The sequence below is a fragment of the Bidens hawaiensis genome, unplaced genomic scaffold (assembly GCF_021521415.1).
Source record: "Bidens hawaiensis isolate Kalapana, Puna unplaced genomic scaffold, B.hawaiensis_p1.1 tig00017971_1, whole genome shotgun sequence".
In the NCBI taxonomy this organism is placed as follows: Eukaryota; Viridiplantae; Streptophyta; class Magnoliopsida; order Asterales; family Asteraceae; genus Bidens; species Bidens hawaiensis.
Genome location: NW_027492713.1, coordinates 103,146 through 175,234, shown reverse-complemented (window position 1 = coordinate 175,234; position 72,089 = coordinate 103,146). Strand labels below are relative to the sequence as shown.

At 40.1% G+C, this 72,089-nt stretch overlaps 3 protein-coding genes and 2 pseudogenes across 4 annotated transcripts; 2 read left to right on the top strand and 3 right to left on the bottom strand.

Moving 5' to 3' along the window:
- Window positions 1-40,858: 40,858 nt before the first annotated feature.
- Window positions 40,859-43,617, top strand: LOC143555102 (uncharacterized). The gene is made up of 5 exons (XM_077044727.1): window positions 40,859-41,163; window positions 41,968-42,762; window positions 42,849-42,934; window positions 43,075-43,215; window positions 43,312-43,617. Exons 1-5 carry the CDS (start codon window positions 40,864-40,866, stop codon window positions 43,454-43,456), a joined length of 1,467 nt encoding a protein of 488 aa, XP_076900842.1. The 5' UTR covers window positions 40,859-40,863; the 3' UTR covers window positions 43,457-43,617.
- Window positions 43,618-45,725: 2,108 nt separating this feature from the next.
- Window positions 45,726-49,096, bottom strand: LOC143555101 (uncharacterized). Its single transcript, XM_077044726.1, has 9 exons — window positions 48,942-49,096; window positions 48,626-48,770; window positions 48,366-48,534; window positions 48,038-48,293; window positions 47,396-47,484; window positions 47,120-47,302; window positions 46,261-46,346; window positions 46,094-46,178; window positions 45,726-45,990 (listed from the first exon to the last, which is right to left on the bottom strand). The coding sequence occupies exons 2-9, from the start codon at window positions 48,766-48,768 to the stop codon at window positions 45,853-45,855; spliced, it is 1,149 nt and encodes a 382-aa protein (XP_076900841.1). The 5' UTR covers window positions 48,769-48,770; window positions 48,942-49,096; the 3' UTR covers window positions 45,726-45,852.
- A 1,038-nt stretch (window positions 49,097-50,134) lies between these two features.
- Window positions 50,135-53,021, bottom strand: LOC143555100 (uncharacterized; annotated as a pseudogene). The gene is made up of 3 exons (XR_013139149.1): window positions 52,260-53,021; window positions 50,848-50,940; window positions 50,135-50,536 (listed from the first exon to the last, which is right to left on the bottom strand). The product of XR_013139149.1 is annotated as an uncharacterized LOC143555100 (transcript).
- Window positions 53,022-58,867: 5,846 nt separating this feature from the next.
- Window positions 58,868-62,384, top strand: LOC143555099 (BTB/POZ domain-containing protein SR1IP1-like). The gene is made up of 5 exons (XM_077044724.1): window positions 58,868-59,777; window positions 59,867-59,936; window positions 60,007-60,618; window positions 60,935-61,420; window positions 61,929-62,384. Exons 1-5 carry the CDS (start codon window positions 59,671-59,673, stop codon window positions 62,376-62,378), a joined length of 1,725 nt encoding a protein of 574 aa, XP_076900839.1. The 5' UTR covers window positions 58,868-59,670; the 3' UTR covers window positions 62,379-62,384.
- A 9,222-nt stretch (window positions 62,385-71,606) lies between these two features.
- LOC143555114 (scarecrow-like protein 32 pseudogene) overlaps window positions 71,607-72,089 on the bottom strand; it is a 1,835-nt pseudogene continuing 1,352 nt past the window's right edge.

The following is a 72,089-nucleotide window of genomic DNA, read 5'->3' as shown; positions in this document are numbered from 1 at the left end:
GTAGAAACTAGTAATTAGAAAAATTGATGGTGGTGAGCTATTGTAAACACCATTTTACACATTTTGATATCATTAAGCTAAAAATTCTTTGATAATATGCCTTGAATGCTTTGTATATTCTCTATTTGTGTGTAACAGGTAGCCAATATAAGTATTTTTAGTGATATGTCTTGAATACTTAATTTGTTGAATTTAACTTTTAAGTTACGTTTTCTTACATAAACAAACGAAACCTTTTGATAAACCTTGTAAATATGGACATATGATGCCAAACCTTTATAAATTGTAAGCTCATTAAAAATTAAAGTTGGTATATCTAGTCCTAGGAAAGTAGGCATATTTCAAGGATATAACCGACTAAGATAGGTGTTTGACCATATAAGTACAACCAATATCCCTAATTAAGTGTCATTAAGCGACTTCAATAAACAAGAGCAGGTTTCCAAGAGCCATTTATCTTCCCTTATCTTTGATACAACATGCATTGATAGGCCAATTATAGATATACTCATCTGCCAACCATGTGAGTGTATGTAAACTGGTTCACCTTCTACTTATATAAATACAACCCTCGTTAACAAGATGAGATATTCACATCAAACTCACATTTTGGGCATATTTTGTTACTCGATATCCATCACCCTCTTTCGCTACGCTTTCCCTCCAAACTTTGACCGCAATGCCACCATCTCCCCCCCCCCCCCCAACTCTTAGTCGTCTCTCACACACATCACATGGAAATAACTTTAACGAATTGTTTTTTCATCATTCTATTGTTTCATAGATCAATTCGAGTCCAAACCTACCGTTAGGTGCACATGTATGGCAACACCAAAGTTATTGTTACTATTGTAGCATAACTAATAACTTTTTATGAAGTTAAGTTGTTAAAAGTCAAAAGTTCTTTTATTGTTGTGTATGGAAATAAATGAGTATAAAACTACAAACTGTACCCAATCTAAAACAAAGTAGGTTTCTTTGAAGCTTTTCGTGTGACAAGTTAAAAAAGAATCGTCACGGGTTGTGTTAAATGCAAATGGATAATAAATATAGTACCAATGTGTGGTCGGTTGGTGAATGGTGTGACTTCAATCCACGCCATTTATAAACTTTACTCCATAATGTACACATACATCCAATTTGTACTTGAATTTTAAATATATGGTTTTCTAGAGAACACAAGTTTATTTCACAGTCATTACAGATATTTAAAATAGTAAAATAGTTTGTTCAATCATTTAATAACCATCTAGAGACTAGAATCATTAAACAATAATAAAAATAGATTGATATTATCCATCGAAATCATATTACCAACCTTTTATAATGATTACTAGTCAACTGTTATAAGGCTGAGGGGTGTGGAGCGCGAGAAAGGGCGCGTGAGCCCATCCGCTCGCGCCCCGGGGCGCGAGCACCACACCACCGAGGCGCGAGAGGGGCGCGAGCGCGGCTGGGATAACGCGTAAATGGCCTGGGAATGCGTAAATAGAGCCGTTGGGCTCGTTTTTTATTAAAAAAAAATTTTTTTTTCTCTATAAAACCTATATCAAACACAAACCAACAACAATATAACATACAATTTTTTTTCTCTATAAAACCTATATCAAACCCAAACCAACCCAAACCAACACCTATATCAAACCAACACCAACACCATCTTCCAAACCTTTTTTTAAAAACATGGCTGGAAATTGGTACCCAAACCTAGATTCAGATTACAGTTACGACGATTTATGGTCGGCACCGGACCAAGCGATGTTTTATTCGGGGTCGCAACAATCATCCGGCTTTTAACCATCCAACATACAACCGTCTCCTAACTTTGTAGTTCCGGAGACACAAGAACCAGAAGGTGAAGCTGCGGGACAAAGAAGACGCGTCCACCGGAAAAAACAAGTTGCAACGGACGGGTCGGGTTCGGCTTCGACTGGAAGGACGAAACGGAAAACCACTCCGTGGTCATCGGATGAGAAGGAAGCCCTGTGTCGGGCTTGGATAGTCATTTCTGAGGATCGGCGTTGCGGTTGAGCTGGTGGCGCCGGACCTTGATGCGGAAGTAGGGCCGAAACGGACTAAAACTAGTTCGTCTGGAGCGTATAGCACTTCCGCCGGGTCGGATTGCCGGGTTGGATTCGACCTAAACGTTGCGGGGGAGGAAACGTCTTCACCGCCGAGGAGGCGGCCATTGGGAAGGGACGCCAGGGGCAAAAAACCGGCTGAGGGGGAAGCCGTAAACATCAACGATCTTGTTGAATCCCTCAATAAATTCAACAAAACCATGGAGGTGGTCTCTAATGACAAAAAGGAAAAAAAAAGAATGAGAGATTTGGACTTCCTTACAAGAGACTTCAGTAACCTAAATCCGGTCGACCAAATGCTGATGGAAAAACAAAAGGAACGTATCCGGAAGAGGTTGATCGAAGAAGACCAAGCCGAAGAATAAGAATAATGTTTTTTTTTAGTACTTTAATTTTTTTTAGATATTAATGTGTTTTTTTAATTAATGTGTGTTTTTTTAAATAATTTATGAGTTTTTTTTAATAATACGTTTTTTTAATACATTTATAAAAAAATAAAAAAAAAAACCGCTCGCGCCCCCTCTCGCGCCCCTCCACACCATGTCCCGGGGCGCGAGCACCACAACCAACACCCATCTTATCAAGTTTCTCTCTCTGCCACACGTCACAATATTATTGGCTGGCGCCCCCACTCGCGCCCCCTCTCGCGCCCCCCCACACCCCTCAGCCTAAAAGGGGAACAAAGCCTAACCCAATAAAATATATATATTTACTGATAAGGTATTTTATATATAGTTGATTACAAGTATATTTTACGTGGTAGATCTGTTTTATGGTTTTGGCTTTTAAATGTGAGAAGTTATGAATTTGTCATCACTTTTAGGTCAACTTTAACACAGATGGTCTTTAGATGCTAAGATGTCTGTTAATTTTAAATTTCTTGTAGAGTACAATGTTACTTTGTATTTTTTATTTTTTGTTTTTTAAGTTAAATTTGTGTTTAATGCTTCTATTTAAAAGCAAAGGTATTTTAGCCATAGAAAAAAATAATAACTAACAGATATTTTAATGCTTATTAGCGCCAAGGACATGTCGTCTTATTGACCGGCAAATAGTAAGAGTTAAACCCATAATTTCTCATATATCAGGACCGGATTCGATATATCATATGAACCATCCGTATAGCTAACTTATGTATTCGAAAAGCTTTTAGCAACAACTTTTTTGTTCATGATACATAATATATATCAAGGTATGGATAGGACAGACAATCTGACCAGAACAGCCCATGAGCCTATCACAGGGTGACAGCTCACCGACAACAGTACGAGGAGGAGCACCCTCTAGTACTGTTTGTCACTATTAGCCGCTGCCTACTCACCAACCCTTACTTCGGGGCGTGCGCAGCCTACAGTTGGTGGAATAGTGTTACTGTTGGCCGTAACCTATTCACCAACCAGCATGGCCGGCGTATAATCCACAGTAGGTGGGACGTGCATAATCTACAGTTGGTGGAATAGTGCAGCCGACTTTGTTACTGTTGGCCGTAACCTATCCACCAACCAGTATGGCCTATGCATAGTCCACTGTTGGTAGAACAGGAATACTATTCAGCCGGCTGTACCTTCTAGGAAACCTACCTTCGGCTATAAATACTCCAACATCTTGGAATGGTAAGATCATCTGCTATCATGTTATCTAGCAATCTCTTAATATACACTTATATTCAGAGCAATCTAGTCTGATTCTCACGCCGGAGGGTGGTCACAAGGAGGAACCCCCCCCTTCTCAGTGACGAGCTTACGGTGTTTGTTTTGCAGGTCCCCTGAAGAACAACCGTCTCTGTTGGACCTCATTCTCGTGGGAAACATTACTTAACCCTCAGATTATCTATAATCTGCACCGGGTCACTTAGTGTTTCTTCATTGGCGCCATCCGTGCATAAAAGCTAGAACTAATTTAGTTTTTTCAAATTTTCTGAAGAAATGGTTAACGTTACTCCGGTCCAAAGGCCAGTAACCGACCAAGAAACCCCGGTAACAACCCCAGCAACTGGGGGGAACACCGGCGGTTATACAATCCTTACGAACACTACCCCGACTACCCAAGCCGGGGCAAGTGCAGTAAATATTCCACTGGGGTTCACCGATACCCAGCTGGAAAAACGAAAGAGGGTCCCTCGCCAAACACTAGATCAAGTGAAGGCGTGGGCCGAAGCACGTCAGAAAGAGTTCCAAGCTGAATTGGACGAACGCTTGCGTTCAGTTCAACAGGCTGACGAATTCGGCAGTACTCGCCAACACCTCATTATGAACAGCGAGGGCGAGTACTCGGACGACGAGAGGGAGGAGTCCGATACCGACGCAAACCCTCGCCATAAGGCGAAAGGGAAGCGTAAGGAAACGGACTCCCAGCCAAAAAGGAATTTTGGGGAAGCCTTTAAACCAACAAATGCGGAGAGAAACCCGCGTGACTTCTCCAAAACCTTTAGACCAACTGCTACGAATGCAGGAAAGTCAAAATTTGCAAGGGACATTGCGGAAGCAATTGCCCCGAGAAGTGCCAAACAAATGTCCAACATTGGCACTTATGATGGTCTATCCGACCCAGACGACCATTTGAACAGGTTCATTGCAGGGGCTACCGTCAGTAACTGGACGGAACCCACGTGGTGTTACATGTTCCAGATGACTCTGGTCGGAGCAGCCAGGGCATGGTTCGATCGTTTACCGGTCCACCACATATATGACTGGGCGGACTTTCAGAACAAGTTCAGCCAGCACTTCAGCCAGCAGAGGAAGTATACTGAAGAGCAGTGGACGATCCTCAACTGCGTTAGAGAGGAGGATGAATCTTTACTAGACTTCATCACCCGCTTCAACTCCAAGAAGCTGAGTCTGGGCAACGTAAGTGAAGATCTTGTTCGCGCCGCTTTCATCCAGGGCGCCGAGTACCCAGAGCTTATCCGCACATTGACGGGTAAGGACGGCATGCCATCCACATGGGATGCCATCATGACGGCAGCCAAGCGCTTTGCCGAGACGGAGAAGCAGCTGGGAAGAGATCTTCCCCAGAGTACACACCTCTACACGCAGAGGACAAGGGAGAACAACGTTAGGACAGCCCGGCAGAACAAAAAGAGGCGGCTAGGTATTTGGCAGTCAAGGGTAAACTTTGACACCTCACCCAGCTCTCGCCCTCTTGTTGGCGGAAGGGACAACACACACCCTTCAAACCGAAAACACCGGTGGACGCCACTCACCAAGAGCGTCACGGAGATATTTGCCACGGAAAAATTGCCATGGCCAAAAGCCCCATTGATCCGGCAGAAACCTAATGCGGATCAAAGCAAGTCCTGTGATTTCCACGGGACAAAGGGTCATGGTACTGAAGAGTGCACATCCTTGAAAGACATTGTTGAAGCATTTGTCAAGGATGGAAGACTTGCACATCTCGTGGCATCAATCAGGAAGGGAGGAAGGAATGACAACCGGTACATAGGTAACGGACGAAAGCCCGTCGACATCAGCATCAACATGGTTCATGGCAAGGTCGGAGGAAGAAAAAGACGAATGACAGAACCATGCGAGTGGAAGGAAGCTGAGGTGCGCTTCCCGCGAGTGCCAGGAGGCCCCAGCAAAGAGGGCCCCATCGTCATCAAAAGCCAGCTGGGGCATTACATCACTTCCCGCACTCTTGTTGACAACGGCGCTTCGTCAACAGTGATGTACAGGCAGTTCTTTGACAAGCTGGATGATGAAGACAAAGAACGCTTGGAAACGGTCTACGCTTCAATGGAAGGGTTTGACGGCAGTACAGAAACCCCCCTGGGTATCCTATCTTTCCCCGTCACTCTTACAGATGGAAAACACTCCCGCACAGAGGATGTGGACTTTGTCGTGATGAGGAAGCCACACCACACGTACGACATTCTCTTCGGGAGAGACGGGATGGCAAGATTCAACGCCGTGGTATCTTCAGTCCACGGCATGATGGGATGGCCAACAGCTGAGGGTGTAGCGATGATCACTGGCATTCCCCAGGTATGCATCGCATCTGTCTCATCTAAACCCAAACCGAAAATGGCTAAACCAACCATCACCGAACCGGAAAAATGGGCCTTCAATGGCAAATACCCCGACCAGGCCGTTACCATTGGACCAACAATCGTTGATCCCACCCGCACCTTACTCAAACGCTTACTGCAGAAAAACGCTGACATCTTTGCGTGGGCACCAGCTGACATGACTGGTGTACCCCGAAGTAAGGCGGAGCATAAGCTCAAGTGCGATCCGGCTGTTACGCCGGTCGTACAAAAGCGCAGAGTAATGGGGCCTGAACAAACTAACGCGTGTAGAACCCAAGTCAAGGAACTCCTTGACGCAGGCATCGTACGCGTTAGTAGATATCAAACATGGGTTGCAAATCCCGTAATGGTACCGAAGAATGACAAACAATGGCGCATGTGCATAGATTTCAAAGATTTGAACAAAGCATGCCCCAAAGATAGTTATCCGTTACCAGAAATTGATCTTAAGGTGGATTCGTTGGCACCATTTCGCCTTAAATGCTTCCTGGATGCGTATAAGGGGTACCATCAAATCCACATGGCCGTAGATGACCAGGACAAAACCGCATTTCGGACGCCCGATGGTACATTTTGTTATAAAATGATGCCATTCGGACTTAAGAATGCAGGGTCCACGTACCAACGACTAATGGACAAAGAGTTTCATGCCCAAATCGGGAGAAACTTGGAAGTCTATATGGATGATTTGGTCATCAAAAGCCCCGAGCCAGAAGCGATGTTGAAAGACATTGAAGAAACTTTCAACATGCTCAGAAAGATAAACATGAAGCTCAACCCGAGCAAGTGTTCATTTGGGATGGAAGAAGGGAAGTTCTTGGGAGTCATTGTTACTAAAGATGGCTTCAGAGCGAACCCTGAAAAGGTCGAAGCCATTGTTAGAATGGAATCACCTACCACCATCAAACAGGCTCAGACACTGAATGGACTAGTCGCACTTAATCGCTTTTTGGCAAACCATGCGGATAAGTCGTTTCCTTTCGTGTCAACATTGAGAAACTGCTTAAAGAAAACGCACTTCCGCTGGACACCAGAAGCGGAAGCAGCTTTTCAGGAGATTCGGTCACGACTGATCGAACTCCCAACACTTACAGCACCACAAGCGGGAGAGGAGTTAATCCTATACCTTTCCGCAACAGATAGAGCAACCGGGGCAGTCCTGCTAATAGAACGAAAAGGCATCCAGATGCCAATCTATTATGTTAGCCGTGTACTAACAGACGTAGAAACCCGGTACTCTACCCTCGAAAAATTAGTCTTAGCACTTATACACGCTTCACGCAGGTTAAGACGATATTTCCAGGGCCACCCAATCACCATTCTCACCAACTTCAAACTCTCAAACGTTTTGTTTATGTTTGTTTTGTAATGCGCGAAGTTGTCAACAAGTTCGCTATGGCGAACTTGTTGAATCAGCGAAGTTATTGACAACTTCGCCTGTGGCGAAGTTGTCGTGTTTATATACTGTTTCAGACGAAACAGTTTGGGTTGTTCGTTTAGGGTTTTCGTTTCAGTTTTCAGTAACCGAGTTACGTGTCATAGTCTGTAACGGTGACCTTGGGTCACGTGTTTGTTATCAATATAACGTGGTTGGTTTATTGCTTGTGTGTTCGATCTCTACATACTCTACACTCGTATCTACCTACGCAGGGATTCCGCACCTGCGTTGTTAGAGACATCCCGTGTACGATCCGTCCAGGAACCTACAATTGGTATCAGAGCCAATCGGCTAGATTGTGAGGTTCGGGATCACAATCGGGTGTAGAAAACGTCTCGTTTGACCTATTCGCGGGACGTGTTTTTGTTGGGATTGAGTTTTGCTAGTGCTTGACAGTCATTTTCAAGCCTTTGCATTGATCGGGAGCTGCTGGATTGACGAAAACAGATCTGAACAAACTTCCCTGTTCATCGGGCGAAGTTACCGTTCATCGGGCGAAGTTACCATTCTTCAGGCGAAGTTGCCGTCGCTGGGATTAGGGTTTTTGGCGAAGATATAAGGATTAGCGAAGTTAACTACAACTTCGCTCACTTCATAAGTTCGCCTTAGCGAAGTTATCCGCAACTTCGCTTCAAACCCAAGTTCGCTCAACTCTTAAGTTCGCCAGAGCTAAGCGAAGTTATTCTTAACTTCGCCCAAATCAAGCGAATTTAAGATCTCAGCGAAGTTCTCTTTCAGCGAAGTTAACCTTCAAGCGAAGTTATTCTTAACTTCGCCAACTGAGCTGTTTTAATATTTTTTTGTTTTTTCCAGGTTTTTCAGGTTTTTGCAAGGATGTCGTCGATCAACATCTCCGATTTGGTCAAGATGGAAGTAGAAGCGGGGTCTGCCACTAAGGCCCCGAGGCTTATGAAAGGAACTGACTTCGTGGCATGGAAGGATAGATTCATCCAATACATCAAATACCAGGATGCCAAAATGTGGGTGTGCATCCAGGATGGATATATCCCTCCTACTATGCAATACGAAGGCCGTGACGTAGTTAAGAAGTACAGCAAAATGGAGGACGAAGAAAAGAAAATGTACGAGGCCGAAAGCAAGGCACATGCTGCGATAACAATGGCACTTCCTCAAGAAGTTCTCCATACGTTCCGAAAATACACTTCTGCAAGAGAGCTTTGGGATGCTCTTGAAAATAGATTCGAGGGGAATGTGGGTATCCGTGCATCGAAGGTAAAACTTTTGAAGACCCAGTTCTCCGTCTTCAAATTTTTGAAGAACGAATCGCTGGATGATATTATCACCAGATACTATCATCTAATGACAGAGCTTAGCAATTATTCGATTGCTTACCGAGAAGAAGAGATCGTTGAAAAACTTCTCGATGCTCTTCCACCGAAGTGGGAAATGTACACCGTTCTTATGAGGGAAGACAGAGACTTTCCTAATTATGATCTTGAAACGGCAGTGAACAAGCTCAGAACTTATGAGCTTAATATGGTTCGAAAAGAAACACCTACAGATCAGATACAAGACCCTGGTATGTATGGTGCAAAGGTCAACTCAGGCTCAAGTTCAAGGCCTGAATCTGCTGCTTATTACTCTAAAGGGGAGTCAGGCTCTGACTCGTCTCATGAAGGAAAAGTTTCTGTAACCACGAATGGTGATGTATGTTTCGTTGCTGGAGGATCTAGTACTTCAAAGCCTCAGGCATCCACAAGTAGTTTTTCTGCAAATGCATCTAGCAATAGTTATTCCAAGATGCCTATGAGTGTAAAATCTGCTGAAGAGCAGTTTGCAGTCTATGCATCATTTATTGCTTCCTATGAAAACTACATCCAGGGGAAGATTGTGGACCCTGCTGTTCTGGATGAGGATTATGACCAGATCGATGCTGATGATCTGGAGGAGATGGATTTGCAATGGCAAATGGCCATGATAGTGAGGAGAGTCAAGCGTTTCATGAATAAGACGGGGAGAAAGTTTGTTGGTGGTCGGCCCGGGTTCGACAAGTCCAAAGTAAGGTGCTATAATTGTCAACAGTACGGGCACTTTGCCAAGGAATGCAGAAATGAGAGGGTTGAACGAGGACAAGGTCGACCTACACAACACTCAGGAGTTAACAGAGAGATAAATGCCATGTTGACCAGAGAGGCAGGAGAGTACAACTGGAATCAACGCTCAAGTGGTTCTGGTGAGCAAGCAAACATGGCTGAGTCTGAAGCTGAAGAATGTGAGAAGGTTGAAGAAATTGAGAAAGCAAATGAAGAAGAAACCGCTTTCATGGCAAATGACAAAGATAATCGCTCCGAGGTAAGTCCTAAAACTATTTGTACTAGTTGTGAGAATTTGTCTGAGCAACTTAAAACAATAACTGATCAGTATGTCCATTTAGATGCTGACTTCAAAACTATTAAAGAAGATCACCATTTTACGAAAGCAAGAGAAACGAGTTATAAAATTAAAATAAAAGCATGTGAAAAAGACGTTCAAAGCTTAAAAATTAAACTTGCTGAGAAAATTGAAATAATTGATCTTAGTTATGAAGTTTTGGAGGAAAAAACTAAAGTGATTGCTGATCGGGATAAACAGATTGCTGACCACCAGGTAAAGGTGGTGGAACTGAACCGCAAACTTGAGCAGTTCAGGAATTCCTCGGCCATCCTTGATCACCTCGTGAGTGATCCAGGTACCTCTGCAAAGAGGGGAGGAATCGGATATAATGAAGTTCCACCACCCTTTAACCACAACTATACTTATAATCCAAGTGTTCAGAAATCTGTTGATTTCGAGGTTTCTCAGACAACTCCTAACAAGATTACAAGTGTTGAATCAAGTGTTAACTGTGGCGAAACAAGTTCGCCTGTTTCTAGTGTGAATATTTCTGTTTCAAGTCCAGTCTCATCAGATTCGGATAAGTTGTCCGAATCTGGTCAGACAAAAGAGAAGGTAGGTTTACCCACCGATGGAGATAAAAATGAAGTTTCTAAAAAGAGTTCTCCACTCAATCCGTACGTCCCACCTTATGTGAGACGAACGGCTGGTAACGCTGCCTCTACATCCAAACCAACATTTGACAAGAAAATGGAGAGTCGATGTTGCTTTAGATGTAACAAGTTAGGACATCTAGTTGCAGATTGCCCTTTGAAACCGAGATTTAGAGATGTAAAGACAAATAAAAATGAGAATAAGCGTCATTTTGTTCCTGCTAAAAATGAAAACTTTAAAAAATGCCAAAATATAACGAATTCAAGTTTTCATAAAGACCAACCTCATTTTTACAACCAAACCTCAAGATATAACACTTTCAATTGTCAAAGGTTTGGAAGGCATTACACCCAATCTGCAAGGAGATACCCTAACAGGACTTACAGAAATTATCGAGTCTCTAACTTGAGAAAGCCAGGGTACGGGACGTATCGATCCAAGACCAATTGGTCTTGGGTCCCAAGATTCTAACTCTTTGTTTTATTGTGCAGGAACAGTTGAACAGGGCTGCAAACAATCTTTGGATTGTAGATAGCGGCTGTTCCAGGCACATGACAGGCAACAAACACTTGTTGCAAGACTTAAAACCTGTTCAGGGAGCTAGAGTTAGTTTTGCTGGTGAAAGCGGAGGAAGGATTACCGGTAGAGGAACTGTGTCGAATGGGAGAATGACACTTGAAAATGTAAACTTTGTGGAGGAATTAAAGCACAATCTGCTGAGTGTGTCGCAGATCTGTGATAAAGAATACACTGTCCATTTCACTAAGAATGAAGCGATTGTATTGAAGCCTGGTTTTCATATACCAGAAGAATGGATAGTAATGAAAGCTCCACGTGAAACGAATACATACGTGATGGATATGAGGTCTACTGAAATGGCCACCGGAGAATCCTGTTTAATGACAAAGGCAAGCGAATCAGAATCAGAATTATGGCACAGGAGAATGGGACATATTCATCTTCGTAAGATGAACTTCATTGTCAAAAATGGGCTTGTGATGGGCGTTCCCTTAAAGAGTTTTAACTTTGAAGATAAATGCATAGCGTGCAAGAAGGGAAAACAACACAAGAAAAGCCATCTCACCAAGACGATCAACTCAATTGCTGGTACTCTAGAACTACTTCATATGGATCTCTTTGGTCCGGTGAATGTACAAAGTCTAGGTGGTACTTCTTACTGCTTGGTGATAACTGATGACTACTCACGATACTCGTGGGTATATTTTCTGAAAACGAAAGACGAGACGACTCAGATGGTGAAGAATCTAATTACAAAAGTCGAGAACGTCATGAGTAAATCAGTTAAATTTATCAGAAGCGACAATGGGACAGAGTTCAAGAACTTTGAGATGGAAATCTTTTGTCTTCAGAAGGGTATTGAGCATCAATACAGCGCTCCGTATACTCCACAACAGAACGGAGTAGCTGAAAGGAAGAACCGAACGTTGATTGAAGGAGCCAGAACTATGCTGGCAGACTCAAAGCTTCCTGTGATGTTCTGGGCTGAAGCAGTTGCTACAGCCTGCTATGTTCTGAATCGGGTGTTAACCGTTAAGAGACTTGGAAAAACTTGTTACGAGCTTATGCACGGAAGGAAGCCCAACTTGTGCGGTCTTGAACCTTTTGGGTCTCCTTGTTCGATTTTGAAGACTAACTCGAAATTTGGTGAAGTAGCCGATGAGGGAATCCTAGTCGGTTATGTTGTTGGGACTCCCAACAGACGGGTCTTCAATACGACAACTTGCAAGGTGGAGGTGGTTTGTAACACCGACATTACTAGTTACCAACCGCCAAAACCAAGCAATGGACCTGCTGAGCTGTTTGACTATGTTAAACTTTTTAAGTCGTTTAACGTACCTACTTTGGAAATTTCTGAAGAAGACGAAAGAGCAGTGACGAAGATGATTTTTGATGAGGAAGAGGAGGTAGTGCAACATCAGATGACAGAAAAATCTCAGCCTTCCACATCAAATCCTATCGATACCCCTGCGGCCTCAACTGAAGATGAGTTTATTAATCCTTTTCACTCTCAGCCAGAAACAACCATAGATGAGATCTCTTCGAATTTGGAAGACAATTTACATGTCGGTGCTGTTCCGACCACGAGAATTCACAAAGATCACCCATTGGAGAACGTTATAGGTGATGTGTCCTCGAGTGTACAAACCAGAAGTAGCTTGAATGAGCACACCTGTGTTTATACAAGCATAAAAGAAACGGGTATAATGAATGAATGTTTGTACTCCTGCTTTATAAGCCAAATTGAACCAAAGAATTATCAAATGGCTTTAAAGGACAGCTCGTGGGTCGAAGCCATGCAAGAAGAATTGGCTCAGTTCGAGAAAATGGAAGTTTGGACCTTGGTTGAAAAACCAAGAAATGTGCATGCTATAGGCACGAAATGGGTGTTCAAGTGTAAGAGGGATGAAAAGGGGATTATCGTAAGAAATAAGGCGAGGCTGGTTGTTAAAGGTTTTAATCAACAAGAGGGTATTGACTACAATGAGGTTTTCGCTCCTGTTGCCCGGTTAGAAGCGATTCGATTGTTTTTGGCGTTTGCTGCATCTAAAAAGATGAAGGTGTTTCAGTTGGATGTGAAGAGCGCGTTTCTTAACGGGAAAGTTGATGAGGTTGTGTTTGTTGAGCAACCTCCGGGTTTTCCTGACCCAGACTTTCCGGATCACGTATACAGGTTGAGCAAGGCGTTATATGGGTTACATCAGGCACCTCGTGCCTGGTATTCAACGTTATCGGACTACTTGCTGGAAAATGGTTTTGAAAGGGGATTGATTGACAGTACGCTGTTTGTGAAGAGAGAAGGATGTGACTTCTTACTGGTTCAAGTCTACGTGGATGATATCATTTTTGCTGCATCAAGAGTATCCATGTGTCAGGATTTTGAGGCTGTCATGAAGAAACGATTCGAGATGAGTGCTATGGGTGAACTAACCTTCTTTCTAGGATTGCAGGTTGATCAGAAGAAGGATGGGATGTTCATTCATCAAACAAAGTATGTTCATGATGTGCTGAAGAGATTCAAGATGGAGGACAGTTCTCCATATGACACCCCAATCTGCGTCAATCACAAGTTGGGCGCTGAATCAGATGGCAAACCCAAAGGAATCTCACATGAAAGGTGTGAAGAGGATTTTGCGGTATCTTAAGGGCAAGCCGAAACTAGGGTTGTGGTACCCAAAGGGAGGAGACGTTGAACTGGTGGCGTATACAGATTCTGATTATGGTGGCTGTAATCAGAGTCGGAAGTCAACAACAGGAGGCTGTCAGTTTCTTGGAGGAAGATTAGTTTCCTGGCAGTGCAAGAAACAGACATCAGTTGCAATTTCAACATGCGAAGCTGAATACATGGCAGCATCCAACTGCTGCTCTCAGGTTTTGTGGATTCAGCAACAATTGCGCGACTATGGTCTGAATTTCTTACTTACTCCTATTTTAATTGATAACACTGCCGCCATCTCAGTAATTAACAATCCCGTGAAGCACAGTAAAACTAAGCATATTGACATTCGTCATCACTTCATACGGGATTGTGCTGAGAAGAAACTGATCAAGATCGAAAAAGTTGATACACTTGAAAATTTTGCTGACTTGTTTACAAAAGCGTTTGATAAATCCAGATTTCAAAACCTAATTGAGCTAAACGGGATGATCAATCCCGAGTAACCATGTCTTTGATTTAAAAAAAAAAAAAAAAAAAAAAAAAAAAAAAAAAAAACGTGGGTCATTTCTGCTTAAAATTAGTCGATTACCTCAGTTTGATGGACATATCCTAGGATATGTTTTGGTCCTCGTTTCAACGTAGAGAATGAGGATAGCCATTAACTGGAAGACTGAAAGTAACCGGGGCAGCTATGACGTGTGTTCTTTCAGTTGCTGAAAATTAGTCGGTCATACTTAGTAAGAAGGACACATACCAGTATGTGGTCGGTCCAGTTGATCCATTGGATCTTCAGGATAGCCGTTTACCTGACGACTTTGACGTGATTGGGGCGATTGAATTTAAAGTTTTTTTTTTTTTAAGGGAAATGAAATTAATTTTCAAGTCTGTTACTTCGTATGAAGTTCTATGCTGTGTTTAACAGAAAATTGATCCAACCTTGGAAAATGATATATATACTGATCGTGTGTGCTTAACTAGTGAAGTTATTAGGCTTAAAAGGCTTTAGAACAGTCATTGTATGTCGTGGTAATTTTTATGGTGCGTAAAAGTGTATGTGATACTAACTTAAACTACTCGAATTTACGTGGAAACTCCTTAAGAGTTTTGAATGTCTTCACACATATCTTTCCGAATGATAAGCAGAAAAGCGACTACCCAGTCATACACGAGCCCGTGAGTGATCTGATTCCCGTGAAGAAAGCATTTCAAGACACTACAGTGATCCAGATTCGGGACTTGCAGTAGTTTAATACTCCGAAGTCAATAAGAATGATTGCTAATTAAAAAAAAAAAAAAAAAAAAAAAAAAAAAAAAATGTGTGTATATCTTTAGTACTTATGAGACATAGTAACAATCAAGACTTCTCATGTCTGGAGTAAGAAAAGAACGGGAAGCAGTCAACGAGTATATACAAGTTAATCAGACATTATGGGTCGAAGTCAATTCGGGGTGACTTGGGTATAGCCAAATACGCTTTGAGAATAGATAGAAGACATCATTATCTCTGAGATGTTGCCATCTTAAACTTTTGAGCTTAACTGAACCTTAATCCGTATCACAGAAACGATGAAAACCATTTACGTTATTTACATGCTTACAACCTGTGTCTCTATGTCATAATACAGCCAAACACGGATCTAAGTGACAGTCACATCGTTAGTATGATTCCTGTTAGGATCTTTTCTAAAACGTAGTGGTCCCTGACTAGACTGAAATTTGATCCCTTATTTCGTTAAAATTTTTCTAAGATTTTTTTTGTTTTGTTTTTTGTAGTTATATCATTTTATTGTTGGTTACTAGATCTTGATCATATTTGTTTAACTCTTTTTGGTAATTTCTAAGGTTAAATTCAGGATTATTCAAACTTAAAGGGCTGATTTTGAAAATTACGGGCGAAGTTGTTGAATTCGGCGAAGTTGTGCTTAACTTCGCCTTGGCGAAGTTAAGCGTAACTTCGCCTGAACCAACTCTGCCCTATATAAGGGATTGTAAACAGTTACTGTATCACTTTTTTCGAATTACCGGCGAACTTGTTCTCAAAACCAATACATCCGGATCTTGTTATTCACTTTCGATTTCGATCTTGTGTTCCTTGTTTCTACTATACTAGTGGTATGTGTAGTCAATAACATCCTATCTTTCTCGTTATAGTTTTACCCGGTTCGAGACCTCGGGTCGTCGAACCTTAGAAACCAAGTTTTCCGACCTCACGTTACGTGTTCATGGACGACCTTTTCGTCCTAACACCATTGAAATATGTTGGACTTCATTGTTAGATCGTTAAATCGGTCCGAAACATCGGATAAACCTTGTTTGAATCTGAACAGTCGCCGTTTCAGATTCAGGCGAAGTTAAGGTTTACGCGAAGTTATTCTCAACTTCGCCAGTAGCTTAAGTTCGCCTTCAGCGAAGTTATCCACAACTTCGCTTAAGCTTAATTTCGCCTATGGCGAAGTTATCCATAACTTCGCCTTGAACACAACTTCGCCTATTTCAAATTTTTTATAAGTTTATAGACGAACTTACAGATGAAGCGAAGTTGTTCCCAACTTCGCCTCAACTTTAAATTCGCCTGTACATCACAACTTCGCATATGGTTCACAGCGAACTTGTGAGATGATTATATGGTCTCTAACTTGATTTGTTTTGTGCAGACATGGCTGCTGTTGGAGGTACTGGAGGTGATGATGGTGATGAGCAACGACAATTCTTCCCAGCCCATAACCAATACATCACTTTGGATCCAGACGCACGAGGCGTTGAAGACTATAGGGAGATTATCACATTTCTCCAACGATCACGAGTTTTTCACGCGATCACTAATACACTACCCATATCTCTGCCCAACATTCAAGATTTCTGGCAGACGGTGTATTATGATTGCAGACCTGAGCCTCCAGTGATGCGAGCAACTGTCAATGGTCAAGACATACAGTTTTCCTCGGAAGACATACGGTTGGCTCTGCAGTTCGGTGATGAAACGAGAGACGACCCAACGGAATTCGTAGCTCCTTTCCGTGACGGAGCTTACTTAAGGATGGGTTATTCGGGTCCGCTGGGTGACTCGCAGAGGAGGAAAGGCTTTCTGCTGGATCAATGGCGCTTTTTGATGCATGTGTTGATAGTATGCATGTCCGGCAGAAAGGCAGGAACAGATGGGATGGGTGCGACGATGCAATCGGCTATGATTGCGCTGACTTACAACCGCAGATATTCGTTTAGTCAGCTAATCTTTTACGAGATTGATCGTCAGAGACGGGCGACGGCGCGCGAGCGTTTTATTATGTATCCTCGGTTCCTACAAATGATTATCAATCATGTCGCTCCGTCTGTACCGCAAAGACGCCCTATCAGATACGTTGAGTGCGTAACAAAACGTATCTTTGCTCAGTGCAGAACGTCTAGCACTCGAAGCAACCCTGAGCGGCGTCCCAGGCATACTCCACTTTTCGGGTATCTCATTAACCCGGAGTATGTTCCTGCAGGAGGGGACGAGTTCAGGGATCCGCAACCACATCAGGCGGCAGCACCTCATGCTGTATCAGCTGCGCCTGTTGTATCTTCTGCTGCTGTGCCAGCTACTATATCTCAGGCTGTGTCCAATGCTGAAAACGTTGATCTAGATGCTGCTTTTAGTGGACATGGTTTGTTTGATATGGATGTCTCGGGTCCTCAGTTTATGGATGTTACCAGAGCAGCTACTTCGGTAGCTGACTCTGATCTAGACGAGACGTTTGCTGAGGCAAGAAGACTTATGGTGTCTCGTGAACGGACTACGGGAAAGAGGCCGAGAACTGTGGGGGAGGATGAGGATGAAGTGGATGAAGAGGAGGCAGTACAGATTGTGCTAAGACGCTCAAGAAGAGAACAGAGAGGGATAGGTTCGGGAGCTGGAGAATCTTCAAGACTAGTACGTTTTGCTCCACCTGCCTTATCTGGTATGTCTCTTATTCCTACTACTGCACAGGTTTCAGCGATCGAGACGTCGGCACCAACAATTGTGTCCCTACCACCTCAACCGCTTAACCCACCGGTGGTAGTTGCACGGTTTGTGGAGTCGACAATCACCTCTACTGCAGGGTTACCAAGTGTACCACCTGCGGTCACTTCTGCTGATGTTCCACCAACTCCATTGCCTACTTCAGATACCGAGAGGATTCTTTCGCTAGAGCGGATTGTTGCTGAACAGTCAAATACTATTGATCGCCTAGTGGAATCCAATCGACTACAAGCTGCCCTCCTGGTAGAACATGGACGAATAATAGATGCCTTCAAGGATTACTTGGCATCTCAGGGGGAGAAGACGTGTAGGGGCGATGAGTTGAGAACGAAAAGACGAGAAGATCATGACGATGATCCCAATGCACCTTCAGGTGCAGGTGATGAGCTGCCAAGAACCTCTCAGGCTCTTGGAGCCTCCACAACTGAGGGGGAGTCTACAAATGCAGATGGTGATGATGTTGTAGTTGTGGATGACGACGCTGATGTTGAAGACGTTATTGATGCGTTGAAGGAGTTGGATGAGGAGGAGGACGATGAGTTGATGGATGATGATGACGTGTTGCCTATGGATGAGATTGAGAGGATTGGAGAACAGATTAATGTGGAAGATGTATTAGAAGAAGGTGAGATTGTAGATGAGTCAGTGGAACATGAGATTCCAGCTGTTGAGAGATCAGAATTGGGGGATGAGAGTGTGATAGAAGATACAGTATGGGAGGAGCAGCCGAACTGGAAAGAAGGCTGTGCTCAGTGGTTTGTTAAAACCAAGAAGCCTGCAGTGCCAACGATGTTCAGAAAGACTTATAATATAAAGGGCTATGCAGAGTCAAAGAAAGGAATCATATGCTGGTTGTACGACAAAGAGCTGAAACTATTTGTGATCAAACGGTACGACGGCATTCAGTACTTTAAGAGATTGTTGAGATCTCTGAATTCCTTACCAGAATGTGAGGTGAGAGATTTAGCGAGATTGGGGCTGATCAATAGAAGTAATGATGATATGGCAAGAATCATTGGGAAGATCGTCTGGAAAGAAGCCATTAAAGACAAAAAGTTTGAACTCCTAAAGCCTCAAAAAGGAAAGTTGATAGAAGACAAAGATCGTGGAATGAGGGCTGACGGCAAACCTTGGATGGTAATGAAGTATAAACCAGTCCGTCATTTGAAAGAAGTACCGATGAAAGTTATGCTCAAGAACGTCCTAAAAGATTTAAAATGGTGGTACGTGGATTGTGAGACAGCTGAGGCGGTAATGGAAGATGAGGATGAACAAGAAGTACTTCGGGTGTACGACCCGATGCATCTTGTTAATCTATCGAAGGATGATTTGAAAGTGCTCAACGAGAAGAAGATCTTCTACATTCCTGCTTGGAAGGATCAAGCTAGGAAATATCAAAGGGTAGTGTCGGTATGTGTGAGAGAAGGGGCGCACGCGTAGAGGTAAAGATTACAAGACTCAAGATTTGAAGATCAAGATATGAAGCTACTGCCAAGGGGGAGTCTGTTGGTACATGTATGTCAGTAGTTCATAGTTTAGCATTTGTAATCGAGTCTGTAATGTAATTATGTTTTGTTTATGTTTGTTTTGTAATGCGCGAAGTTGTCAACAAGTTCGCTATGGCGAACTTGTTGAATCAGCGAAGTTATTGACAACTTCGCCTGTGGCGAAGTTGTCGTGTTTATATACTGTTTCAGACGAAACAGTTTGGGTTGTTCGTTTAGGGTTTTCGTTTCAGTTTTCAGTAACCGAGTTACGTGTCATAGTCTGTAACGGTGACCTCGGGTCACGTGTTTGTTATCAATATAACGTGGTTGGTTTATTGCTTGTGTGTTCGATCTCTACATACTCTACACTCGTATCTACCTACGCAGGGATTCCGCACCTGCGTTGTTAGAGACATCCCGTGTACGATCCGTCCAGGAACCTACACTAGGCAAACCCGAATTATCGGGACGTCTAGCCAAATGGGCAATTGAATTGGGAGAATATGCAATTAAGTACAAGCCAAGACCAGCCATAAAGGGCCAGGTCCTGGCCGATTTTATTGCAGAAGTCCCCGCTTCGCGGGAGAAAGAGTGCCAGGAGGAGGCTCAACCCTCCCCAGCACAGGACATCAATGATGTCTGGCGACTCTACACTGATGGAGCAGCCAGTAACGAGGGTTCAGGCGCAGGGTTAAAATTAACCAACCCAGCAGGCCAAGAATATACTTACGCTATTCGGTTGGATTTTCCAAGCACGAATAACGAAGCCGAGTATGAAGCATTCTTGGCCGGATTGAGAATTGCGCGTAAGATGGGAGTGAAAAACTTGGAAGCCCACGTGGATTCCATGCTGGTGGCCAACCAAATAAATGGGACGTCCACGGCTGTGAACGACACAATGGCCCTGTACCTCGCCCAGGCAAAAACCCTTATGCGTGATTTTAATGATTGTAAAGTCATACATGTCAAGCGCAGCGAAAACAAATCTGCGGATGCGTTAAGCAAGCTTGCATCACTAGCCTTCACCCACTTGGGAAAGGACATCCGCATTGAACTCCTCGAAGCACCATCAGTCCCGCACAAGGAAATTTGTGTCATCCAAACCGGTACAGAAACGTGGATGACACCAATAATAAATTACCTTGCAGCAGGAACACTACCAGAGTCAAAAACACAGGCAAGAAAACTACGCTGTAAAGCACTGAATTATCAACTCGTCAATGACATCCTTTACAGACGTAACTTTCTTGGCCCACTCTTAAGATGCGTGGACAACCAAGACGCTGACTACCTCCTAAGGGAAGTACACGAAGGCATCTGTGGAGTACACGCAGGTCCCCGCGCTGTTGTAGCCAAGCTAAACAACGCGGGATACTTTTGGCCGGGGATGCATACGGATGCACTGGCATACATCAGAAAATGCAGGTCTTGCCAGCTTTACGCACCCAACACGCACCGCCCGAGGAATGAACTTGTTCCAGTAACTTCTTCATGGCCATTTCAGAAGTGGGCCATCGATGTGACATGCCCATTTCCTACAGCAGCAGGAAATGTTCAGTTCCTAGTGGTAGCCATCGACTACTTCACCAAGTGGATAGAAACAAAACCTTTAGCCCAAACAACCGCGAAACATATCAAAAAATTTATTTGGGAATTTATTATTTGTCGTTTTGGACTTCCACAGAATTTGGTGAGCGATAACGGCACCAACTTTGCTGACAAGAAGCTACAACAGTGGCTAAAGGAACTTCAAATCACCCACACCTTTACCTCAGTGGCACACCCGCAAGGTAATGGTGAGGTGGAAAGAGCAAACAAGAGCATCGTCGATGGCATAAAGAAAAGACTCTTGAAACACAGATCCGGCTGGGTGGACGAGCTTCCGCACGTCCTTTGGGCAAACAGAACGCTGAAAAAGGCTAGTACGGGGGAAACCCCGTTCAGTCTCACTTATGGCACTGAAGCCATGGTCCCGGTCGAAATTGGTTTACCCTCACCAAGGGTCTTGATCCAGCCAGAAGACAATGATGCGGAAAGACGGTTAGACCTTATGCTAACCGAGGAACGCAGAGACTTAGCCGCAGTGCGTGAAGAGAATTACAAACGACAAATGCAAAAGTACTACAACACGCGGGTAAAACTCTGCAACTTCAACGAAGGAGACTACATACTGCGTAACAACGAGGCTTCGAACCAAGAACGCCCAGGAAAGCTGGCCCCGGTCTGGGAAGGGCCATATGTTATCAAACAAGTTCTGGGAAAGGGCGCATACCGGCTCGAAAGGCTCGATGGCACTCCCATCCCAAGAACATGGAATGGAGCTCAATTACGCAAATGTTATATGTAGATCAATTCCAAACTTGTAAAGAAAAGGCCTAGAGCCACTTCTAATGGAAATGATTCTCCTTTCACAATGTGTTAACTTTACCTTTATACTTATGAACTTCCCACATTAGTGCCGGTATTCACCGCATAAATAGGGGAAGAAGTAAGTCGTTACGCGTGGAAGGCGGCAAAACCCGCATAAGCAACGCTAAAAATAAGGAAAACCTACACGCAGGTCGGATGTAAGTAAAGTTTAGCCATCCTTGTAAGTGCAAGTGACGGTCTTACCCGCACAATCACGAACAAGGAAGCAAAACTTCAACTTATCTACCACGTCCAAAGGTTAACTTATACTAAAAAAGGATGAGGAAAACCTACACGCAGGTCAGATGTAAGTAAAGTTTAGCCATCCTTGTAAGTGCAAGTGACGGTCTTACCCGCACAATCACGAACAAGGAAGCAAAACTTCAACTTATCTACCACGTCCAAAGGTTAACTTATACTAAAAAAGGATGAGGAAAACCTACACGCAGGTCAGATGTAAGTAAAAGTTTAGCCATCCTTGTAAGTGCAAGTGACGGTCTTACCCGCACAATCACGAACAAGGAAGCAAAACTTCAACCTATCATCTACCACGTTCAAAGGTTAACTTATTCTAAAACACTTGGAAAATTGCTAATTTAAACTAAAGTATGCAAGTCATATAAAGCAAGGAATCCAATGAAAGAAGCGGTCTTAGCCGCACAAAGATTTATATTTCATAATTGTTCGTTACAAGAATGGCCGGGTAATTACCCGCCTACAAAGTAAATCTATACAAAGTCTATCCTAGCAGCGGGAAGGGATCTTCAAAATCAAGCTTCAGGACCACTTCCACTTGGACCCCGCCCCACCAGTAGAGCGTGGCGGTTCAAGGAAAGCCTTGAGGATAGCAAGTCCATCATCAGCAGCAGCGACTTCCTTCACCTTCTCCACCACCGGATGCGGAAAGGCGGCATATTGGTTCACCGCTTGGTCATATGCAGCTTCGGTGTCCACATCGAACAAAGGGAAGTTGGAAGGCGGGAAGCCTCTCTCAACGAACCCTAGACCAAGCAGGAAGCCGGCCTTTTCCCCATCCTCATGAGAAGCGTTGAGGGCTGCGCTCATGGCATCATCGTAGGTAGTCTCTGAGAAGACCCGATGCACAACCTACAATAAAAAGATACAAGTGTCAAACACCTTTTCTATGAACAAAGGAAAGCGTGAAGACGTAAAGATAAACATACCTGAGACAACGCTTCTCGAAGAAGCCATTCCTTGGCAACCAGAGCTTCTTTAAGGGCGGCTTGAGCTTGGGTGCAGGCGCGTTCGGCTTCGCTTTTGTTAAGGTTGGCAAGTAGCACTTCCTTTGCGGCAGCCTCTTCGACGCCCTTAAGCTTCCGCTCAGTATGGTCAAGCACGCCCCTCTGGTCCAAGATCTCCTGGAGCTTCTTGGCATCTTCCATCGCCAAGGCATCATGAGCACGTTGGAGAGCCTCTAATTTGGCCTTGAGCTCCTCGTTCTCCATGCGTAAAGGCTTAGCAACGGCTTCAGCCTTGGTGGCCCTCTCGGTCGCGTTCCTCGCAGTCTCCTTAGCTAGCCGAAGCTGTTCATTAACAGCTTGGGCAGCCTTGGAGCGGGCCTCGAGTCGCGCTTGAACCTCAACCTCGAGGGCCTTGAAGGCCTTCTCCTTCTCCGCAGCAGCTGCGGCTAACTATTGGTTCTCCTCCCGAAGAGCCCGCGCTTGAGATACTTCCTTGGCGCGAGCTGCTTTCAACTTGTCGTTTTCACGACAAAGCAGCTCGACGCGCGGCTGCATCCGGGCCTGGAGAACCCGAAGCTCATTGGTTAGCCTACCCTCCTGGTAGCTAGCCATGGCTTCCCCCAACGCACCATGGGGAGCAGCGTGGCGAGCCCATTCCACGCACTCCACAGGGGTACGAAGGGTTGTTCCTCGGCGGATGTTCCATCGCGGAACATACACTTCATTGGAATCCGACACTGCAAAAGAAACAAAGCAGTTAGGAAAAGATGAAAAAAAAAAAAAAAAACCCTACGCACCTGTAGGGTCGATCACAGGTCGATAGCCACCGAACCCATCGCCTGAACCTAAGGGAAATCCATCCAAAAGGTCGGGCAGATGGGAAGGTGGCAAAGATTGGCGAGAAGCCCTGCGCGTACCTGATGTGCCGGCCGTCGTTGCCGGTGGCGGAGGCATAGTAGCGGCCGCCGTGGTCGCCGTCGGGGTCGCCGCCGCAGAATCTGCAGCAATCGTAACCGCCGGCTCGGTGAAAGATGCTGTAAAAATCGCACTTACCACCGGCGGTGACGTCATCTCGGCTGGAACAGTCGGCTCAAAGGAGTGAGCAACTGATCCAGCGGAAGCAGGCGCAGGCGCCTGGGTCGTCGCCTCAGGTAGGCTGACCGAGCCTACCGTCATCGGCGGAGAGGTACTCCTCTGCGCTCCACCCTGGAATGCGTCAACATCCACGCCTGCACAAGAAGATAAGTGTCAATAAATTTATAAAGTGAAATCTACAAAGATAAGGATGTTTGTACTTACGGGTTTTCTTGAGCTTGAACGTACGGACGGGCGGGGACGAATCCGATGGAGCCGGTCTCTTGACGCCGGCCACCTTCGTCGCCATTGGTACTCCGGAGGTAGCAGTCGTAGCCTCCGGAACAGTGGTCTTCTCACCACCGGGGTTCCCCGCCACCTCTTCATTATCTGACTCACTGTCAGATAGGACCACTGGATCGGCTGTGGAGGCCACCTTCTCCTTCCCTTTCCCGCCGGCAGCCCTCTTCTTCCGCACCAACGGAGGACCATCTGCGGATTCCTCAGAAGAAGACAGGATGTCAGGAATTCCAGCAGCGGGTACAGCATTGAGAGGGGGAGGATAGAATAACGCCTTACCTGGCCGCCGGTGGCTCAGGATTTCGTGGCCCAGCGGATAGACCTCCACAAACCGATCCGCTGTTTGTTCCAGGATGGGCAACTCGTTCTCGTCTAGAGCACGAGTACCCACCCGCACGGGACCGTCAGCTTCCCGCGGGTACAGGAGCGACTCCAAATTGTTCCCCTCTGAAAGAAAAGAAACAATTAGAAGCCAAACTCAAATCAGCAAAAAAGACAAGACATACCATAAGGAATAGAATTCAAACCGTATTCGAGAAGGATGGGAAACCGAGACGCCTCCTTCCATACCCGGCTCATCCCCAGCATTACCATCCCGGACTCCAGAAACCGGTAAACCGGAGATTGGACAAGAGATATCTTCGCGAACCATTCCGCCTCCTGGTAGCTAGAAGCGTGAAGGCTCGGAAGCGCTTGCCCCTTCTTAAACTTCATGGCAATGGGGATGGCGCGGGCAGAAATGTAGAAGAACTCCCGCTTCCACGATCGGAGACTGCGCTCGGTCGCGCAAATCTTCAAACCCTTGATCCGGGTTGTCAGGGTGTACCACCCCTGGATGCACCTCCAAGTATAGAAGGTCATCAGGCGGTCCACATAGGGCTCAATGCCCAGAATTCGGCACACCCACTCGAAGTGCCGAACCTTGGCAATCGCCATCGGATGCACCTCGGTCAGGTGCACACCGTGCCTCTCCAGGACACGGTACACAAACTTTGTCAATGGGAACCTAAGGTTCCCATAAACAAAGAATGCAGCATATACCCCGATCTTGCCACTGGGGGCATCGTACACAGTCTGATGAGGTTCAGGAAACTCAGGCTCAAGAGACTCAAGCATGAATTTCCTGACAACATACTGGTACAGATCGATAGGTAGAGCACACTGGCACTCGCCAGCAGTACTCCTATCGTCGGCTACAGCTTCAGCATCATGAGAAGACATATTGCAGAGGAAGAAGAAACGATTTCGGAGGAATGCTCAATTAAATAAGAGAGTATTCACCAGAAATCGCCTTAGAGATGAAGAGAAGAAGTGAAGATGTGAATTACAAAGGACCCTCTCCCCCTTTATATACTAATCGCAATTAATGCGATGAATTTAATGCGGAGGAGAGAGAAATCGAAGGTGCAATGAAACTATGACACGTGGCAAAAAACAGGCTGGCAACAGCTGTTGACAGGACGCGTACCATTAATTTCGCGGCCACTCGCCCGAAAAATCGCGCCCACGCGCCTGAAAAAGCGTCTGGAATGACCATGTACTGTCACGTCACCATAACTTCCTGCACGTCCTGACACAGTCAGAAGAAACCGTCGCACGACGTTTCAGATGTTTGGACTGTTCCTATCTTTCCACCAACTCTTCGAATTTCGAAATTCAAAATTCAAAATTCAAAAAAGATTCAAAAGTAAGCGGGAAAACACCCCTTACCTTGGCAAACAAGTAACCGTAAGACGGATGCGGGTACAGTGTTAAGGCAAAACCCTTCACATACCTAGCACCCGCAGGGAATTGAAGCCAAGAATACCTTGGTAACCAAGTAACCGTAAGACGGATGCGGGTACAGTGTTAAGGCAAAACCCTTCACATACCTAGCACCCGCAGGGAATGGACCCCAGTACCTTGGAAGTAAAGTAACCGTAAGAAGAGCGCAGGTACAGTGTTAAGGCAAAACCCTTCACATACCTAGCGCCCCGCAGGGAATTGAAACCAAGAAGGATCTTCTGGGCAATGCTTGCGGATAGAGGAATAACATCCCCGCATAACGGGAACGTCGAGAATTATAATGTTTGAAACTCCGTGATGGAATTGGTGGTCTTAGCATAATTGATCACTATGTTGAAAACCACCAGAACCCCATGGAGACTATATACAAGTAAGACTCAACGCTCCTGACTTGCGAGAAGGTAACACCCCGACCAAAGGCGGATTATACATCGGGGCGCCACATATTGTTTCATTACTCGTGACACTATTGGGTGTCAATATTTAATAAATACATTCATTCACGCACGCGCAAAGTAAACAAGATAACATAAAACATCATAAATCAATATATTATAAATCATAATATTCGAACAGCAAAAACTTGTCTTGATACATTTTAATCTAGGTCCAAAATAAGGAAAACTTCCTACGTGTCCACAAGCTCCAAAACAGCTACTGCAAACCTGAACATGTGTTAAAATAAACGTCAAACACTTGTGTGTTGGTGAGAAATCAAGTTTAATACAATACATAGATAACAATAAATCTGCGCGCAACACGTGTATGTCTGGTGTTTAACAAGGGTGCAATCAGATTGTGATCAAGCCTAGATAGATCATAGCTCATAGTTCATAGTTCAATCCATGCTCCCAATTGAGCACAAAAACGAGAAAACATCTGTGCAAGTGTAAACAAAGAAAACCGTAAACGATAGGTCTCCCGTGTTCATCTAATGGATCCATGAAAACTTCGGAATAGGCCGAACAAAGCGGTTAATGATACACACATACAAATAAACAGCCAAGTAAACGTCCTCAACACATGGGATACTGCGCGACTAAAGTTCATAAACAAGTTTAAGACTCTAAGTTTGTATGAACACATGAACATCCCAAAACATTTAAAAGCAAAAAGGGATTAGGTACGAGATTACTCACTTGATAAACGATGCGGTGTAAGATAAAGCAAGAACCAACTTTAAACAAGCACAAGTTAACCTATAAAAAAGATTATTGTTTTAATGATTGGGTTAAGTCTTGATTATAAGTTAGCATAATTAGTAAGTAACTTATTATATATATATTACCGGAAAAGCAGGGCAGAACAGGGAGGAAGACGGAGGCAGAGAGGAAGACGGCAGAGAGCAAGGAAAACAGGAGAGATTAAGTGTTTTGTGTGTGTAGTGTTAAGAAAATATTACTATTATTATTTATAGAGAAACCCTAGGAGACATAATCCCTAGAAAAGGGGAAAGGATCTCAAGACAAACAGAACAAGACAAAACAAAAGATATCAAAAGCAAGTAAAAGATATCAAAAGATATGGCAGCTGCAGGGGGCAAGATAAAGCTGACAGGGAACAGTAAAAAGGCATGGGCGGGTCAGATAAAGGTACCGGTCAAGCATGGCAAAAGCAGATCTCAAAAGATAATGTCAGTCACTTTTTCTGCCAACCAATGGGGTTGGTGCGCATGCTGCGCCAAAAGTGGCTTTTCAGACATAAAGCAGATTAGGTCAACAGCTCAAAAGATAAGACAACACAAAAGCAAACGGCTAGATTCAACAGAAGAAAACTCAAAGGGTTCAGCGCGAGAAGGCTAAGGCGCGAAGGCAGACACAGAAGGTCAAGAGAGCGCGAGTGCGAAGGCAGTTAGAAACAACCTTAACGCGTCGCGGAAAGAACTACATTTCTAAGCGCGCCGCGGGAAGAACTAAAATTCTTCGCGCGCCGCGGGATGAACTACGATCCTTAGCGCGCTGCGAGAAGAACTACAAATCCTTAGCGCGTCGCGGGAAGAACTACCGTCCTTCGCGCGCTGCGAGAAGAATTACAATTCTTAGCGCGCTGCGAGAAGAGTTCGTCTCGCGTATCGCTGAAACAGGTGGTCTTCACGCAGGATTCCTTGTAAGGGAGTCTGGCGCGTGGAGCTGCGCAGACAACCTTAGGCGGGAAGGAACAAAGGACAAGCAAAGAGAAGAAAAAGAGGGAAACAAGGCGTAAGGGCGGGACGGCGACAAGAGGGAAAAGAAGGCGGAAAGAGAGGAGAGGGACGGGAAGGAAAATATATATTATTATTAAAAATAAAATATAAGTATAAATAAATATTAAATCATAAAAGAAAGAGATCGGGTCAGAGAAACGGGTACCTGGGTCGGGTCGGATCGGGGCAGATGTCACAGTCTCCCCTACTTTAAGAAATTTCGTCCCGAAATTTATCTCGAAGCAGGTTGCGCAGAGAACAGGTGCGGGTACTTGATCTTCATTTGATCTTCCCTTTCCCATGTAAACTCGGCTCCGCGCTTGGACTCCCAGCGAACTTTCACGATAGGGATACGACTGCGCTTGGTTTGCTTAACCTCGCGATCCATAATCTCAACAGGCTTCTCAACGAAATGCATAGTTTCATCAACTTGAACTTCATCAAGTGGAATGTGAAGGTTCTCATCAGCTAAACACTTCTTGAGATTGGATACATGGAACGTTGGATGCACATTACTGAGCGCGGGCGGCAGGTCAAGTCTGTAGGCAACTTTTCCCACACGCGCGAGAATCTTGAATGGTCCAACATAACGAGGAGCAAGCTTACCCTTCTTCCCAAAGCGGACAACACCTTTCCAAGGCGACACTTTGAGGAGAACAAGATCACCAACTTGAAATTCGAGAGGCTTCCGCCTACGATCTGCGTAACTCTTCTGTCGGCTTCGGGCAGTCAGCAGATGATCACGGATCTTGGCAATTTTATCGGTTGTCTCTTGAACAAGTTCGGGTCCTGTGATTTGAGTTTCACCCACTTCGCTCCAACAGATCGGGGAGCGGCACTTACGACCGTAAAGTGCTTCAAATGGGGCCATACCGATACTGGAATGATAGCTGTTATTATAAGAGAACTCGATCAAAGGCAGGTGCGAATCCCAATTACCTCCAAAATCAAGAACACAAGATCGGAGCATATCCTCAAGAGTCTGAATAGTTCGCTCAGACTGACCGTCAGTCTGGGGATGATATGCCGTACTCATGTCCAAGCGAGTTCCTAGCGCAGATTAGAGAGATTTCCAAAAGCGAGATATAAAACGGCCATCGCGATCGGATATGATGCTCAAAGGAGTACCATGGCGGCAGACAATTCCCTTGACATAAAGCTGCGCGAGTTGCTCAACACGGTAGTTTTCACGAATGGGCAGAAAGTGAGCAGACTTAGTCAATCGATCCACTATTACCCAAATGCTATCATGTTTGCTTGCTGTCAAAGGTAACTTGGTAATAAAGTCCATCGCTACACATTCCCATTTCCACGTAGGAATTTCTGGTTGTTCGAGCAAACCAGATGGGCGTTGGTGTTCAGCTTTTACTTTAGAACAAGTCAGGCATCTAGCTACGAACACAGCAATATCCTTTTTCATACCAGGCCACCAATAAGTAATGCGCAAATCCTTGTACATCTTATCAGCGCCAGGATGAATAGAATACCGAGATTTGTGCGCTTCACTCAGGATATCAGCGCGAAGATTCACATCAAAGGGAATCCAGATGCGATTAAGGTAGCAGAGAATTCTACTCAGATTAGGCACAAAATGCGCTTCCGCGCCACACGCTAACTCGGCGCGAAGGTTACCATTACTGATGGATGCGCGCTGCGCGTCACGAATACGCGATTCAAGGTTGCTTTGGATCGGCGCGAAGTGAAGCTGGGTGCGCGGCAAGATACAGTTAAGCTGGCAGGGTTTTCGGCTGAGCGCATCGGCTACCACATTAGCCTTACCAGGATGATACCGGATCTCACAATCGTAATCGCTGATGAGTTCGTTCCATCGGCGTTGTCTCATGTTAAGTTCCTTTTGATCAAAGATATGCTGAAGGCTTTTATGGTCGGTGTAAAGGATACACTTAGTACCATAAAGGTAGTGTCTCCAGATCTTCAAGGCAAAAACAACTGCACCAAGTTTGAGATCGTGAGTTGTATAATTCTTTTCATGAACCTTGAGTTGCCTTGATGCGTAAGCGATAACCTTGCCTCGTTGCATAAGAACACAACCGAGACCTTGGTTGGAGGCATCGCAGTACACGACAAAATCATCATTACCCTCAGGTAGCGCAAGAACAGGAGCTTCACACAACAAACGCTTGAGCGATAGAAAGGCTTCTTCTTGCTTCGAGCCCCAAATATACGGTTTACCTTTGTGCGTTAGAGCTGTTAAAGGCAATGCGATCTTTGAGAAGTTCGAAATGAAGCGCCGGTAATAACCAGCTAAGCCCAGAAAGGAACGGATCTCGGAAGGAGAGGATGGCGTAACCCAGTTCTTGATTGCTTCAATCTTGGATGGGTCGACATGAATACCCATCTTGTTTACAACATGACCAAGAAACTGTACTTCATCAGACCAAAATTCACACTTGGAAAGCTTAGCATAGAGTTGCTCAGCTCTAAGCTTTTGCATTATCAATCGGAGATGTTGCTCGTGCTCGGCCTTGGTCTTAGAATACACCAGAACATCATCGATAAACACAATCACGAATTTATCCAAGAAAGGCCTACACACCCGGTTCATTAGATCCATGAAAACGGCGGGTGCGTTGGTTAAACCGAAGGACATGACCAAGAATTCAAAATGGCCATAACGAGTTCGAAAAGCAGTCTTCGGAACATCTTCATCGCGGATGCGCAACTGGTGATAGCCAGAGCGGAGATCAATCGTGATTGATAATGCCTACACACCCGGTTCATTAGATCCATGAAAACGGCGGGTGCGTTGGTTAAACCGAAGGACATGACCAAGAATTCAAAATGGCCATAACGAGTTCGAAAAGCAGTCTTCGGAACATCTTCATCGCGGATGCGCAACTGGTGATAGCCAGAGCGGAGATCAATCTTCGAGAAACAAGAGGCACCTTGGAGTTGATCAAAGAGGTCGTCAATACGCGGTAAGGGATACCGGTTTTTAATGGTGAGTTTGTTCAACTCACGGTAATCAATACACATGCGAAACGATCCATCTTTCTTCTTAACGAACAACACCGGAGCACCCCAGGGCGAAGAGCTAGGGCGAATGAATCCTTTAGCAGTCAACTCTTGAAGTTGGCTGGCCAATTCTTGCATCTCAGCGGGTGCAAGACGATAAGGAGATTTAGCCACGGGGGAAGCACCAGGGACAAGATCAATACGAAACTCGACTTCACGAGCGGGAGGGATACCAGGAAGATCATCAGGAAAAACTTCAGGGAAATCACGCACAACAGGGATATCGCGAAGCTTCTTTTCTTCAGCAGGTTTAACCACATGGGCTAGAAATGCAATACACTTCTTCCGCATGAGTCTTTGGGCTTCGGCGCAAGTCATAAGTTTAAGACCACTGGAGGGTTTTTCGCCGTAAATATGAAGATCACCATTTTCTCGAGGAATGCGAATCAACTTCTTGGCGCAAATAACTTCGGCGCGATTCTTCGAGAGCCAGTCCATACCAATGATAACATCAAAGCTTCCAAGAGGCATGGGGATGAGGTCAATCAGAAAATCGTTTTCGTTAAGGTTAAGCGTGCAATCTTTAATCACTGAGTTTATTAAAACAGTTTCACCATTAGCCAATTCAACTGAAAAATCTTCTTTTAAATCGTTGCGTGGTCGTGCAAGCTTCTGCTCGAAGGCGCGAGAGATAAAACTTCGATCGGCGCCAGTATCAAAAAGTACAGAAGCATAAAATCCGTTAAGCAAAAATGTACCATTAACTACGTCATTATTCGCTTGCGCTTGGTGCGCGGTTATGTTAAAAGCTCGTCCACGCGTCACTTGGTTCGAAATCTGGTTCACCGGATTCGCTTGTGTAATCTGAACTTGTAGTCTCGGGCACGCGTTCCGGAAATGACTGGGATCACCGCAGTTATAGCACGACCTGGGTCGTGGGTTTTGGTAGGTTGGTTGTGGGTTATGCGGGTAGACTGGTGGTGTTGGCGCAATTGGATTGGCGGGAAGGACTCTACAGTATTCGGTTGAGTGACCAATGCGGCCACATCGGTTACATTGTCGACATGGGGTCTGAGTTGGGTGGTGAAGTCTACAGGTTGGGCAAAGGGGTTGGTTTCCTGTGTAAGGTTTCTTAGGAGGCGGGGCAGGGAGTGCTGGATTGGTTAAGGCATAGTTATGGACTACAGGAGGTGTTGGGTAGGCTGACAGAGGGTTAGGCGCATAAACTGGGGGTTGGTAGATGGGTTGCTGGACAATGGGCGGGTTGGTAAGCGCATAGGCCTTGCGCCTGCGCTTGAGGTTGTTACGGTTTGAGGGTTCTGGTTTGGTTTCTGTTGGTTCAGGGACAGTCTTGGTGGGTTTGGTTTTCTCAGCTCCCCGCAGGAACAGGGTTCCTGCTCTGACATGGTTGTCGCTGAGCACAGCGGCCAACTCAATGGCGTCAGAGAGGGTAACAGGGTTTCTGGCCCATACAGAATCTTGAATTTCCATGGGGAGACCCCCAAGGAATTTCTCTATGGCTCGGCGGGAAGGGGTAACAAGGTGAGGGACCAGTAAGCTTAGCTCGTGGAAGCGCGTCGCGTACTCGCGCGCTTCTCCGCTGTATTGCTTCAAGTTCCAGAATTCTTCCTCCAGGCGCTTAACTTCGTTGGGAGGGCAGAATTCTCGCGTAAGAATTTCCTTGAATTTCTCCCATGTCATGCTAGAAGCAGTTTCTGCGCCACGCGCATGAGCTACTCCATTCCACCATGTAAGCGCTCTAGATTCCAGGACACTGGAAGCATACAGGGTTCGTCTGTCTGAGGGGCATTGGGTGTGGAGGAAAGTGTTTTCTATTTTCTCAAGCCACTAGAGCATCACGGTGGCTCCTTCAAGACCTGTGAACTTTGGAGGGTTACCCGCGTTAAAGGACTTAATGCTGTAACTGGAGGTATTGTTTTGGCTCAAGGCTTGGGCTATCACGGCGGCCATTTCCTGGGAACGTTGCTGTCTACGCATGCGCGAGGCTTCTCTTCTCTGGAATCGGCGAGATAGCGGAGGCATTCTATAAAAATTTTAATTTTAGTTAATATCTTGGTTTTAGCGCAAAGTTTTAATCTTATAAAGCTTGGTTTCACGGAGTCAGTTACTGTCAAAAGTTAAAGTAAAATAAATGACCCTAAATGCAGACTTAATAAAGGTAACAAATTCGAATCAAGAATCGACAATTCATGTATCACCACGACTTTCCGAATTCCCAATTTAAAATATACGAGCAAACGAGTATTGGAGATTGACGATTCATGTATCACCATGACTTTTCAATCTTCAATATAAAATACACAAGAAAATGAGTATTGGAGGTTGACAATTCATGTATCACCATGACTTTTCAAGTCTCCAACCTCAGAACATAATCGTAAATGGAAATTGAAAATCAACTATTCATGCATCACCATGACTTTTCGGATTTTCAAATCCAACAAACGAATATATAAGAAAAATCAATAAAAATCGAAATTTAGCAAAAATCGAAATATCGCGAAATAAAACATAAAATCGTATACTGCGCAAGCGCGAGCATATTCATAAATAACGAGTAATTAACAATAAGCGCGCAAACATGAGATTTCTCTCATGCGCGAGAAGGGACTCTTAGGTATTCTAGGCCGTTACGTCTAACCACCTATCCTAAAGTCAACGAGCTCTGATACCAATCTGTAACACCCCGACCAAAGGCGGATTATACATCGGGGCGCCACATATTGTTTCATTACTCGTGACACTATTGGGTGTCAATATTTAATAAATACATTCATTCACGCACGCGCAAAGTAAACAAGATAACATAAAACATCATAAATCAATATATTATAAATCATAATATTCGAACAGCAAAAACTTGTCTTGATACATTTTAATCTAGGTCCAAAATAAGGAAAACTTCCTACGTGTCCACAAGCTCCAAAACAGCTACTGCAAACCTGAACATGTGTTAAAATAAACGTCAAACACTTGCGTGTTGGTGAGAAATCAAGTTTAATACAATACATAGATAACAATAAATCTGCGCGCAACACGTGTATGTCTGGTGTTTAACAAGGGTGCAATCAGATTGTGATCAAGCCTAGATAGATCATAGCTCATAGTTCATAGTTCAATCCGTGCTCCCAATTGAGCACAAAAACGAGAAAACATTTGTGCAAGTGTAAACAAAGAAAACCGTAAACGATAGGTCTCCCGTGTTCATCTAATGGATCCATGAAAACTTCGGAATAGGCCGAACAAAGCGGTTAATGATACACACATACAAATAAACAGCCAAGTAAACGTCCTCAACACATGGGATACTGCGCGACTAAAGTTCATAAACAAGTTTAAGACTCTAAGTTTGTATGAACACATGAACATCCCAAAACATTTAAAAGCAAAAAGGGATTAGGTACGAGATTACTCACTTGATAAACGATGCGGTGTAAGATAAAGCAAGAACCAACTTTAAACAAGCACAAGTTAACCTATAAAAAAGATTATTGTTTTAATGATTGGGTTAAGTCTTGATTATAAGTTAGCATAATTAGTAAGTAACTTATTATATATATATTACCAGAAAAGCAGGGCAGAACAGGGAGGAAGACGGAGGCAGAGAGGAAGACGGCAGAGAGCAAGGAAAACAGGAGAGATTAAGTGTTTTGTGTGTGTAGTGTTAAGAAAATATTACTATTATTATTTATAGAGAAACCCTAGGAGACATAATCCCTAGAAAAGGGGAAAGGATCTCAAGACAAACAGAACAAGACAAAACAAAATATATCAAAAGCAAGTAAAAGATATCAAAAGATATGGCAGCTGCAGGGGGCAAGATAAAGCTGACAGGGAACAGTAAAAAGGCATGGGCGGGTCAGATAAAGGTACCGGTCAAGCATGGCAAAAGCAGATCTCAAAAGATAATGTCAGTCACTTTTTCTGCCAACCAATGGGGTTGGTGCGCATGCTGCGCCAAAAGTGGCTTTTCAGACATAAAGCAGATTAGGTCAACAGCTCAAAAGATAAGACAACACAAAAGCAAACGGCTAGATTCAACAGAAGAAAACTCAAAGGGTTCAGCGCGAGAAGGCTAAGGCGCGAAGGCAGACACAGAAGGTCAAGAGAGCGCGAGTGCGAAGGCAGTTAGAAACAACCTTAACGCGTCGCGGAAAGAACTACATTTCTAAGCGCGCCGCGGGAAGAACTAAAATTCTTCGCGCGCCGCGGGATGAACTACGATCCTTAGCGCGCTGCGAGAAGAACTACAAATCCTTAGCGCGTCGCGGGAAGAACTACCGTCCTTCGCGCGCTGCGAGAAGAATTACAATTCTTAGCGCGCTGCGAGAAGAGTTCGTCTCGCGTATCGCTGAAACAGGTGGTCTTCACGCAGGATTCCTTGTAAGGGAGTCTGGCGCGTGGAGCTGCGCAGACAACCTTAGGCGGGAAGGAACAAAGGACAAGCAAAGAGAAGAAAAAGAGGGAAACAAGGCGTAAGGGCGGGACGGCGACAAGAGGGAAAAGAAGGCGGAAAGAGAGGAGAGGGACGGGAAGGAAAATATATATTATTATTAAAAATAAAATATAAGTATAAATAAATATTAAATCATAAAAGAAAGAGATCGGGTCAGAGAAACGGGTACCTGGGTCGGGTCGGATCGGGGCAGATGTCACAGGTTACATACCTACCCGCATCATACCCAAAGATCAAGTAAAAAAATCGGGAATTTTTGCAAGTGACATTAGGAAACCCGCGGGAAGAATCCCCACGGAGAACCTTAAAACTAAAAACCCTTTTCAAAACCCCTTGCTTAAAGTCTAAAAGTTCACCTCACTTTATTAAACATTCATGAGAAGAACATTGGACTGGGGGGACTTGAAGAGGTAGGTCCCAGCAGAGCCCAGTTGGTCCCGCAAGACTCACCTTGAACAGGTACGTCTGCGCAAAGGCCATCTGCTCCCGCAGGACCCACCATGCTCAGAGAACCTTACGCGCAGTACGCAAGCTGTACACGCAGGGAAAGCCTCCCAATGGTGAAGTACCCCGCCTGTTCCCGCAGTTGCGGATACAAGCCATCAGGGAAGGCTACCCGCAGACAGCAGGGCTACACGCACAAGACAATAGATACTTCAGTAGTCACATGAAGGAATGAGCAAGGCGGGAACAATCCCGCCAAAATGAGCCAGTCCGTATGATTCTGAAAGATCTTCTGTACTATACCTACCAAGGTATGGATAGGACAGACAATCTGACCAGAACAGCCCATGAGCCTATCACAGGGTGACAGCTCACCGACAACAGTACGAGGAGGAGCACCCTCTAGTACTGTTTGTCACTATTAGCCGCTGCCTACTCACCAACCCTTACTTCGGGGCGTGCGCAGCCTACAGTTGGTGGAATAGTGTTACTGTTGGCCGTAACCTATTCACCAACCAGCATGGCCGGCGTATAATCCACAGTAGGTGGGACGTGCATAATCTACAGTTGGTGGAATAGTGCAGCCGACTTTGTTACTGTTGGCCGTAACCTATCCACCAACCAGTATGGCCTATGCATAGTCCACTGTTGGTAGAACAGGAATACTATTCAGCCGGCTGTACCTTCTAGGAAACCTACCTTCGGCTATAAATACTCCAACATCTTGGAATGGTAAGATCATCTGCTATCCTGTTATCTAGCAATCTCTTAATATACACTTATATTCAGAGCAATCTAGTCTGATTCTCACGCCGGAGGGTGGTCACAAGGAGGAACCCCCCCTTCTCAGTGACGAGCTTACGGTGTTTGTTTTGCAGGTCCCCTGAAGAACAACCGTCTCTGTTGGACCTCATTCTCATGGGAAACATTACTTAACCCTCAGATTATCTATAATCTGCACCGGGTCACTTAGTGTTTCTTCAATGATACATAATATATATCAATTAAATATAGAGAAGATACAAATTTGCGAAGATTTCTGATTGTTTGTTCCCCTTGTTTTGTATGATCTTTTAACGCGCATACGGGTAAAGGTTTGGGCTTCTAGAAGCAAATACCAAATCAGATTAGTTTATTTACTTTTAAATATTTCTTATGAATTTAATATTCCTTAATAAACTATAAAATATAATCTTAGCTATATTTTAACTTGAAACTTTAAAATAAATATTAATTAAAGTTCATAGCTCGTGTCCCAACTCAATTCAATATTTTTATATCCCTAGCCATATTACAATAATTTATTGTAACATAAAATTACATTTTTTTTAGTTTATTTTATGAGAATTTTCACGCTAAGCCTATGCGAGTTATTCATTATCATTGGTTAGAGAGTATACCTCTTTTGAATTGCTCATAGGCTATTCAAGATTACCTTGCTAGAAATTCGAACACTGTCGATCTTAGCCAAACTCAATTCTTGTGAAACTCGTTTAATGAACGGTGAGCAACTGTATATAACATGCTTGGAGACTGTTATAAATATTAAAGATTGTTGGACAATACTGATGTCATTGTTTGAGTCGGGTGGATCGATGCTAAAACCACAAATAAGTTTAAGCTATCTACCGCTTTGAGAATGTACGTCATATAATATTGGTCTCGCAAGTGTACCGGAAGACCGTGTTGCTCTTCATGGGTGTTATATAAGGACACATTCAATAATACAAAGCCATGTGTTCATCCAACACACAACCTCTAAAATGTATCTATAGAATCCCTTTAAATATGTTTTGTGAGACTAGAATCGACATCAAATTTAATGGAAATAAACATATGATTATAATGTAATTAGCCCAATATATCATTTTCTTTGTCATTCGTAAAAAGTCTACATGTTAACATCAAAATATTCTATGAAACTTTCTTTTCACAAAAAACTTCCAATATTTCTGTAAGTACAAAAAATCCACAAGTCCACATGTTAATATTCTCTATATGTTTAATTCTAAACTCTCTTTCCATTTAAAACTTTCGATACTTTTAATAAAATTGACTGATGTAACTTTTAATCGTGTAACTTGCATTATGGTAAGCTTGTAAAATAATAAAATTCTCAAGTGTGTATAATACCACATAAAAGTACTTGCATAGGACACCATCGTATTCGTACCCTACTTATCTTTTTTTTTTCTTTATCACCATAATATTTATATTTATTGTTTTTGTTTTTTCTAATTTCGTGTTTTGTTTTTAAGCCATAATTGAAAGCTTGGGGCCCATGTGGTGATGATTGAATTATTATATAACCACAAAGGTCAAGATATATTCTCAGTTTATGTAATAAAGTAAAGACGTTCACATGCAAGTTTGTAGAAGCTTGTTGGAGAATAGTGATGCATATGAAGAACACTTCGTCCTTACTTGTGGTTCTCTCAATTATTATTATTATTATTATTATTATTATTATTATTATTATTATTATTATTATTATTATTATTTATGAGTAGATTGATACTATTTCTTACACGGCAAGACCCTATTAAGTAGTTTTAAGTATTTGTGAAAGAGAAAGAGATCTTTTCATTTTTTTTATAAATATTTTAGTTGTTTGAAAAACACATATTTTTATGTGGCCTAAAGCTACATGTTTTGATGTGAAGTTATTGTGTTTGTTATACAAAACAACTCGACAACTAGATGTGATCTTGTGGTTTAAGGGTTTTTTTTTTCCTTTTTTTTTTTAAAAAAAAGAAAAATAAAAACTAGATAAGATTATTTTTGTGTAAAACAGATAAGTATATTTAAACTGTAAATAAATGCAGTAAACTAATATATTTTTTTATTGGTACGACGATTTTCGTGTATGTTAGCTTACGCACTTCCCAAATTTTAAAATAGTCCGTTCTCACCTTGGCCAAACTATGTTGTCTTAATTGGACACACACTGATTTCAGAGTTTAGCATGGATGTTCCTCCTGGAAACCATACCGTTGACTACCACTTGACAGCCGTTGTGCTACAACAAGAGCATAAAGCTTTGACATAACATATGATGAGACAAAAATCCAGATGAACTCGAGATTCGAACTAACAAATCACAAGACGAAACTTAAATCCTTTGTTGGCATAATAAACATATATGATTTCTCTTTCTATTATCCGACAAATATATTATCTATCAAATACATGATTACATGCATGTATGTTAATAATATCTACTACTATTTTAACTTCTTCATAGAAAAGGTTGCCCTCATAATTGTTTTGTATCTGATAAACGAGTAAAGACAAAATTTCAATCACATATGACATGTCGTAAGATATCCATATGATATTTGTACGTACGTGCTACCCTTCATTATCTTATAACATTTGGTAATGATATCATAATAATGTTTTATGTTGCATACAATCTAACAGACTCTCGTTTGTCCAAGATAACAATATCATGTTTTGCATGATGTTACGTTTTTTTATAACCAAAATTAGATTAAAACAAGGCATGCGATACAGACACCAGGATGTTATATCTACACACTATATAGCATCTATAGGACTCGTATAGGCCTATAGATGGCAAAGTTTGTCAGTAAAATTATGAGTCATGCAAATAGATTGCTCGTATATCATATACCGTATATTCCTGAAGCTATACACCTTTGTAATATTGGACCAATCATCTTCAACTATTTCCTCACCAACCTCCCATAGTTACGTTTTGTTAATATTATAAGTGGACTAATTCTCTTGAACCAAAGTGCATTCTTTATCTTCCAAAACCTAAGTTCACCAAGCCCAAGTTCCCACCCGGCCACCCCTAAACCTCCACAATGTTTTGATTAGTTACATTAATTCATATTAATAGAATTGTGTGTGTATATTATTCTATGAACAGTCCCCTTACACTTTGTAAATTGCAGTAGTAATTACACATTAGGTGAAAAGGTATAAAAACCGAACGAATAAAAAGTTCACCAATTCATAAGAAGCACGATCATTCCTAATGACCAACAAAATTTATGAGTGTCACATTCTTGCTCCCTTATTAGCACCATTGGGCCGATAGAGTCCACTGATGAGACAAAGCCTGTTGTGTTGGGTTAAGTACAATATAAGTGATACAACTCCTAAAGTAAAGTCACATATAATATTACTAATAAGTATGCATAGAAACATGATCATCTATGTAGTAACAAAGTCAAATAAGATGGAGAATGTTGGTCTAGGAATTTCAGATAGTACAATAGAGATAAAAAATGATTAAATCTAATTGTTATAGAGCTCTTCAAAAAGCTCGTGGCTCGTTCAATAAAAATTAGCTAAAAAAACTTGGTTCGAAACGACCTGAGACAAGCTGGCCCGAACTTCACCCAAGAACGGCTTGTTGGCTCGATCTTCAGCTCGTTTAACTTTGAAATCGAACCCGAGCCTAGCTGAGCTGGCTCTTTAGTTTCGAACTCAAGCTTGAACCCACCTTCGTGAAACCTAAATTTATGTTATAGATGAGACCCAGTGGCGAACTATAGTTGGGGCCAGGGGTGGCCCCAACTATTCCGTTTTTAGGCGCAATAGTGTAAATCCACCGTTTTCGTCCGACATTTTTATATGTAGTGTAAATTTACCCGTTTTCAACCGAATATTTGATCTCGGCCCCCTCTGTTTACGGTATTTTTAATGCATTTTTTCGTCCGGCTCCCTCGACATCTTCGAATAACTTTTTTACCGGGTAGAGTAACTGAAATTTTCAGTTACACATGAAAAGTAAATTAACTAAACTTAAGCTTCAAAGAAAGAAGAAAGCCATCGTCAGCAATGGCTTCCTACTCTCGTTTACTGCTGAGCCTATGCCGTCGTCAGCACCGGCATCACAACATCACCAATGGCTTCTTGTGTTATTTAATTCGCAATAGAAGCACTAACGCTGAGTCGGTTGAGCCACCGGAATTGTCCGGTAAGAACGCTTATGACGTCCTAGGGCTTTCCGAAACCTGTTCGTTTACAGAAATTAAGGCTTCGTTTCGGAAATTGGCAAAGCAAACGCATCCCGATCTTATTCAATCTCAATCGCCAGATAACTCCAATCGATTTCTTCAAATTCTCGCTGCTTATGAGGTAGCTGGTATTCCAATTGATTATCTAATTCAATTCTATTACAATACTATTATTATTATTATTATCATATGCTTCTGCTCTGCTGCTAATTAGGTTGTTGAACTCAAATGATTCATAATATATAGGCAAAAACATAATAATATTCAATATCTATTCCACCTCATCCATTCTGTACATAGATAATCGTTTTCGAAACTTAAGCTCACTCACTGACTGACTGCTCTATACCATTAACCTTTGATGATGCACAGTAAGTATCTGCTTGTCACATCATATCATACGGCCCGTATGATGTCTAAACAAGTCTGCACACCAGAGGTTGTCACCTCATACGGGCCATATGGTAGGGCGATTAAGGTCATACATTTTGCAGTCAACACACGGTATATGGTCCGTATGATTTGGCCCTCATACGATCCATATGATATCACCATCTTCGCTTATAAAATGGCCCTTTGACCATATTACACCCTACTACACAGCCTGTTTACAGCGCCGTCTCCAAGAATCGTGAAGTTTGGGCCTAAGGCGGGAAAAAGTTTGGACCTTAAATTAGTTGAGTAATTGGGTTTAAAAATTAAGGATACATATTTTTTTTTCAAAAATATATATATATAATTTAAAAAAGAAAAATTTCGGGCCTATCGGGGTGTCGGTTCACGGTCGGTCGACCACCCAGCCCTGCCTCATAGTTAGCACTGCCTGTTTGACGCGTTTGTGGTGTATGGATAGTGTGTTAGCGGTGTTTGTTTAGCTCTGCCCAGTTGAAAATGGAGTTTAATTCTTTTCAATAATTGAATGCAGATATTATCAGATACCGAAAAGAGAGCACACTATGACAAATATCTATTTTCACAAAAGGTAATTATCAGAAAACACACAAGACAAGGTACCCAAAAGTACACATATGAATCCTCCTACGAAACACCAGAAAACCAGATGGAAGTTGTCGAATGGTTAAAATGGTATCGATACGCCATAAACGATATCGTATCCAAGAAGAGAATAATGGACGAAAGTCACGAAGCAACCAACTTTGACGTACTACAAAACGATTTTTACTCGGCCATAAATGCAGCATATTACGGTCCTCTTATTCAATCATTAGATTTCCTTCCCAACTGTTTTGAAGCTGATGTAAGATCCGTTCCCGGAACTCGTGAGATCCTGCATTTGGTTTCTGGGCGAGACCTGTTTGGTAAAGTATGCATTGCTAAAACGGTTCTTGAATTATCACACTCCCGGTATCGTGACTCACACACTCAAATCAGAGCTTATGATAACCACAAGGATCAAATATGTGACGCATACAAAGACCTGGAGTTGCATGTATCAGGAAAGATTGTTGCTGTGGCAAAGAGGGTCCCACAGAAGGGTTGCACTGCTGACGTGTCAAATGAAGAATGTGAAGATCATATACATGTTTATCTGAATCTACATGATGACTGTAAAGATGCTTTCGAGGAAGATGCAAATGAAAATAAGATGTTTTTGGGAAGCATAATAGGATTAGGGACTAGCGGGGAAGAAGGCTCTTGCTTTGTTTATAATAATTGTGGCGTGAAGACGCACACGGTTATGATTCATCGGACACTACTGGTGTGTGTTCTACTATCCTTCTTTTAGCCAGTTAACCTTTGTCAGATTCAACTGAAATTCATAGATAGCTTTAAAATTCATTTCAGGTGAAACATATGCACTGGTATCAACTGGGAGACAAGGTTTCGGTTTGTGAATGTAGATGCACTAGAGCGCGCTTACCACCAAGCAAGTAAGGCTCATATTTTGATCTTTCACTGAATACTTATAACAGGTCTGTTTGGGATTTATTAACTTTATATAAATCAATTGATCTGGGATTTATAGGACGTACTCAGTACTCTTTTCATGGTTCGATTTTTTAATGATCAGGTACTGGTTATTCGAGCCTCGTTGTGGGTTGCATGACATTGGTGGTTGGTATGTTGAGACATACGGGAAGGATAATAAAGGAAAGACCGTACTGTCTCAGAGGTATTGGGATGGTGTTGACTTCAGTCAACCTTCTGAAAGGTAACTTATAAGTTATAAACACACTAATAGACTCACTATAATAATCTAAACGGCCTAAAAAGGATTCAGGCAATAAGATTATCTTTTGACTCGCAGGAGGGTTCATCCAGCCATGTATTTGCTAGCTCTTGCCTACCGAACTTTAGATATAGAAGACACCAAAAGGAATAAACAAACGGTTAGAGATATAGTTGAAGGGAAAATGTCTGAAGCATACATTTGGTGCAAGAAACTTATGTAGGAAGAGCCTGTATCTGATTATGGCCTGTGCAGATGCATATCCAACACTGTATTTGTATATCAGATGGCTAAGTCTTGTCATTTGGATTATGTCTTCTGCAAAAAAGTTGGTGATCACATTGGAAAACTTGAGTGTTCATTTGCTATGCTGATCAGGAATATGAATAAGTATGTGCAGTGGAGGTACTTCTCCATCATAGGTCTTTTCTGAAATTTCTGTAGTTTGATTATGTAAAATCATGTGTTGTAATGCAAGAAAGATGTAAAATTAAGATGGAAAGTCATGTAGTTCCAGTGTACTTTAAATGCTCTATAAATACACAGAGAGAGAGACAAATGACACATCATTCTTTGCAGTCTTTCTTTCAGCATCTAAAAAATGCAAGCATATGTGTCTATGAATCGTATGAATGTTTTCTGGCTTCTGTTTTGTTTCTGATTACTTGAGCAGGTCCGCCCACTTGCAATATTGTCTACCTGCTGGTGCATGAAAGCATCTGTCCCTGCAGCAGGCTGGTCTTTAATCATCAGCCTTCACATCCAAAGGTAATCTTAGTAGCTCTACTATAAAAAGTATTTTGGTCTCAAATTAATTTTTTTAGGACCCAATACATCTTAAAAAGATAAGAATTCTGTTTTTACTGTAATTCATATTTAGACTACTTATCTTCATATCAAAAATGAATGTGGGAAACGTGATCAATGAAACCGCAGTAATCAGGTTAGTTGGCGTCACACCTGGAAACAAATTTCCTCAACTGTTCAGTTTGTGTCCTCCCCCATTTCGGTTCTTCAACTCGTGGCTCTAAAAATCTGATTTGTTTGGCTTTGTTACTTTGGCGGTGGGTACTACGGTTGCTTACGGGCTGGTGGTCGTGGGTGGGGAGTTCGACTGGGGTCTTCTCGGTTTAAGAATTTAGGAAAGAAATGAACTTTGTTAGTTAGATAGTTATGGAAGTTAGTTGTATCAACTATTATAGCTACCTAGCTACATGTATCACAAGATACATAGTTTTCTCTACATAGTGTTCTTATGTGAAATTTATTATTGTATCAGAGCAAAGTGTTATGAAATCAGTAAGACATACCAGATAAATCCTCATAACTAATGAATACTGATCCTGAAGCTAGTAGAAACCATAGAGGATCCTGCATACGAAGAAGCTAAACAACGAGTCGTTTAACTTGATTTTCTTTGACATTAACTTGTTTACTGATCATTTATTTATTTCCTGAAACTTGGAACAAGTTTTCATGCAAGGGGGTATATCTGATTACCAGATAAAATTGGTTATATTCTATATGACAAAAAAAAAATATTATTATTATACATATTATTTAAATAACATTTTGGGAGCTGCCTATCCTAGACAGAAGAGGTAAGGTTTGCCATCATCACTCATCTCGCCTCCAACACCCCTATTTTATGAGTGAGCTTTATACGTGGATGCATCTATTTAGTTTCTTATTTAAAATACACTCACAAATTATATAAAAAGCACTACTGTTTTTTATCATAAGTAGTCAAATTATAAACTTGTTTTGATATTAGTGGCATTCAGCCGACAGTGTCAAATAAAGTTACGAAAATAACATCTAAAAACTATTAAAACGTTGCGTGTGTTAAGTACACTGAATAGACATGTATATAGGTGTCTAAGAGGAGTCTGTGCTCTATAAATACTAGCATATCAGTTGAAGAGTTTGAGCACATTTCCTCAATTCCCTTTGTATGCATGCTTCATAAGATCCAAAACTAGTCAAATCACTAATGCACCCCACACCCATGATAGCCGCTCCACTAGAGCCGTCATCGATCCGATATTATCTGCGATTTCTGACCCTGGAAGCACGGTTGAGGCACCTATGTGGGGGTGGTACTAGATGGCACAGAAGGCTTGAAGTTGCTTGTGTCCACTGAGGTAATGATTCTATATTGTTTATGAAAGTTCATGTTGAAAAATCAAAAGAAATAAGTTTTGAGAAGATGACAGCAAAAGAAAAGTTTAAAAGCTACTTTAAGTTGATATTAATTGAGATGTTACTGCCCATTAATCAATTTAAGTATCTTTTATATATATATTCAATGCACCGATTTTGAGGTAATAGTTATTATTATTTAGTGCACAACATATATGAACCTTGTATCTTCTAAAAAGACTACCAGCCTTATATATAAAAATATAATAAATATCAAATTCTTAGCTACAATACACCGTCTTAGTATTATCACTTTTAACTCCTTTTTCAACTATTCACAAAACCCGTCTTTTGTTCACCCGCCACGCTACTGCTAACTTCAAAACTTGAGTTCCGTCCAAACTCTAAATCTTCTTACCCCAAGTGGGTCGGGTCAGCCAGACCCGAAACATATAGGCGCTCATATAAACAATGCAGTCAATGTTTGTGAAAGTTTTGATGGGGTGAATGTTTACCGGATTGCTTCAACAAATGCATGCAAGCAGCTGCTGAGAACAACCCGATTGCGCCAAATGCTATTATTGTTGAATTCTCGATGGTCCCACTGTAACCCCTCTGTCACATAACTAACCATATCAACACAAATTACCAACATTCGGGGTTGAGCCGTAACCTGACCCATTTAATACCCGTCAACAAAAAAGAGTTAGTTGCATACCAGAATCAGGCACAAAAGAATTGCTGCATTTGCAGGAGCTAAAGAGAGGCTAATCATTCCGCCACGCAACTCATTTGGCACGTACCTGCATGTAAAACAAGTGGGCCCGCTTAATGGATATATAAATAATAATAAAATAATTTTAGAGTTGATATATAATAGCTTACAAAGTTCTCAATCGGGCCAACAAAGGTAAAACCAAACCGATACAAACATGAAACAAGCAAAAAAGCCCAACAAGAATTCCAATTTCCTACCAAGTTTTTAAACCCGATGATTAGCGCGTAAAGTAGCAATGGCTATTAAGCATGTAAACAAACCGGATGGTCTCGTTCTTCAATAAACGAATAGACATGAACAAGAAAATTCATTCCCTTAGTTAAACGAACGAACATGAACATATGTCTCGTTCGTTCATTTATGTTTGTGAACATTTACGTTCTTTCATTTGAATTCTTTTATGTTCGTTAGTTTAAGTTCATTCATTTACGGTCGATAATATATTCATTAATTTTTTTTTTGAATTATTACAACTTAGTCTAGTTTAAATAACATTTTAGGTCCAACACATACGCCTGTAAATGAACCAAAAGCACAATGAACAGTTTGTGAACCGTTCGACTAAAAGTTCATGTATGTTCGTTTATTTATGTCTGTTTACATTCATTCATCTAAATTCATTTTGTGTTCATTAGTTTATGTTTGTTCATAACACCGTTAACATATTCGTTAAAAAGTTTTTGACCTATTAAAACTTAGTCTAGTTTTAATAACTTTTTAGGCCCAAAACATTATTCTCACATTACCTCTAACTGGTTTTACTTCAGTTATGTTCGTTCGTTTACATTTGTGAACGTTAGTTTATACTGTTAACGAACGCGAACAAGAAAATCCCTTTTGTTTAATTGTTCGTGTTCGATCACTTAACAAAAGTTAAACAAATGAACACGAACATGCTCCATGTGTGTCCGTTCGGTTTGTTTACAAGCCTAATGGTTATCACAATGCAATATTAAAAAAAAGTACCTGATAATCATAAGCTACTATAGACAGAACAATGCCTGCAATAACAAACGCATATACTAAACAATCTTCGGTACGTAAGGGTAACGGCCCGTTAATAAACCATGGAAACGTTGTGCTTCCCAACATTTTAGCTCCCAACAAACACGGGTATATCATGCCTAGATTAACTTCCCGCCCATCGGCCTAAAAATCAACATATAATTTGAAATTGATGTTAAAAGGTGGATTTATTTGAATGCGTGGAATGAATGTATGATGTGAAATTCTGAATCATACCACTATGGTTGGGGCCCACAATATCCAAAAGGCTGCAACCGAGAACTGAACGCAAGATTGGGCCCAGCCCAATAACCATATTCGTTTATCTGCAAATATTATGTCATGTTTGTTAGGGGTGAGTAACCGAGTATCGATCAGTTTGTCTCGGTTATGACCTGAAACCAAATCATTAGGCCTGTAAACAAACTGAATGTTCAGTGAACCATTCGGCCAGAGAGTTTGTTTACTTAATAAACATGCGAACATGAACAAAAATTCTTGTTTATTTAGTTAAACTAACAAACATGAACACATGACATGAACACATGTATCATTCGTTCATTTATGTTCGTGAACATTTGTTCATTATGTCTGTTATCTTCGTTCGTTTAAGTTCATTTATGTTCATTAGTTTACCTTTGTTTAAATTCATTTATTTACAAAGTCATCTAATTTTTGAGGCACATTACAATCTGGTCTAGTTTTAATAAACTTTAAGGCCCAACATATTTATGTTCATGTGTACTTTTAATTGGTGTTTGTTAGTTATGTTTGTCATCATATTCAGTTATGTTCGTTTATACTATTAACAAATGAACCTGAAAACATTCATTTTCGTTCAATAACTTGTAATACTAAGAGAGAGATTCGAGTGTTTACCGAAAAAGATATGTGTATTCAATGATGTCCAATAATCCTTAAAATTTGCAGGTGAAGATTCTTTCCACTCTCTCGCAATAAAAATGATGGTCACAACTGCCAGCAAAGCAGTGGCAGTTGAGGGTGAAAACATGTTCTTCTCAAAGTCATTACCAACCAACCAATTTGCAACCACTTGGCTTCCAATCAAAGAAGCTGACTCAAGAAAGGTCATTAGCCAAAACATTTCATTTAACGAATCCAACCTGTGCCCTAACTGCCATTAAAACAATACTATTACAATATGTGTCACGATGAGTGAAATATGAAAAAGGCCAAAAGCACGAACCTTGTCATGTTGGGCCACCATCCATGTCTCGAATCCAAATAAAAAAACCGAACTTGATACAGAAAGGCAAACACTTGCTAACCAAATGCTTGGATATGAGAACAACCTTTTGAAAGCAGCAAGAAAAAGGTGTAAAATGCAAAACATCAAGCAAACCTTCTTTCGGCCTCTGTGAATACAAATCAGGCATAAGAATATATTAATTGGAATCCATTTAAGGCGTTTAATGAAAAAGAATGGAAGGAGGTATGCATACATACATTAGGTCAGATATTATGCCTAAACAAGTTCCAGGAATGAGTGCAGATGCAGAAGCAACGATGAGAGACGACACCATTTGGTCCTTGCTTACACCAAAGCACACCATCTCGTATTCTCCAAACACTGACCACATACCTTCCATTACTGTAGTAAAAGCAAATATCAGCAGTCAAACTATCAACAAATTCTAATAACTAATAGGTCATGTTATAGACACACACACACCATGTCATACTGGTCATACTAAATAAATGAAATGAATTTTAGAGGTAATAAATAATATAGAGTTAATAATAATAAGTGAGGTGAAGTGACCTGAAGAGAAGCAGAAGATAATAAGAAAGGATCTCTGAAAAGAAGAAGAAGATGGCTGATCGAAGAAGACGGTGGAGATTCTGGTGTGAGGTAAGCAGATGAGTGAGAGTAAGCATAATATGAATATGAATATGAATATTGATAGAGGCTTCTGATTGTTTTCCCATATTTCACTCTCAATTACCACTCCTCCCATTCAATTCAATTCAATTCAATTCAATTCAATTCAATTCAGATCAGATCGGTGGTTGATTGATTGATTATGCCGCTGAAATCTCCCGGATTCCGATTTCTTAGATCCCAGCCCCTTCTCCAAATACTACTTGTTGTCAAAATGGGCCAAACATAGATCCGGTAACTCCGAATTTCATATTTTGTTAGTATTTTTATTTAAAAAAATAAACATTTAAAAAACTAGAGAGTTGTTAAAGTTTCCTGGGAACGTTCATGTCAAACTCTCAAGTCAATGTGGGCCCGGTTAAGATAACATTGTCTGGCCAGAGTGAAACATCGAGGCTCTTCAAATTTAAAGAGTGTGATAACCTAAATACAAAAAAGTCGTCGTTCTCAAAAATATCTAGAAGAAGGTTACTAAGGAAATTTTGTTTAAATCAAAACTACACTGGTTTTACCAATCAAGATATATATATAATTTTCTATGTTCCTAATCCAAAGGAAGCTGTTGATTTTGTTAACTTATTTAAGTACTTTTTTTTACAGAGACAACCTTTTGTTGAAGATTTTGTTGTTACGGGTGTGCAAAATACACAAACACGTTGTCACAAAAATCAACTTTATCAACTTCTTTTTCTTATCTTGCATTGGCCAAGTGTCGGAGGCGTTGTACACCAAAGATTTACGTGTGTCCGAAACATACTAAGCCAGTTCACAGTTGGAGAAAACATGATCCGATGCCATGTCTATACCACTAGCTTCTAGCGCATCCAAAGTAGGATTCTCTTCAAAAAAGTTCACCAAGCAAAAAAAAAACAGTAACCTTTTTGTAACCAATTTGTAGCGTTGTAGGTGCCATCCTTCATTGTATGTATATGGCACCTACAACTTTATAATGTTTGATTGTTCTTTTTTTTGTCATAATAAGGGCATTAACAAACTAAAAATATAAAAACAAAACAAAATACCAGTTTCTGGTTTGATTTATCTTGTTTATGGGTTTTTTTTCATAACACAAATCTTCCTTTGATATAGCAACATCCAGTATCACATCACAACACATAATAAAAACAAAAATGAAAATAATTATACACATGTTTCTGAAACCATGAGAAAACACACAGAACACGCTCACGCGCACACACAAACTCTAAAATCAACCAACACCAATCAATACACTTTGAGGAGCCCAACAATAACAGTGGTAAATTAGATACAAAACATAAAACATTTCTAGCATTTTCATCCAAAATGCTAGCCATAACATAAACAATCATGCCACCTTCATATTTACACATTTACACAATAAAGCTATTATTATTATTATTATATACTTATACGCCCGGAAATAGCCTAACTCATGGAGACAACAAATGTTGCAGTTTCAAGTTAGACCCCGATAATGCGAGAGATACTGCCAACTGCCAAGGAGCCAAGATCAACCCAGATACAACTACTTCTTGTCATTGTTTGCCCTAAAAAACAAATTAAAAAAATAATAATTGAGATTTCCAAATAAACCCTATTATGTTATGTAACCTTTTTACTAAGGTCCAAAATCAGCCCCAACATGACCCACAAGGCTGAAAAGATTACCAGACAAAATCTTGTGATAGGATAATACATCCAATTCTGTCTTTAAAGGTTTCTTATTTTCAAAGATAATATTGGCTACTTGGCTACTAGTTGAATAAATTAATTTCTTAATAGCATGAAAATAAATTGTTCCTACCATCCAATCTGGAACATGTTGAGAAAGAAGAGCTATATATTGTTCCATCGCTTCCTCTCGCCCTATATATTTTCTAAACGTTTCCATGAATTCCTGACAAACGGTTAAATATATATTATGAAATATGAATCATAAAACAAAGCACCAAATTTAATGACTTAAAATAACATATACAGAACAATTCCACGTTGTTGTCACACTTGTTCACGGTTATTTAAATAATGCTAATTATCATAATTCACATATTATTACCTCTTGCATATTATTCTTGACACATAAAAACTCAAACTTTATATTGTTTGCGGATTCATATAAATGTAAATGCGGTAGTTAATGACCTTAATCACTAGAAATACGGGGACTCATAGTTACCGAATACGCTCCAAGTAGCGCGAATTGCGTACTGGTACGCACTATGCCGAAACGCAATACGATTGCGTACTGAACGCGTACCAAATCCGATGGTACGTCGATCCGATACGGTAATTTAATCAATCAATTCGGTAATGAAATCGTGTTTCCGTGATGTGAAATTCGTGAATTGGATCGTTTTTTAGCGTTCGCATCGATTAGGGTTCAGTGTTTTTTAGCGTTCCGTCAAAAAAATGGGTAATTTTTGTTTTAAATTGTATAATATTGTACTATGTTATGGATCTATGGATAATCTCTTTTGGATAATATGTTATGGAATTATTGTTTTGGTAATTTTTGTTTTAAATTGGGTACACCGAACCGGATATTATGGTACACCGTACCGGTTCGTACCGAAATGAACCTACCCCCCTCCGTACCAAATACGTCACGTTTAGCGAATTGCGTACCCGTATTTCGTTCCCGTACCGGAGCGTACCGCGGTTTAGGTAACTATGGACGGGGTCTTGCTATATAAAAACCAACCCAATAGTGCACACTACTACACCAGCTTACACCAGCTTGTCTGTCACATCATATAGGTTGTATGACATGGCTAAAAAGGTCATATGTGCCGTAGTATGGCTTTGTCAGTGGAGACATCAGTAATTACTTTGTCAGTCAAACACATTATACGAGGCCGTATGACCTTTTCTATAATGCCATACTAGCTATATGATATGGCGAAAAAGGTCATACATGACGTATGGCTTTGTCAGTGGAGACATCAGTCATTTCTTTGTTGGTCAAACACATCATACAGACTGTATTATTTGACCCTCATATGAATCATGACTATTTTCGCCCTATCATACGGCCTAATGACTAGCGACTATCATATGGCTTGTTTGACCACTTTCGCCCTATCATAACTCATAAGTTGTATGATCATACGGAATGTATGACACGCTAGTAGTGTCTATGTCTGAATAGTGTGTGAGTGGTGTTGGCTTAACTTAACACTAGCTAAAGAGGGTAAAAAAAAGTTAAAATCTTTATACCAATTGGCACGAGCGGAGACCTTGAGAGCCATCGGTTGCGGTTCAAAGCAAGACCCTTGAATGGCAACCTTATGAAGCCCATACAACTCCACCTTCACTTCATTATCAACCAAATTAACGCGATCAGCACCGCTCTTCGAGTCCATAAACGCGACCGCAGCTCCAAACCTCTTGTCCAACTCAGTCGTCTCAATCCCCTGCCAATCACCATCATCATCATCAACAATAGCTGATGATTCACACTCTACCACATTACCCTTATCGATTTCCACCGGATTAACACCGGCATCATCCAATTAATTTCTCTCAGGCATTTCATCGAACACCTGGTGGGCACCAACTCCACCGACAGTTTCATCGTGTTTCTTCACAACCCCACTTCCCAATTCATCATCAACACCTGGATCTTCAACACCCACATGGGTTTTTTCAGAATCACAAACAACCCATTCTTTATCAATCTTTTCTTCATCTGAACTGGATGCAGCAGCAGCAGCAGCAGCAGTAGCTGCAAATAGCTTGGCGATTAACAAAGAAACTATGAGAGAGAATGAAATTGTGAATACTAGTTCTTGAAAAAGCTCCATGATCAATCAATCAACAGATTAATGTTAAAAATAATAGAAAATAAAAATATATGTTGTATGTTGTTATGATTGAGAGAGATTATAGGATGAAAATGGATTTTGCATAAGGGGGTAAAGGATATTCCAAATTTCGCTTAAGTGTTGACGGAACGCTTACGTGTCAACCCTTGTTTCGTTATCTTAATCTTCCACAGGCATATTATTCTTTTTCATTTTCATTTAAGTGATATTATAAGATATTTTCTTTACACATTTGGCTCCTTGAATTGCTATTGGATTACTAAATCCGAAACAAGCTGGATTGAGCTTGAGCCTTATATAAAGCACGTTAAATTATATGTGGGTGGATAAACAGGTCGGTTAGGCTCGTCGGGCCTTAACGAGCATTGTTTATTTTTTAAGTTTTGATTTTTTTTTGTTTTGTACTTCCATGTGATAATTTCACACCGCATAGTTGAGTTTGAGCCGAGCTTTGACTCGTTTAAGGTAATGCATGTAGGCCCAAGCGGGCTTAGACTCGTTTAGGGTTTTTTCGAAAAATGTATATAAATTGATCAACAATAATAAATATGTTGAGCCCTATTCTAGCTCGAGTTTGAGTTTGAGCTTTTGTAAGTTAAAGCGAGTTTAATTTGCATTTAATCGAGCTTGAGCTTAGGGCTGTTCACGAACCGAACCGAACCGAACCGAACGCGGGTATGCTCATACTTGGTTTGGTTTGAAAGCGAGCCGAACCGAGCGGATTGAATCTAAAGAAACGAGCGATATCTTTATGCTTGAACTTGGTTTGGTTTTGAAACCGAGCGGCTTGGTTCGGTTTGGTTTTGCTTGATTTCGTACAAAGTTTCCAATTTTAAATTTCTAAAACTTTAAAATATCATTAATTCAAGACTTTCAACTCTAAATTGTCTAAACTTTCACCTTTAAAATGTATAAAAGTGTGTTTTAAAAACCGGTTCAAACCGGCCGGTTGAACCGGTTAAACCGAATTTCGCACAGAAGGCCGGTATTTTGAGTCCGGTATTTTTGACCGGTTTGGTAGAACATCGTACCGACGGTTTTTGTCTAAAATACCGGTTTTTACCGGCAAACCGGTTTTAAGCCCGAGAAATTTTTGATATTTGTAGCCCATATTTTTTCAAAATTACTTTTAACTCAATAATTAACATTTAAACGTGTAACTTTATGACTATTTTTTTAAAATTGAGAGTTTTTGCATTATTTTTTTAATATGGATTAACTTTTGGATTATATTTTGTTATAGAAATCATTTAGTTTTAGATTATTTATGGATTGAAGTTACATTTATAAGAAATTATAAGGTAAACTATTCAACCGGTTAAACCTCCCGATATAACCCGGTTCAACGGGTTGTACCATTTTTTTAACTCAATCCGGTACAAGTAAAATACCGGTTTTTAAAGCGTTGTATAAAACTCATAGTTAACAACAAAGCATATATAAAACGAGTGGCTATGGTTTAAATTTGAACTTTGAATTCAACACAAAAGAGGAAAATTTTAAAAACTTTAAAAAATAATATTCTTTTATATATATACATACAGTTTATATATAAAACTAATAAATAAAAAATAATTCGAGCAAATCGAACCGAACCAAACCGAGCGAGGCTTTGCTCGTGCTTGGATTGCTTTTAAACCGAACCGAGCCGAACGACTTACTTCCAAACCGAGCCGAAATCGAACGAGCATTTTTCGAGCAAAATTCGAGCGAACGACGAACGAGCGACGAGCGGCGAGCAGTTTGGACATCCCTACTTGAGCTTGTCTTGATTTGTTTGCAACTTGGATTGTGTGATAGTTAAAACAATTGGAATAACTTTTTTGTTTTTTTTATGATTGACGTAAAGTTGTTGAGTTGTTTTACAATTAGTAAAACTCTTGTGGAATTTATATTTATAATCATTATTTTATGGTCATTGCAATTACCCACTAATTAGTGCTCTTTGATATTAATTAGTGAAAAAGATTTTGTAGAATGCATGATAAATTAATAATTCAAGGTTTTATTAATCAATAATACAATATATATACTATCTTAAATGATGTTTAGAACCATGGAAGCATCAAGCATGTGTTGTGTGTTGTTTATAAAGGCTAGAAGCGAGTTCACGTGGGCCCTATCAAAATGTTTATTGTTAATTTGGTAATGATGTAGAATAGGTGAAGATATATGTTGGATGTAAATAATGTGTGATGGAATTTTTGTTTGAAAAAACATTGCAATAATATATTGGGGGGGGGGGGGGTTGTTGATTTGTCATGTGTGTAGACAGTTTGCAAGTTTGATGTCTTTTACGGGTCTTATACTCTTATCGTTTCAAATGCTTTTACATATATTGTCATCGCAATTTCAAGTGAAGTGTTACTATGGTTGTTAAGAAACTTTGTAGGTGCCCCCTATTTAGGCTGAAGATTATGGGTTATTCAGGCTCACTAGTGACGCTGATGTGGCTCACATAAGGTCATTGGAACACCGTGGCCCCATCCCCAGGTCAGTGACATGATATGTATGATCACCCACAAACTCATCACTAACCAATCAATTTCTTTTTTGTATTTAAAAATGGAGAATGAATTATAACATTAGTTGAGTGGTGAGGTTATGACATGGCGCTGATGTGGTGAATGATCTCATATGATGAAAAGTGACCCATAACACATAGCCTTAGCGTTTTTGGCTTCCACAAACGTCAAGTTGACACCGGATGAACTACCAACCCACGAATGACACATGGTGTTGGATTCGTTCATGGTAGCGTTTTAACAAACACATTTATGTGGACATATGAGGTCATAAGATGTTGACTCGTTGAAAGGAAAGCAAGTCATATTAGTTCTTGACAAAGCTAGTCATATTAGTTCTTGACAAAGCTATCTAACAAATGAAATCACTAGAAGTTTGAGTGTGATAGGAACCACAAGAAACATGGCATGATAAAGATGGACTAAAACAGAATCCTTACGTCGGAGTTTAAAAGTGAAGAATATAATATAATGAAGGACTAAATGTATCATTAACCAAAATACCATGTGATATTATTTATTATGTATAAGTGAGTTAGGTGCCAAACCTTTAATAAGAAGGCCCAAATGGTGTTATGTCTATTTTTGTTCGGTTGAATCAAGAGTATTCTTCAATCCACTAATTAAAATAATCATGTGGTGTATTTCTTCGTATAAGTAGATAATGTTTAATGATATTACCAATTAAAGTAAGTGGGCTATATTTAAACTTAACATTAAATTATTCATAGTTAATGAGCTATATTTATACTTCTAACAAACAAAATCAGGGCACGACACTCTTACTTTTATTTACGTTTCGACGTTAATTTATTCACGCCCGAGCCTTACATGTTACTTCTTGCATCAAAATCTCTGCCGCAACATGCTAGTTTATATCTATTGGTTGTAAACATAGATTTTAAAATGTTCTCTCGTTATGTGATTTCTTTGGGACATAGGGCCATAGGGGGTTGGATAAATTGGGCTGGACTTTAATTGATTAAGTTTAACCATTCCATATTCTAATTTCCATTACCCCTAGGCTAGATTTCTCACTTCTCTTTTTGAAATGCTTCATTACGGGCTAAGTATTTTTAACTATAATGTTTCTGATGGGCCTAAAATTTCAATTTAAGTTGTTTGAGTCTAGCCCATATGGCCGTATGCATTAATATAAATTATAAACTACAAATAACTACTACGTATTTGATACCACAAAAATTTCATAGAAAAAAATTATTTGATTATAGAATATCCGTTAAAATCTAGATTTTCTGAAACCATATCTATATAACTTCCTTACAATATTACTTTTACCCAAACAAATAGTATTGATATGAGATGTGTATAGTTTACCTATTAATTAGAATTTGTGTGTAAAGTGTATATTTCAATCTATACACCTAAATCACAATATTGTTATGTCGGGATGACTATAGGTTGATACTTGATGTTTTGGTAAATCCTATACATGGGTACATGTTATTTATTGCCGGCGTACAATGCTCATTTATATTCTTAATAGTTTAAAACTATTCATTTGGATGTCTATTACTCGTAACTCGATCTTATACTCACAATATATGTATACTTGAAATATAAAATATTAAACTATATTTCTAATTGACTAATTTTTAACAACTTCAAGTTTCTTACCACTTAAACATATTGATTAGTATTTATTACGTTAGGATTACATGATATATTAAAACATTATGTTTAAATGCAGATAAACACGTTTAGTTAATCAAACGGGTATCACCTAATACCACATTTATCTCTAGCCCCTAAAATTTTATAAAAACCAATCTCATACGTAATCGATTATCCAAAATTCCAAATACATGTTCCTAGTGTTTAGAGTTTCAGCTTTTCTCATATGCTTCGAGTTCATGTCTCAACCCTAATGAAGAAGTAATTTAATAAAAGTTTTTATGGGTGCATTTATCTATTGATCATCACAGTTTGGACTTGGGAATTTAGAAATTACTTGTGATAATTATAACTTATAAGCGCGAACAAATTACTAACTTATATCTTATAATTATTTTTTTCATTTTAAAAATGTATACATATTTACAAATAATCATATAATATTCATGCAACTATTCTCTGTCTTATACATTCGGTTAAACTATCAATTGTAAACGTCGAACCTTTTAAGTCCCATCTTTCATGGAAATTGAGTATCATCCTTCAATCTTACTATGATGATATATGGAAAAAAAACATTTCTTGTTCATTATCATAATAGTCGAGATTGTTTTAACCCACTAGTAGTTTATTGTTATTATTATTATTATTATATTTAAGTTTTTTTAAATTTATACAATTATATAATTGTTTGTTCTCTAGTAAACTATTGACGACACTCCAAAAACAATTGAACACGTATTAAGAAAAACATAATTTTATTCGTTTTTTAAATTACCCAATTTCATTAATTGGAAGTTGCATGTTGTTAATCATCTAGCATTTGATTAGACCATTTGCAACGTGGCTCACAAACCTTCCATATTAGTGGTGCTTGACCATTGTCTCATGAACAATTCTAGCTCATTGCGTATTCTCTTCCACAAACTTGCTGATTTTCCCTCCCCTCACCCTCTTACAAAAACAACCAAGCACTCCCATGGACCACCCGTTGTACACTTGTACATACCATCAAGCTAGTCTCCCTCTCTCTTTTACGTCTGCTACGATATTCTCTCTTTTTCACATCAACATCCAAGAGATCAATAGACACATCCATTAAAAATACTCTTAGTTATCTATTAACTTAATTTATCCCTTTGGTATCTAATTCATCATATTAATAATTTGAAAGATATTGCTTACATTTATCATGCCCATAAGATAAAGATGTAATTCAACATATTAACAATGAGACATCCTTAATTATTAAATATACACATTATCATTATTATGATACAACTTTAAAGATTCAAGTTATTTTACTTGAATCCAAACCAAATATCTTTTTATAGATTCTTGTACCTAATAAATCACATTTTCAATCTCCTTGATCTACTTACTGTGAGCCGGAGCCCACTGGATGAGTTCTTTTAATTTAAACTTGACACTAAATTATGAATTAGAAAGACAAGAGTTTTTAGAGGGTGATTCAGTCTCGGACCGATGCTAAAACCCGACCAGAAAACTCAGACTAACCTGAGCCCAACCCGACCGAACTCTTAGAGGTTTTGTAGTTGATATATTGCATTGCATTGATATCAAATTAAATGTCAATTAAAAATATTTGTAGACAAAAGTTATATTAAACAAAATTGTCATATATATTTGGTTGAACAAAAAAAAAACAATAATTCAACAGTTATGTGAAAAAGAAATATTCTATGCAAACCTTTTCATTTTGATCAACTTGTTTTGCTTATAAACTGTATGGATGTTAATTGTTAAATAGTGTATGTGGTCACAAAAAATTCATTTTATTTTCATTTTTATAAGGAATAATAACAAGGCATCGCCATAATAATATGCACACATCTTGGTCTTTTTTATCTATTTATAAAATAAATAATACGAATGATCAGTCAACATTGGGAAGAGATTCCGTTAAATATGTGACATGAACTACACATACCTGTGAAGGAGCCCATCTCCATCATTCATCAATGTCACATGAACATGTTTTTGCAACATGATATATATCCTTTACCACTTAATTAATACACCTTAAAACATCATCATAATGACTTCACTTTATCTTAATGAAAACACTATTCTATATAAATTGCCTCACAAATTGTTAAAACTAACAATCATCTTTTGATTTTGATAAGATAGCTAGGCTAAGGCTATATATATGTTCATAAAATGATAAAATGCCTCATTCACCCCTACAAGAAGCTTCCAACATTTCACAAATTATTCATTTATTCTATGTCCCATTGCATCCTTAGCCACACAATCACCAACACCAAGTCATGTCCTTTTCATTATTTCAATATTACACTTAGTTTTTCTCTAGTGATCCCCACAGTCTGTGTGTAAAGACTGTTTTATCCCTGTCTCTTGCACCTTTTAGGCCTAAGGTTCATACCCATTTTGGCTACTTATTTCCTTAACTATATGAGTATTGGTTGGGCATCAAAAGCATCAGTGAATTTAATGTTACAAAGTCCATAATTATGACCCTTGCAACCATAGTAAAAACTTGACATGATTGTAGCTAGGCATATCAAAGTTGCTTCATGTTGCTATATATAATGCAGGGTTAATCATGTTAGCAATCAAGAATGCTCAAATATTATTATTGTTATTATTATTATTATCATGATGGATGTGCAACAAGAGGAAGCTGCAATGGTGACAACTTATGACAAGATTCCTACAAAGAAGAAAGAGCTCATGAATACTGTCATGAAGAGGACAAGTGAATGGTTTGATACTTTGATTGATCTAATTGTTTTAAATTATTATTCAATGATTACGAGTTAAAAGTTTTAAATTTTCCTATACTTTTATGCAGGATTTTCTCCCAAGAGATCTCGAGCGACGTTATTTTCCACGTGCAAGGCGTTTCTTTTTCGTTACACAAGGTACAACTTAATGCATTTTGCACCTTTTGGTTGTTGCATATTGTGTTGAATTTTGAAACTTGTTATGCAGTATCCGTTAATGTCGAAGTGTGGTTACATAAGGAAAATGTTGTCAAAAGAGGCTGATCATGCAGTTAAAATCGATGATGTCCCAGGAGGGCCTACGGGATTTGAACTAGCAGCAAAGTTTTGTTATGGGATAAACTTTGAATTAACGGTCGAAAACATTGCAATGGCAAGATGTGTGGCTGAGTTTCTTGAAATGACGGACGAGTATTCAGTTGGAAACCTTGTGTCACGAACCGAGGGTTATATAAATGAAGTTGGACTTAATTCGTTTGCTGGTGCGGTAACAATTTTGCAGTCATCAGAAAGCTACTTACCGGTTTCTGAAAATGTGAAACTGATCACCCGTTGTGTGGATGCAATAGCACTCATAGTGACCAAAGAAAGCCAGTTTTGTTTGTCGGGTAGTGTCGAGTGTAGTAGCGATGGTTTGGATTCTTCTTCGTGTTCTTTGTTTCTCTTAAAAGAAGTTGTGGATTGGTGGGCTGAAGACTTGGTAGTTCTTAGCATACATACATTTCAAAGGGTTCTTCTAGCAATGATTTCAAGGGGGTTTAATAAGTATGCACTTGGTCCGATTCTTATGCTTTATGCCCGCAAATGTCTTCAAGATTTGGTATAAATCTCTATATTATCCTTGTTACAATTTTCACATGTGAACGGGTTGATTCGGGCTATATTTTATATAATTGGTTGAAAGCGTTATGTTAAGGAAACGAGTCAAATAGATCGAAAGTTATATATAAAATCTTATATCTCTTTTTATTTAAAACAAGTTGGATTGTAATATTAATAATATCATTTTTGCAAAATATTTAATATGCTAAATTTGTCTATGGATTCAAAGTTACAAACTGTTTGCATGGTTGTCCAAGCTCTAAAAAGTAACGAATTTAACTTGTACCCGTTTTGATCCGTTATCCGCCAAGCAGGAGATTTCAGGAAAAGGGAAGAACAAAAATGTGCCAAATCAAGAAAACGAAAAGCGGGTTATTTTAGAAACAATAGTTGGTCTCTTACCAAGGGAAAAAAATGCAATATCAACTAATTTCCTTTCGTTGCTACTTCGGTCTTCAATATACCTTGAGACAACGGTTGCATGTAGGTTAGATTTAGAGAAAAGAATGGGGCTACACCTTGGGCAAGCCGTGTTAGACGATATATTGATTCCTTCTTTTCGGTTTGATGGTAACACTTTTGATGTCGACACCGTGCAACGAATTTTAATGAACTTTGAAGAATTTGAAGGTGCGCGTGATGACATTGAGAAAGTTGGGAAGCTTATGGAGAGTTATCTTGCTGAAATAGCTGCTGATTGTAACTTGCCACTATCAAAATTTATGAATCTTGCTGAACATGTACCGAGTCAAAGGGCCACAGACGATGGGATGTATAAAGCCATTGATATCTACTTAAAGGTAACATCTTTTTTCATTATGTTTTATTAAATCTTGCATAAATGTTAGCAACTAAGATCAAGAACTATGCTTTGGAATGTATTAAGCCATTGATATATATTTAGTTAACATCTTTTTTCATTATTTTATAAAATCTTGCATTAAGATTAGCAATTAGGATCAAGAACTATGTTTTTGAATGTATAAAGCCATTCAAATATATTTTAAGGTAACATCTTTTTCATTACTTTTATAAAATATTGCACAAGATTAGCAATTAGCTTAAGAACTATGTTTTGGAATGTATATAGCCATTTATATCTACTTAAAGGTAACATCTTTTTTTTTTCATTATTTTTATGTAATCATGCATAAACATTAGCAATAAATCAAGAACTATATCATGTTTTGGAATGTATAAAGCCATTCATATCTACTTAAAGTTAACATCTTTTTTCATTGTTTCTAAAAAAAGTGTTGCATAAAGATTATCAATTAGGATCAAGAACTATGTGTCGGAATCTTGCAGGCGCATCCGGCTTTAGGGGATACGGAAAGAAAGAAGCTTTGCAGTTTGATAAACTGTCAAAAGCTAACTAGTGAGGCGTGTGCTCATGCCGCAAAAAATGAGAGGCTTTCTGTAGGAACAGTTGTTCAAGTTCTTTACTATGAACAACAACGGTTAAGGGAAGCCATTGATGATGGATCTAGATCGAGCCCTTTACCAAATGATCTTTCAAGTTTACAAAAAGAAAATAAAGATCTTAAATTTGAGCTTCAAAAGGCGAAAACAAGACTAAAAGAGGTTGATAAATCGCATTCTGATAAGTCACCATCTCGTACAAAATCAGTCATAGCCACCGTGTCGAAAAGGTTTTTGAAACTTACTCCATTTTTATGGTTTGATCATGGGGTTTCAAGTTCTAGTACAAGAAGCAAGGATAAGGTTACTAAAGTTAGAAGACATTCTGTTTCTTGAATGCCACCATGCAATACTAATTCTTCAAATTAATGTCTTGTTGAAATTATTAATTAATATGTAATTATATTTATACATAAATGTATATGTATATGTAAGTTGAACGTTGAGTTTGTATGTTGAAAGGTATATCATGTTAGAAATACTAAAATAAACAATATATTCAATAATGAATGAGGGAGTCCCTACATATGGACTTCAGATATGTTTTGAAAAGAGAAGACAGTGATGTTACATATTGTACCATGTGAACGAAATGAAGATAATGTTATATATTAATATAATTTACTTTGTGGAGCCTTGTCAACTATAAAAAAGCATGTTTAAAACTTATATATTAAATCATTTTGCCATTACAACCGCTACACAAAGAAAAACAATATACAACTACCTTATCTCACGGATTTGTTTGGTTGTCTAAAGGGTGAGCATAGAGAAAGTAGATTTATTTGTATAACATATATTTATGAATACTGTTAGAAGTGAAATTTTGAAAGCGATGTGACAATTTTATGAGAATGCATTACAATGTATTGGAAACTATAATCAAGGCAAAGATCAAGGCACATAATCCTTTTCTATTAATTTAGTTAATATTGTAATCCCTTGATTTATGTAATTTCCTATGTAATAGTTGTATTATAAATTCACTATAATATCAAAATCATTGACAATGGTGAAATTATCTATTATCACATGGTATCAGAGCCTATCTACGATTCTTCTTCTAACCCACCCTTTTAGTTGTTGTTTCTTTTTGTTCCAAAATTTCTTTTCTAATGGCCACCCAAACTGATTCCTCCCTTCCTATGAACACCCTCATTCACATGCTTACAATCAAGCTCTCTCCAACAAACTTTCTCCAATGGAAAAACCAAATCACACCCCTCCTTCTCCTTCAAGATTGGTTCCGTTTTGTTGATGGCACAACTCCCGCACCTCCGAAAACAATTACCGTTGACGGAAAAATCAACCCCAATCCTGAACATGCTACATGGTTTCAAACTGATCAGCGGGTCCTCTTGCTTATTCAATCCTCACTCACAGAAGAAGCCATGGCCGAAGTCTTAGGTCTCTCGTCTTCTCATGATGTCCGGCAAGCTTTGGAATCGGCTTATAGCCATGATTCACTTGAGAGAGCACAAAATCTCAAAGACACCCTAAGACAACTAAAAAAGGGAAATCTTTCCGTTGTTGATTTTGGACGACAATTCAAGGCCATTTGTGATCAATTGGCCGCTATCGGAAAACCGGTTCCGGACTCCGATAAAACTCATTGGTTTCTTTGTGGTTTAGGTTCAACCTATGAGTCGTTCTCCACGACACATCGCGCTGTACGACCTCCTCCTCCTTTTTGTGACCTTCTCGCTAAAGCCGAGGGACACGGGATGTTTCTCGCTTCTCTTCGTGGGCCTGAACCTGCACCGGTTGCCTTTACCGCCCATGAAACTTCTGCCCGCTCAAACATTCGAGGTCGCAGTCGTTCGGGCAGAGGATATTCAGGCAGTTTTATGAACTCTAGTGGTGGAGGTCGCCGACCGCGTCACTGCCAGTTATGTCGCACAAATGGTCACTTCGCAAATGCATGCCCGGATCTAAAAAGTTTTGCTCATCAGTCATCCTATTCGACTGCGAATCTTGCTCAAGCATTTCATGCGGACTGCAATATCTCCGCTTCCAAACCGGATTGGTGTGTCGACTCCGGTGCTACAGCTCATATGGCGCAATCACCTTCTCATGTTGACTCTTCGTCCTCTTATGAAGGACATGAGAAGGTGGCCTTCGGTAATGGTAATATTCTTCCAATATCTCGTATTGGTACTCTTTCCATTAATCCGCACTTAAAATTAAACGATGTTCTGATTGTCCCTAATCTTAAGAAAAACTTGCTCTCAGTTAGCAAGCTTACAAATGATTATCCGATTGATTTCTTATTTTCTCGATCTTATTTTGTTATTCAGGATTCGGTCACAAAGACCGTTCTAGCAAAAGGGACACATAAGGACAGACTCTATGTATTGAGCCCCGGTTTTCAAGCACTTGAGGCTACCGTTCTTTCTTCTTCAAAAGCATCGTTTGAACTTTAGCATAAACGTCTTGGGCATGTTGCCTTTGATGTCGTTTCTCTTTTAAATAAACATGGTTGTTTAAACCTCACTTCTATTTTACCTAAGCCTAGTCTTTGTTCTTCGTGTGAACTTTCAAAGCAACGTCGATTGCCATTTCAATTAAATGATAAACGTACATTACATGTTCTTGATCTTGTGCATTGTGATTTGTGGGGACCCGCTCCCATTGTTTCACAACATGGTTATAAATATTATATCATGTTTATTGATGACTTTTCAAGGTTCACTTGGTTTTATCCCTTGAAAGCCAAATCAGATTATTTTGAAGTTCTTCGAACGTTCATGACTTTTGTACAAACACAATTTTCGTGCAAAATTAAAGTCTTTCAAAGCGATGGAGGAACCGAATTCATAAATAATAAAGTTCGGCATTTATTTTTAACTAATGGAACTCATCATCGGTTGTCTTGCCCATATACATCCCAAAAAAATGGTCGGGCCGAACGTAAACATCAACATCTCACCGAAACCGGGTTAGCTATGATTTTTGGTGCTAATGCACCCGCTACCTTTTGGGTTGACGCCTTCTCTTCCGCGACTCATATAATAAATCATCTACCCACAAAATTATTAAATTACAAATCACCATTTGAAGTTTTATTCCATTCCATACCCAGTTACACAAATTTCAAAGTTTTTGGATGTCGTGTGTTCCCGTACCTACGGCCATACGCTCCTCATAAACTTGCACCGAGAAACATTGAGTGTATTTTCATTGGCTATTGCACTCAATACAAAGGGTACAAATGCTTTGATCCAAGCACTTCTAGAACATATATAACTCGTCATGCCAGATTTGATGAAGATTCATTTCCTTTTCCAGGCAAAACTACAACAACAAACCTTGCAAATCTTTTCCTAACATCCTATTGTGATCCAACCCCATCCACCATAAGTCACCCTACTGCCATCAATAATGACCAGCCCACATCATCAACACCCATCCAAACCCATTGTCCAACATGTGACACTCCTCCCTCACCTGTTAGCCCACAACCAAATTTGTCCACTGAACCCACAATGCAAACTGAACCTACTCTTGTCACCTCACCATCCACCACCACTACAACCTCACCCTCACCTGATACTTCACCAATCCATTCTTCACCTGATTCCACAACACAAAATATATCACCACTAGCCACCACCCACCCAATGGTTACTCGAGGTAAAGCCGGTATCATCAAATCCCGACACATTCTCAACCTTTCAGCTATTGCTCCTACCCCTCTTCATCATGCATTGCTTGTCACTAGTGAACCAAAAGGTTTCAAAACAGCTGCGAAACACCAACACTGGTATGATGCTATGACCGAAGAGATCATGGCCCTTCATCAAAATCAAACATGGACACTTGTTCCTCGACCTCCTAAGACAAATGTTGTTGGCTCAAAATGGGTATTTCGCACTAAATACCACTCAGATGGCAAAATTGATCGGTATAAAGCACGACTTGTGGCCCAAGGTTTCACACAAATACCGGGATTTGACTTTTCACACAACTTCAGTCCCGTTGTCAAAGCCACAACCGTTCGTATTGTTCTTTCTCTGGCTACGACAAATCGGTGGTCTCTTCATCAGCTTGATGTAAAAAACGCGTTCCTTAATGGCAATCTAAAAGAAACTGTTTACTTGGAACAGCCACCTGGATTCATTGACAATAACAAACCGAATCATGTGTGCCGTCTCAACAAGGCACTCTATGGCTTAAAGCAAGCCCCACGGGCATGGTTTCAAAGACTAAGTAATTTCCTAATCACTCAAGGTTTTACTTGTAGTCAAGCGGATACATCCCTTTTCATCTTCCACCGTGGATCCTGCCTTATATATTTGTGAAGCGGATTATTCGGTATGTTAAAGGCACCGTCAGATATGGATTATCTTTTTCTTATCCAACTACTCCTACCTTAGTTGGATACTCGGACGCCGACTGGGCTCGGTGCATTGAAACACGGCGTTCCACCTATGGCTACTCTATCTTTCTAGGTGGAAACCTTGTGTCATGGAGTGCTAAAAAGCAACCAACGGTGTCTAGATCAAGTTGTGAATCCGAATATAGGGCAATGGCAAACACCGCGACGGAACTTATTTGGATTGCTCACTTATTACGTGATCTAAATGCCCTACCATCCGCTCGTCCCACTCTCTTATGTGATAATTTAAGTGCTATCTTCCTTAGCCAAAATCCGGTTGCTCATCGAAGGGCTAAGCACATTGACATCGACTATCATTTTATTCGTGAACTTGTCTCTGCCGGAAAATTACACACGAAATTTGTTCCTACCAAGCTCCAAGTGGCTGATATTTTCACAAAACCATTACCAAAGCCTCTTTTTGAATTCTTTCGTGAAAAATTACAAGTTCATCAGCCACAAATTCGCTTGAGGGGGAGGGGGGGTATTGGAAACTATAATCAAGGCAAAGATCAAGGCACATAATCCTCTCCTATTAATTTAGTCAATATTATAATTTATTGTAATCCCTTGATTTATGTAATTTCCTATGTAACAATTGTATTATAAATTCACTGTAATATCAAAATAATTGACAACGGTGAAATTATCTATTATCACACAATGACCTAAAAGATGGGCATTATTTGGAAGTAGTTGGTATAGACAACTTGGATAGTGAACTTTTAAAACACTATTTTAAGGACTTTATGGCTAGCTATTTATGTCATCGGAGATCTAGAGTAACAATGAGAGTAAAACGTCACGTCTTCAAAAATGTAGTCAACAATAATGGTGAAATCCAAGTATGATTGTTTGTAAGTTTAAACTATTGTATTTCAGAAGAAAAAAATCTCAATTTTTTAGTTTCGTTTTAGCCTCCAAATAGGTAGAGGATCGCCTCTATTCCAAGGGGTTCGAAGGTCCTACATGAAGACTTAAGTTGTGTACTTGATATAGGATTCCTTATTTTCTTACGATAGTTAAATTTAAAGAATAAAAATATTTGCTGTGTATATAATTTCCTTAGGATTGTAGAGTAGCAGTAGCATATGTTCTTTTATTCTTGAGAGACAAAATTCTAGATTGCGTGATCAGTACTCGGATATTATCAACCCACGTGGCCTCTATTTTAAAGTTTAAACCCATTTTCATGGCCATATGGTCAATGATTTATACACCTATGTTTAAGTAAACAGGCAAAGTGAAATCAAAGTATATATGGTTATGACTTTTGAGTTGTAAGTAGGGAGTCAAATTGTTTATGAATTACTTTGAAGTGTAGTTTTATATTCAAACAAGGGGACTAGTAACCAACAAATAATAACAACGTCCAAAGAAACAAAAAACTAAACTGTCTGGTACATCAAAATTACGCCATTTCTTCCAATCAACGCCAATTTTTAACTTCACTGAAAATCTTATCATTTCTCGCTATCCAAATACTCCAAACTATGACTCGAAAAATAGCTTGAATTATGAATTATTATTATTATTATTATTGGTATTTCTAACATTTAAAGTTTAAATCCATTTTCATGGGTGAAAAATTCCAAGTATGAAAAAGAATGAGAGTTAAAAAAATCTCATTTTTCAAATAACAAATAATAATAATAATAATAAAAATATTGATTTCAACTCACCATTGTGATCAATAATGAATAATCAACATTGTGAAATATTTCGAAGTGTATTTTTTAGTCTATTTTATAGTAATATTATGTTTAAATTAAAGATTAAATTGCTCACTTTTATGGTGTAATCTTTTAGTTTATAATCTTACCAACTCAAAGGTATGCATTTGTGTATGCAGTACCGAAGCTTGAAAGAAAACCGCGGGAGGGGGCAAAATTTTTAGACGAAAACAGGTAAATTTACACCATGCATAATTTTTTTTTTAAGAAAACGGGTTAGAGAACAATTTTCACCCATATGCATATTATTAGTTAAACCGATCAACTATGTCGAGGCAAATAGGCTCACATTGGGACGGTGGAGAGCACGCATACTAATGTTAGAAGGTCACAACCAAAAGATTATGATGGACTTTCACATTGATATATTCGGCCCACTACTACTTATGCAACATGGGCTCCAACAACAATTATCACAAAAATCATTAAGCAACACCCATGACCCATGTGCTGCTTACTAAGTCCAATCGGGACAATGAGTTGATATTTAGGGTTTACTGTTTACATAGGGTTATTATTATTATTATTATTATTATCCCACTTCGTTTTTAGCAGGATTGGCTTTGCTATTCAAAAGGGGGTTGCGGCGCAGCTTGTTGCCCGTTTGCCTGTCACTTTGTTGTAATCGTTTTATAGTAATTTATATATGAAAGTAACATATTAGTTTTATTATTATTACTATTATTATTAAATTCAAATTTATGAGAAATTTGTTCTTGGAGCCCTTTGTTCGGTTATAGTCGTTGATTAATTATAAAGTTTCTTGAGTCATTTGATTGTTCCTGTTAAACTTTTGATTCGTACCTTAGACCAAATATGTGGACTGTCCTATGAGATCTCCTATTTAAATAAAGAAGATTGTCTTTACCATTTTTGAACATAGGTTGGTGGATATGCACGTCTCATGCAAGAGGATATTAATACATGTGGGTGTAATAAATATTTAAATCGGGATAAAGTATATGCCTGTATGGACTCTGAGGCCCCAAACACACATTGTCAATGACGCGTTGGTGGTGGAAAACAATATTAGTGATGAACTGATGATGTATAAATGTGGATCCAAATGAACATATGGATTCCGTCTTAACATGTGGGTTGTCTAATTTTAATAGAGAATAAAGGCCACAGCTTATTTTCAGGGATGTGTGATGTGTCTCACAATATTGATGACCTGGAGCCAATAAATAAACTTCACGAATTTGAATCCGGTTAGCTGGCCAACGATTGGTGTTGACGAATTATCATTCTCAAAATTGTCATATCGTCTTCTTAAACCTTATCAAGAGCGACGAGCTCTGGGTTACATCTTGACTAGAACATAAGAGATACAACTCATCTTAGCATCATTTGGTATCAGAGCTCTGGATTACATGATAAATATAAACAAATTCAAATAATAAAGTTAATCTGTTTAATTTAAACTTTGTAAGTTTTTCTCTTTTTTTGACTTATTGTTATATCCTTATCTTCTTTCCAAATTAGAACATAATGCAGCATCCATAAGGATCTTAGTGAAAATCAAAAGTAGATGAAGCACTTGTTAATTAAGCTAAAGGTATAACTAAGAACTCAAAATGACCGTGATGAGTTTGAAATATTTCTTGTACATTTTTAGAATGCATCTTTAATTACTTGACGAATTACCACACTAACCCTTCACCCATTTTGAAAATGGACACGAATCGTTACCGGTTACTTCTGCAGTTCGCACGTTTAATTAGCTAGTTTTGTATATATTTGACATGCGTGTATACATATTTGGTTACTTAACGAAGTAAACAAACAAAATGAATAATCTAAACTTTTATCAAGTAATGTACACACATTTAATTAGGTTTACATAACTTGGTTTAGTGAACTTGAGGGACCGTTTACGTTTAAACTTTAAAGCATTGCCGGTCATATTAATTTGTTCTTTCCTATGATCAAACCAAGATCATCTCATAGAAGTAAAAGAATATATATATATATATATATATATATATATATATATATAATAACAATAACAATAACATTATAACAATACTTTATATTATATAAGCTAGAATGAATACATCCACATAAAATTATGGAAATGTAAGTATGGCGCCAATGAAGAAACAAAGATCCAATCCCCGGGTACGAGTCCTGGATCTAGTGAGTCCACATGGTAAGATACGATAATTACGACCTAGATATGAGTACAACTTTCTAAAGTCCAATGACCGGAACCTGCAAAACAGACACCGTGAGTCTCGTTACAGGAAGGACAAGAGGGGGTGTCTTCCTGTAACCACCATCCGGCGTGAGAATCAGTGACGTTCGTAATCGGAGAAAGTACTGAAGTAAATGACTAAGTGTAGTCAGAATGTAGGTGAGTGAATGAATACCTCATACCGTTTGACAAGGTATTTATAGCCGAAGGGTATAGGAAAATGATTGGGGCAGCTGTCATCTTCTAGAAGATCTTTGATAACCGCCTGGACGCGTGTCCTCTTGTGATAGGTTGAGCTATACGTCTCATGTGTATGAGTATAACAACCTGGACACGTGTCGCCAAATGATAGGACGGATCGTACCCTGGCCATGTGCACGGTTATAACAACCTGGCCAGGTGTCATTTGTTCATTGGTTAGTATGTCACGTATTCCCCAAGTAAGAATCGTGAACCTTCTTCTAGAGAGTATTTGATTGGTGATAGCTCTCCCGCTGGCACTATCTTCCGGTTGTTTAGGCGGACAGATGTCCTGTCTTGCGGATGACTTTTGAGGATGCCGGGATGTTTCCGCGCGTGTTATGAGGACGTTCCTCCTCTATCGTGATATGCGGGTGATCCATATGTCCCGCGGGTGGCTTATAAAAGCATTCTTTGTGACCCGCGGGTGGTACTTAAGGGTATTTGGGTCTTTTTGGTACCCTACCTATATAGTAACAACAAACATAACTATCGATAGCATAGTCCTACATTCCAGTCCATCAAATTAACTTATGGAAAATTAAAGATATGCAAGTGTTCATGAGCAGCATTTGTGAAAACTCCTGGATGAAGTACTGACATGGCTGCTGAATGCTGAACAAAAGGAACTTGTTTGAACTATTTAAGGTAACATCTTTTAACTAAGTTTTATTCTCAAATACACATAAGATTGTTAATATATATGTAACAGAAAACATCTATTTTGACTTGTGCTCATGGAATTCTCAAATGTCATATATACTTGTTTCATTGTTTTTGTCTAACCGAGCTTTAATTCTAATCAATATACATACATGATGTTATATTAAATTACAATTCCTCAGATCATGATCCATGCATGAGTAAGAAAAATATGCGCATTCTTGACTCGATCACTAGGTTAAACGGCTATGATATAGAATATACTAACATACGTCTACTTATAGGGATATTATTCCAGACTTTGGTTTTGTTTAGTCATGAACATTACATGAAATTAAAGGATGAACCAGACATAAATATTTTGATATATGATCATTAACTATGTTAATTAATTCTAAAAACAGTCACCAACATTTAACATGCTACCAACAACAAAAATAAAAAGATGATCTAGCAAGATTAACTCTACTTACCAAAATAACATCATTATGATCAGCCAATTAATGCATAAGATAATATAATATGATCATATTGGTACCCAAGCAGTTGCGAAAACCACATTATGTCCTTTCCATGTAAGCACAAGATCATCTTCTTCCTTCTTCAACCCCCATCCAGCCGCATGTTCATCCAACATCCCTTTAACCTCACTCACAATATCCTCTCCAAACCCAACCCCACGAAACCCCGTGTTTCGCATTCTCTGGACCCATCGTCCCCTCGGCTCGAGCCGCTCAATCCTATGTGACCCTTCTTGAGCTATCACATTCTCTATCTTCCATCCAATATCCGCTTCATACCACTGCCTTTGCTTGCTTCCTTTAGGTAAAAACGTG

Bases quoted from the DNA above. Each gene is read 5' to 3' on its own strand.
- LOC143555101 (XM_077044726.1), bottom strand. From the start codon at position 48,768: ATGGAAGGTATGTGGTCAGTGTTTGGAGAATACGAGATGGTGTGCTTT. The intron at 46,347-47,119 runs GTACTTTTTTTT...AAAACTTGGTAG, and splicing joins TAGTAGCTTATGATTATCAG to GAAATTGGAATTCTTGTTGG. The intron at 45,991-46,093 runs GTATGCAACTAA...GTTATGTGACAG, and splicing joins TTCTTTTGTGCCTGATTCTG to AGGGGTTACAGTGGGACCAT.
- LOC143555102 (XM_077044727.1), top strand. From the start codon at position 40,864: ATGGCTTCCTACTCTCGTTTACTGCTGAGCCTATGCCGTCGTCAGCAC. The intron at 42,763-42,848 runs GTGTGTGTTCTA...AATTCATTTCAG, and splicing joins TGATTCATCGGACACTACTG to GTGAAACATATGCACTGGTA. The intron at 42,935-43,074 runs GTAAGGCTCATA...TTTAATGATCAG, and splicing joins GCGCGCTTACCACCAAGCAA to GTACTGGTTATTCGAGCCTC.
- LOC143555099 (XM_077044724.1), top strand. From the start codon at position 59,671: ATGATGGATGTGCAACAAGAGGAAGCTGCAATGGTGACAACTTATGAC. The intron at 59,937-60,006 runs GTACAACTTAAT...CTTGTTATGCAG, and splicing joins TTTCTTTTTCGTTACACAAG to TATCCGTTAATGTCGAAGTG. The intron at 60,619-60,934 runs GTATAAATCTCT...TCCGCCAAGCAG, and splicing joins GCAAATGTCTTCAAGATTTG to GAGATTTCAGGAAAAGGGAA.